At 38.0% G+C, this 72089-nt stretch overlaps 1 protein-coding gene across 4 annotated transcripts; it reads left to right on the top strand.

Annotated features, from left to right (window-relative positions):
* Nucleotides 1-35495: 35495 nt before the first annotated feature.
* Nucleotides 35496-64954, top strand: SLC39A8 (solute carrier family 39 member 8). 4 transcript variants are annotated; one of them, XM_026078431.1, is made up of 10 exons: nt 35496-35704; nt 36013-36027; nt 39774-39778; nt 42777-42945; nt 49898-50067; nt 50608-50730; nt 51900-52067; nt 60192-60399; nt 60922-61106; nt 63717-64954. In XM_026078431.1, the coding sequence occupies exons 1-10, from the start codon at nt 35563-35565 to the stop codon at nt 63861-63863; spliced, it is 1332 nt and encodes a 443-aa protein (XP_025934216.1). In that variant the 5' UTR covers nt 35496-35562; the 3' UTR covers nt 63864-64954. The 4 variants fall into 4 exon arrangements, 3 of the variants coding, with proteins under 3 accessions (XP_025934216.1, XP_025934215.1, XP_025934214.1); XR_003255591.1 differs by lacking the exons at nt 35496-35704; nt 36013-36027; nt 39774-39778 and adding exons at nt 38851-39424; nt 62365-62509 and having other exon boundaries at nt 63717-63801; XM_026078430.1 differs by lacking the exons at nt 35496-35704; nt 36013-36027; nt 39774-39778 and adding exons at nt 38851-39424; nt 62365-62424 and having other exon boundaries at nt 63717-63795.
* The last annotated feature ends 7135 nt before the right edge of the window (nt 64955-72089 follow it).

Raw genomic sequence — 72089 nt, 5'->3', positions numbered from 1 at the left:
AAAAAATGCAGACTGCTCAGAAAGCGTTGCCCAGGCTGGTCCTATCTATCAGTCCAGGTCTAGAGGCTGAGCTGCGTAACGGTGGTGTACAACAGGACTGATGTACATGCATTCTCACAATATAGTTATATTTATGGAAATTATTTAAGGGACCGTGAGTGGTATGCAGTAGTGTAACAGTGTAAAGGTCATATACGTTAGCAGAGCCAAAAGCAAATTGCTACAGCAAATAGAGTCACAATTATGAAATGTGATTTCTGGTAATAAGACTAATACCAATCTACCAGTCTGTTCTTCAGAAGCTGGACTTAGTACAGATTGTGATTCATCCCTTCTTTTATCACTCAGCTACCTAACACCTTGGCCAGCCACTGAAGGCAAAGGCATTCTTTTTTGCCATTTGACTTCAGTGACAGCAGGTTCTTAGCAGTCCACTGCATTCACTCCCTTGTTCCTCCCAACTGCCATCCCTGTGTTATGATTAATAATCAGTACTTCCTATGTGAGTACGTCAGCTTTCTCTTCATAGTCTTTTGCATATCTGAATGATATGTACTTCTAACCTTTATCTGATTACACCCATCAGAAGCCAGTTCAGGGGCATTACTGTTTTCTCAAGAGACATATGCTCTTCCCATTACATGATGGCAGCTTTAGTGCCTCAACAATGTCTCATGCAGTAAGTTAATGCAGTCAAGAACAGCTATTTGATTCTTGTTAATTGTTTTGGTCACTTTGCCTTGTTAATAGTCACTTTCATTAAATGTATCCTTAGTTCAATTTAGAGTGTCATTCTGGGTCAGATGTACTGAGTATGTCCAAGGTTAATTCTCTAGAAAAGAGCAGAATTTAGCTAACTTGACTTTTTAGTACTATTTTATATTGTAACAGCTCTTAAAGGCACCAAAGAAAGAAAGATGTGCCAGACAGCTACATATATATGTAGGGAAGTGATTTTCTCTGCCACAGAAATCTCACTCTCTACATACATAATGGAAAACAACAAAAGGATTGTGGGAAACACTCTCATTGCTATTTGAGCTCATGTAGCCATTCATGTAAGTTTTCTGCTTGACTGTAGGTAGAAAGACATTCTGATTTCCTGAACTGATGCTGTTGTAAATTTTGAGCTTTTACCATGAATCGTGATATTTTTCTTAAAATTCCCTGCAATATCTGGATATGTGGCCACTTTAGAGCTTCTACTTAAAAAGAAAGTTTCTTCTCTCTGATTTTGATGAAAAATTAAAGCCTATGAAAACTTAAAAAAAAAAAATCCCAGCATTCAAAAGGTATCTTTTAAATTCATGTATTTTTTAGGCAAGTCCTGTGGTTTTAGGAGAGTTTAATTTTGTAATGTTAGGGGTTAACAACAGTGAATGATGAGCTAAGACAAATCACTAGTATAATAAATCAGGCCTTCTAAAAAACACAAGATTATAAAAGAGTATTTGGGGGACTGTGGGAAAGGGAAGTTGTTTGTGTCATGGATTTGGTTTCATAAAGGCTCATGTCCTCAACCTTTCCTCCAAAGATATGATGGCTAGAAACTTTTTTTAGGAAGATACTTTGCAATTTGTAACTACACCACCAGAAACAGTACCAGTGCTATCTAAGATGGTGATAAGATGTAATAGGCTGATGAAAAGCAGGAGAATATGCTGTAACAGGAAAAGGAACCCTATGACAGAGCAGGGTCTTCAGTAAAAGAGGGAGACCTCAGTCTATTTTTTACTCTACACAAGAAAAGCAATGAGTGATGGTTGTGGAGGAAGCAGTGTGTTCTCTTTATTCTAGTTTCTTTCTCAGTTCCTCTCTCGATTTACTGACTGGAAGCTGAAGGAGCCTGGGTGATTATGGGGCACAGCCTTTTACACTTTGTTTCTCTTTCAAGTTTTACACTGTGTAAGAGAACATGGTGCAGAGACTTCTAAGCTATAAATGATCATCCCAGCACCAAACCCAGAATCGGCCTGATTGTGTCATTCTGTTGCTGTTCCCAAACACGCTGTCTTGAACGCTGTCATGCTCATATGGCATGCCCTGCTTTCAAGGCTGAGGAACTCCACACAGTGCTGTGACATGTTAGATGCTTGTACTTGTACAAGTTCAGGGTCTCTGCAGTGCTGACACCTGACCTGTAAGTGCACATGACTTTTCTGACCCGAGGGCAGGGAAATGGAGCTGCAAACTCTTCAAGTGTTCCTATTTAACTAGGTGTCCAAATAAGAATATGAGACTACTGTTTAAGCCCTTGGGTGTATTTACAACAACTCTTCACAACTTTTAGCATTGTGCTGCCAACAATTAGCTGCACCCAAAGACACTCCCTTAGATAGCAGAGTAAGAACTCAGCGCTACTTTTATTCACATCAACAGCAAACTCTTGTTGACCTGCATGGGTGGAGGGCTGGTGGCTGAGGGAGGATCTCTGCCTTCTCTGCAGACTTGGAACATGTCCTTGCAGTGGGCTTATGCAGTCCTAGTATAGTAAGGCTTAGCAGCATTTTCAAAACTGTTCAGATTTTTTCTTGAGGCAAGACAGTTTGGCAAGCTATGTATCAGTCTGCAAGAAGGTAAAGTGGGGGTCATGGTAAGGCCCCCAATGGTTTCTTTATGGATGCTTCTGGTTAACTCCAGCTGAGCCTGCAGGAATTCCAAATGTGGTCTAGCCAGGTCAGAATGATGTTCTTCTTGTAACAAAGATGCTAGTATTATTCTAAGGGTGCAGAACCAAAGCCCAGAGAAATTAAGATCAAAAATATGACTGTTAGAATGAATCTGAGACACAGAGAATCTCATTTTTCCACAGGTATTAGGACTAGAGAGTTGGATGGGCCCATATTATGACTTATGATCTCTGTGTGCTGCACTTGGATAATTTGTCTGGCCAGTTTGTGGCCATCTTTCTTCCATGACCTCAGAAATGAGCTGCAGGCCAAACAAACTGTTCTGGAGGCCACAGGCAGCTCTCGATCACAATCTTTTCTGGGGTCCACTGTGTCTTGCACCATCCCATGACAAGACTTGGAGGAGGCGGTTGTGAATGTTCCTCATGTACCATTAGAAGGGACCTGCCTGACTAGAAAAGTTGGACACACTGGTATAGTACTTGCTATTTTCAAAACATAGCCCCCATTGACTTCAGTTGCAGATGTGAATACTTTCAGCACTTCTGCAATCAGACCTCAGTGTCTAAGTCAAGCACTGAGAAAATGAGGAACACCGACTACCTATGAAATGCTTGGTTTATGTGACGTGACTAGCGTCACACAGTTCTGTGTCCTCTTCTGGCACAGAAGAGGAGAGAATACAGTTCACCTGGTCAGAATTAAGAAAATAATCCTGTCTCTTCCAGCAGTTACCTGCTTTGTTTGCTATAATCCTCTCAGGTTTTGCTACAAAAGTCAGAGGCCCTATGGAAAGAAGTCTCTTTAACATGCAACTCTTCTCTAGAGAAGCCCCTTCCTAGCAATTCAGCGTGATACAGATGCCCTGAAGGGGCAAATTCCAGACAAAACAAAGGAAATTTGGTAAAGTTATGAGTGAAAATAATTACCTTTTAATAAGAAGTGCTCATCAATAGATGACACTGTTACTACTAGTAGTTACTAGTAGTGTTACTACTACTAATATAACCAGCCCCATTTGTAATAGAAAGGCCGACTTGTGGGTAGAACATAAATCTCAGAATCTGTGTTCTCGATGTAGATTTCCTGTGTAACTTTGGAGAAGTCGCTTTTAAAAGTACTTCAACGCCTTGTCTCATAAGTGGAGGCAGTACATTGCCATAACCATTACCCATGCTGTGAGACTTAATTAACACTGCCATGCAATCCTGTAATAGTATTTTTTTCTGCCATTCACAACAATAAGTCAAGTTTAGATCCCAGACTAAGGATCTGACTGCTTTCAGAATATTTCATTCTGTGGAGTAGAGCAATCCTCAGTGTGCAGCACTAATGCTAAGAGATACTTACCAACTCTTGTGTTGGTCATAGCTCTATGTTTTCTACCTTCTACCAAAGTTACTTTTGTTCTTGATTCTTTTAACTACTTACAGGCTAAAAGAGGCATAATAAGGTTTAAAATTACTGCTCCACAATAAGGAGCAACCTCAGAATGAGTAAGTGACATTCTAAAATATAGAACAAAAGCTATAATGCTGAATAAAGCAAGAACAGGAAGAAGAGGCAAGAACTATGATCATTTATGTCAGAGGCTGGAGAAAGAGTAGGGGGGGGGAAAGCTCAAACAAAGGCAATAGCTAGGGACCTATTCTTGTTTAGTATTACAGGTAACTCTTAGGTTATCTTTCACCTTGCAAACAAACAGGCAGTATGTCAAATTAGCAAATTTTCAAATCCTAGTTTTGCTGATTTAGATAACAGAGCATTTATTCTTATTTTGGTCCTCCACTGACACGCAGTAGTTTGATCTTTTGGTTGCATGAAACACCTGTGGCATGAAGCATTAAACCTTAATAGCTGCCACATGTCATACAGTCTCCCAATCTACCGACAGTTATGTTAAGCTGTGCCTGTTAGAATAGGGGCTTTAAGACCTTGAAAGAGTCTTGAATGAACTTGAAACTGGAAGAGACAGAGTCAGATTTAATCAAAATACATATGATTCATTTTCCACTTTTTAATCAAAATTTTTTGTGACAAAGTAGCAGTGTCCCCGTCTGAAAAATACTGTCTCCTTGCAAGTGGAGCCAGTGATTCCCTCTCTAGAAAGATGATTACGAACAGCACAAGTTGAAACAGAAATGCTGAGTAGGAAGGTAAACCCGGAAACTGGACTGCTGAGCTATAAAGCTCTGACGCCTTTTATCACCGTGACCTACATAAAAAAAATCCACCCCCACTAACTTTCATCCAATATAACCTGAAACTGTCAGGCACCATTGTGTCTCAGGCATTTATTAGTTCTTTTGATGTTACTGAAATTGAAGAATTTTTATCATCCTCACTCTGAGTTTAGGAGAAAAATATTTCTAAAGTCATTGATGGTCTTTGCCCCCCATATAAGTATATACATAAATCCTTACTTGTGACAAAATACTGTAAAGTCATGAAATGATCAACAGTACCTCAAATAAGGACATAATCATCTCAAACTGCCAGGAGCCGCATGGTTTTCTGAGGATTGCACCAGTGCTTCTCAGTCAGACTGTGATTCACGTCTTTAACAGAACAGGTCAGAGATTTCAGTAGAGAAGCCCGATCACATGAAGCACACGCCCAAACCTGTTGCAGTTCTTTACTGAGGGGCCAAAAACAACCGCAAGTCTTTCTTGTCTGTCACCTTACCCCTTGACAGAAAAAGCAGCTAGTTAGATTTATGTTTGTTATTAAGTTCTCTAAATTGCTATGCAAAGTGTCTCTTTTATCCATGGGTATATCAAAGCCATATCATTGTGGAAAAAAAAATAAAGAGGAGTTCTGACTCTTTAATTTTTAACTCTTGCGCATGCTTCAGTATCGAGACTGCTATAAAGACCTGAGCTGGACTCTGTTTAGAACATGTGCAATGAACAGAATACTTTGCCAAATTCCCACTGGCCATTTCTAGAAAGGAAAGCTCCCATTGGTTTTAAGGGCTAAATCTTTTCCCTTTTGGTTTGCATGGAAACACTTGAAAGAGGCATTACAGAACAGACATAACAGAAATAATATTCAAGACAGGGATATATCAAAGAGAGTCACATCTAATTGATGGAGACTACCCAAAAATTAGCCCTGCTCCAAAATCCACAGGAGAAATAGATGCGTTCTGTTTTCTAACACCTAGCTTAAAAGACATTTGACAATTTGAAGAAGCGTCCAGAATTTCCAGATTTGGTAATACTCACATGTCAGACATTTGTTAGTCAAGTACTTCTCCTGAGCTGTGAACAGCAGCTCTGGAATCTCCAGACTTGCTAAGTATGGCTAAAAAAACTGGGCGGCATGTCAGACTTCCTACATCAATCTAAACTTGTTTAACAAAGATGGGCAGGAAAAAATACAAAGAAAATTCTGAGAAAAAGGAGTCAAGATTTATCAGCGTCTTTCTTGGCCATGCAAGAAAGGAGACAAATTCAACACAGAACAAACACAAAAAGCCCCAGTGGATTTCCATCTAATCCATCACATTAAACAATAACCCACATAGACACCTGGATACAGCACTCTGCTTACCACAGCGTGAAGGGTTTCCACAACAGAACCAAAACGCCAAAGCATTGTAGCGCAGACCCAAAATCAGAGGGTCACAGAGTTAAGGGAAACACTATTTTAAAATAACAGCTTTCTAAACATTAAGTAGATTACCACAGAGAAGAAACAGTGTTTTTAGGAATACTAGTAAAGGCACACTAGTACTGCAGTCACCTGAAGAGAATCTCATCACCTGATAGAAGGCTTATTAAGGAGTCATCTGACAGAGAGACTGAAAAGTCCTAACAACAGCTGAAAGATCAGTTCTCTTTAGCTGCTATAGCATATGGTTTGTCAGGAAGATAGCAATAACAAAATGTATCCTGCTTTTTTTCATTATGTGTGGAACCTCTGAGACACTTAACAATAAGGTGAGCTGGAGTAAAGGTGTTTGTATTTAGGGATTTTGCTCTTTTTTTCCCCTCAACACCTGTAAATGCTTTTGTTCAGAGTAAGTGTGCTATGATATATCTTTTGTAAGCTTTTCTGTTTCTGAAGGACTCAGTTTTGTGCTACTGTGGGAAAGAATGTATTTAAGCTCCTGAGGGAGTCATGGCTAGGCCCTGTAAAGAGGATGTTAAGCTGCGTGTCTGGCTTCTTGGGGAGATGGATCTGTATCCCATGAGTGTTTTTAGGCTATGTCTTAACAGGATTCACCAGAAAATGAGCAACTACAACTTGTGTCCAAGGAGAGCCATAGCCTGGAAAAGGAGCAGAATCATTGAACCAAGTAAGCCTACAGCATATTTGGTGATAGCAGGAGTTCAGCTACAGTTAGGAGGAAATTAGCAGGCTCTGCTTCCTTGCAAAGTACTCTTCCATAAGTAAGAGGCAAGCCAGTCCATAGACAAAGAAGCAAACAGATTAAAGCAGCCATCTCTCTCTGCAAGTAATACAAAATTTCTGGTTAAAGATACAGCAGGAAAGTGGAGGTAGCTTATTGTATGATTACTTGTCCCATGGCTGCATATATACATATAGTACAGGCAAATTATGAACCTCAAAGGCAATTGTTGCTTGACACCATGGTTTCTGAAATGGGAGAATCTGGGAGGCAGCAATTCATCAATGATGCTTTCTGTGACCCTGCTGAGTGGCTCTGCCTAGCGTAGTTCTCCCTGCCTCCCGGTGCTAATAAAGAGGAGAAAAGTATCAAGAAAGCCAGAAAAAAGGAGTTCTAGATAGGTGTTGGGTTGGTTTGTTTGTTTGCTTCTCTTACAGACAACGACACTGTGCCCGCTAAAGAGCTGTCTTTACAGGAAGAAACCCTGGTTGGTAGAGGGAGAAACAGACTGATGTGATAGATGATCTGCCTACCAGGGCAAACAGATGACTGGCTTTGAGAGTCCAGAGAAGGCTACGTAATGAACTGTCTGTGGGGTACAAAGGCAAAAGGTCTTGTTACCAGTTATATGGACAGGCTTTTGAGAAATGCTAGAGAGGAACTGACTCCTGTGGTGATATGGCTATACTGACATAGGGAGGTTCTGCAGTCAAATTTAGGCTGTGATGTAGGAAACCAAAAAGCAGAACCTCCATGCATCATTTTCTGATATCCTTTTAATACTACATGCAGTGTCAGTGAGCTGGAGAGTTAGCTTCAATATCCGACAGAGAAAATGACATCAAGAGGAAGTGTTGAAAGTCGTCAGGAAGTGGGCACATAACATACGATAGGTTATAGCAGGTGCACACCGCAACATGCCTATGAATCCTGATCTCCAATTGCTTGCACTGGGGACCTGCCCAAAATGCATGTTCTTCCTAACTGCAGAAACCAATATGACAGAGGCATGTAGATTTTAATTTTTCCTTTGCTGTGGGGTCAGGACACTGTAGGGTGTAACCCACCATCTACAAGTCGGTCTGTAGCCAGAATTGTTACAATTGTGCTTCCTTCACAAGGTTATACAGAGACACTCCTAAAATCTCACCTTAAGAAGATGAAAGACACAGAGTTCTTCCTGTATAACTCTTACAGGTAGGTTCATCTGTCTTCATTGATCTGAAATGGATATTTATTATCAAACTAACATAATATTGGTGATAGAGCTAAGACTACTCTGTAACATCTGTTATCCATTTACAGCTTATAGAATTCAATAGGTTGTATGATGTCTGCAACCCATTGGTTACTGACAAATCCATTATATAATTCATACAGTAGGTAATAATCCATATAGATAAAATTGGTAGTGAAAGTAAATAGGACTAGAGGTTCCTCTCTCTACTGCCTAGTTTGTAGTCTGGTTTACAGATATCAGAGTTAGTTTGGGGGCTGCTGGATGCAGCAGTAGGTTCATTACAGATTGATGCAAAACATTTGCTTTTGCCAGCACAGATACAGATCAAATCCAGAATTGGACTGATTTATTAGTGATAAAGTCAGATTATTGTGATTACTGTGTTGCTTTTCCTTGAATATTAATTCAGAATTAATTTTAACAGCAAAACTGTCCCTGAACTCTGGCTCTTAGGATCAGTTCCAATTCTGAACAGAACAAATCAATGAAGTCTTCATAGAGGACATCAGTACTGAGCCTAACTGATACTTAAAAAGCAACAACAAATCTTTAGACAAGACTACAGTGTGTGGGGGTGGCAGGGGGGAGGTTGCATGGACAGGAAGGAGGGAAGCAGTTGCTGCTGGAGCATTAGCGCTACATATAGCTGGGAGAGTGCAACTTTCAACCTTGCTGTTCTTTAACAGTATCCTATGTTTAGCAGTGGAGGGCTACGTCAAAAGGTGATTGTGAGGTTACATCTATTAATGTTAGAAGTGTTTTCATATTGTAGGGATGAAACATTAAAAAAAACAACAACCCCCCCCCCACACAAAACAAAACACAAAACAAACAAAAAAAAGCCATGGGCAAATCAACAACACTGCCTTTAGCCTGAATTCTAATAGGATTCACTGAACAATATACAGGAACACATTCAGAACAATGAAAATAGAACAAGATATTGCTGCTCGTGTGGTGAACACTGACTTGGAGTCTCATGTGGATAAAGGCAGTCATAATGTATTTGGATAAGATGTAGGTGCTTGTACATGAAATAAGGACATACAGGCTGCTGACGCTTTTGTTGCTGTTTCTGATATTGCAACCATAACGTTCTTTTATATAACTACATGTACAAAAATACATAACTTCTTAATCATCTGTGATATTTGGGTTGCACCTTAACTGTGTTAAACCCATCAAGTAACTCAGAAACCATTTGAGTTCAGTTTGATCTTACTAGCTCCAACCCTGTGGCAGCCAGGCCAAAGCTGAGTGTCTCGGCAGTGAAACAACCTGGCTATTTCTAGTATGCTCACCAGTACGCACTATCTAAGTTTTATCTCTGATCTGCCATCGTCACTGTGAATGTCAAAGCACTGTCCATAAAACTAAATTTTATGGTTTTGAATGACTTTTTCTTTAATGCCTATTTGAGCTCTAGCCACTTATCCAATAATAAAGAAAATACAAAGGAGTGGTATGTTTTTAAAAATGAAGGAAAACTGTACATTACATCTAGACATCAAAACAAGCCCATTTAACTATTAAAATACAACCATAAATGATGTTTTGTAACAAATTACAACAAATCCCCCTCTAAGCAGCATGCCTGAAAAAGCATTAACTTTACTGTCTTAGATCCAGAACACGATCTCATTCCTGAAATAAAAAATATATATATATTTGAAAATGAGAACATCTTACATCTTAATATTTTGACAACCACAGGGGCAATGCTTCTTTTTTCTCTTGGTTATGACTGTCCTCCTACCACCTATTTCAAAAGAAAGGAAAAAAATATTTTCTTGCCTTTTTTGTTTTGATTTGGTTTTGTTTAGTAGCTAAATGTGTTTGCAAAAGGGAAACAGGAAAAATAAATAACTGTAAAGCTACTGCCACCTGCAGTCTTGTTGTAAAATGTCAGCTTCAGAATAAAATACGGAGGTGTCGATAATATTGGGTCTCAATTGTTCATCCAGTCAGCATGACAATAAATATCAAATGATTTAAAATACATTTAGGAGTCACCTAAGGATTCTGAAGTACCTTTTCCAAGGAGATCTTAATCACCGCCTATTTGCCTAGCCTGCATTACCTGGTAATTGATTTTTCTTGCAAATGTAAGACACCCAAAAAGTTCCTCACTTTCTTTTCCCCACATTATGCAGTGAACCATGTTAATAGCCAGCCAACAGCGGACATAAAGAGGAATGAGTTACTGCTGATGCCCCAGCAATGAACACTGTTGCACCAGCTGAGCAGAGGTGAGGTGCGTCTGGAGAAGCTGGAGGGTTCCAAAAGACATGGTTGCAAAGGGATTGTGCTCAGCGCTACAGTAAGTACCTCTGGTCTTCCTGACACTAGGGAAGCAAAAAATTGAAGGCAGAGAAAGAGATGAATAAGAAGTGGAGTCCCAATAGATCAGGCAAATAAAAACTACAGACAGTGGGAAGTTAATGCTGTCCTCTTTGGCGAGTGCCTTGTTGTTGGCAGTAAGGAACATTTTTTTTCCTTCTCCCTCTGTCTCAGTCGTTTCTAATAGATGTCAGCCAGCATTCAAAGGACACTGAGAAAGTGAGTAAACAGCATGTTTTTTGGGAAGCCATCATCCAACTTTAGAGAAAACATTGAAAACCATTCAGAATGGTTGCATGATATGTTTTCTCAGTTCTCTTTAACCAGCCCATGTGTTAAAGATATATTCAGTGGTGGTATTTGTGTCATTATGCACAGACACAGTCTGTTCCAAAAGTAACACAGGCTCTTGGACCTATGTTTCACTGGAAATCTGATACCAAACTTAACTTTTCGTAATGCCTCCTTATTAAACGTTGTTGTATTCAACAGCCTGTTTTCAGGTTTTAGGCTACAGTAGTAGTATGTTTAACTCCACTTGATGGCGATATAGCTATAGAAAGTATGGATTATATTGTCAGACTATAGTCCTCTTTTTAGAAATTTAAAAAATAGTAATAAATCAAATCCAACTCATATGGTCCTAAATTAATCACGTAGGCTTGAATTTTTCACTGGGTTTGGACAATGACCGTTTGCATACTTGTGTTTTCTGCAAAATATAGAAGACCTTTTGCATTATCTGACAATATGTATGTATGTATCTATCTGAGAATATGTATGTATCTGAGAATATGAACTAGAAATCAAAGGTAAACTGATAGGAGAATGCATGCACTCTCCTGGCAGCAGCTGATGTTGCCACCAACTAGGAACAGATGCTGCAGGTTTGTGACCGACTGTAGATGGAAGAAATCCAAGCTGTGAGCCATTCTGATGTTGATGGGTGAGGCACCCATGGCACTGAAGTGTCTTACTGTGGCTCTGGATTAGACAGTAAGTTCCATGCTCAGAGACAATATTAATTGGGATATTGGGATGCTTAAGAAGTAGGATATGGGTTGAGCATCCATCTCCTTTTCCTCTGGCAATCAAATAATTGTTGAGATGATATATACAAATGCAAAGATGATTCTGTGTGGTTAATGCACTACAGAAAGACTTGGACAGCGCGGGTTCATTTCTGAACTTTGTGATGGTCTGTGTGACATGGCATATGCAGGCCAAGGCCAATAAAAGGGCTTAGGCAGGGAACCCATGTTGGAATTTAATGAATGCTATACACTTAAATTTTGCTGTGGATTTATTCCTTGATCTGTTTGTGCCAGTTTAATTTGTCTGAAACAAGGATGTTTTTTCTCTCCTGTGCTCCAGTTTTGCCTAATTTATTTGTGTAAGCTTTTGAAAAAGGACTGTTCTTCACCAATATGTGGAGTGAGCAGTAGTATCCTAGTCTCAGTGGACAGTAAGATAATTCACAACGGTCTGTAGGAATAGTAGTGATAACCACACCCAGCCACAGGAAGAGAGTTGGGATAAGGGCTTTTGTTCTATGCTTGAAACTTATTTATTTCACTGACAGGGAGCAAAGGAGAAGCTAGGCAGACGTGTTTTGCCCAGGGAGCAAAGATTTCCTACTACAAACCTGTTGTAGCTTCTGATGGTCTCTTAAGTGACTAAGTTCTCTCATAACTCTACCAAACAGTAAATGATTTGTGGAAAATGAGGAAACTTAGAATGTTTTTCTGAATTCTTATGACTCAAAATCAAAAGAAAATAATTTCAGGAGTTGAGATTTTGGTATTTCATACTGTAAATAAGTCAGGACACTTTAGTGCATCACTTCTATTAAAAAAAAAAAAAAAAAAAAAAAAAGTCTTGCCCTCATTGTAACACTTCCATTTTTTTGCCGAGTAAAATGTTGAAGGAAATAGATCCTACAGAAAGCTTAGATCTTTGCTAAATATCATTTTGATGGAAACAGATATGTTTAATCACTGCTTATTTCTAATGGTATCTTCAGTGATGGAACTTTTCTGAAATCAGTGGAAAGGCAGAGAGAGTGATCGGCTCCCATGGCAATCTTATGGACCCTGCACCGCTCAGACCCCATAGCTGGCGATGCCACGTTGCTTACATTCCTCTTTAGAACCTTAGGGTGTTCTTCAAGTGGTAGTAGTTCCCTCCAAAATCCACAAATAAAATATATTTTAATGACCTCATATCTTAAAATTCCAGAAGAAGAGTCAAATATAGTCAGACTAGCTCTTGTAGTATCACTGCATTTTATATTTTCACCAGGCAAGCACTATAAATGGATGCAAATCATAGAACACATTTGCTCTCCTGGATGAGTTCTGCCTTCATACGAGTTGTATTTGTGAATTTAAGGCAAGTTCTTTCTGTCCTTTGTGTGATATCAGAAAGATGCATTAAGGGGGGAAAAAAAGCTCAGCATTCAAATATGGTGCCCAGGAAGGAAAAAACAAAGCTAGGCAAAACACATCCAAAATTTTAACAGATTTTTCAAATATAATATCTGATTAACAAGACAGTAAGTGAAGAAAATTACAGTACTTACCTCCACTTGCTGATACTTCTCAAATATTTTGGTAATTTAGTGAAATGCATCATTATATTAATGTGAAAGTGCTTACATCAATTGTATTATTCTTAAACATCGCATTTTTGGTACTTAGGTAACTAAGCCACTGTTTGACCTCTGTTAAATTATTATTATTTTTAAGCTTGCTTTTTTTTTTTTTTCCTTCCCTTCCTTTTCTTCTGGTTGGAGAAATCTACCATAAGAGGTATCTTCACCTGGCCCCTTTTATTCTGTAGCAATTTAGTGGTTTCTTTACTTCTCTTTGGGCTGTGTTTTATTTTTAAAATCAAAGGCTTCAGAGACTTAACTGGGAATGGAATCTTTATTCCATGACCACCAGTTTGCGTGCATGAGGCAGTGGCAGGCTGCAGCACCTGCTGTTGGAGGTTTTCTCTCCTTAGATGTGTAAGAAAAAAGCATGTTCTGAGTCTTCCAGTTTACAGCTACTGAGCAGGAACCTTTGAATCATTTCACCCTTTTTCTGGTCTGCCTAGATTGCACGTATTAGAGGGACTAGCATCCTAATATTTAGTGGTCATCCCACTGGCACCTTGATTTCAGCTGGTTTCTCTGAAGCCTATTGAAACCAAACAGAGAAAATTAACTGGTTATTTTTGTTTGGATTCAGACCTTAGCCTTGCCAAAGGCCTATGAATGAGAGCCAGTGCATGGGGAGTTCTGCTGAGCTGAGTTCTGAAGCTGGCCTGCTGTAGCTAGTCCTTGGGAACACAGTGCTGCTCCTTTTCTGAACCTCTTAAGAAGGCAGGAATGGGTATGCATTTCATGTAGTACTACAAAACATCTGGAAACAGTACCTACCACAGCTTCCCTGTTACTGTCACTGCAAGCATCTCGTGCTCAGAGCCTGTGCTCTCTAATTTTAATGTTGCATAATAGACTAGACTAAAAACTTTTCATAGAACAGAACACTAATCATTCATGCTTTCCCCAGATCTACATCAGAAAGAGGATTCAGTTTTACTCCCTCAGCCCAGATGAATTAGTTGGGGAAGAAAGTATGAGAAGCTCTTCCTCTTCAAGTATGCCTCACAAACGAAATTTAATCTCCAGCAGTGTAACTTGCTGTAGCTCCATCAGGATTAGTCGCATTGACTTGGATCATCTGGGAAGATGGTCAAGAAATCTTCCCTCTATGGCAAAGAAGACTTTATGTTGACAAGTGGGCTAGTGACTACTCCTTGATGAACAATTAATGCCAAAATAGCTAAAATACTTAAAAGGGTGCAGGGCTGCAAGCTCAGGTTAAGAGGTTCCTGAATTTTCTTCATGTTCAGTTTTTAGGAGGTAAATGGTAGAATACTACTATTGTAAGTTTGATAGAAAAGGGATTTTGCACAGTCAGATAAGATATTTGCTTATTAAGAAACTCCTGAAGTGTGGGACCAAATGCTATTGGATGTAGGGATCTTCCAGAAGGAACCTTGCTTTCCTAAAAGAGATTCGTAATATTCTGTAGGCTTGTTTGTTTGTGAGAAATGTACCTGTATGTTTAGAAAACAACTGATAGAGAAACTTAATCTCTTCATCTGGGGACGGTGATTTTAAATAAAAGTCAGACATACCCCAAAAGTAGAAAATCACACAAGAACAGCAGCTTGCATCTCAGTTGTTGCATTTCCTGAGTAAGGGCAGTTAAACGCTTGAGGCGTTCACTCACTGTCTGCAAGTTTCCACAGTAGTGAGTATGTGTTATCTGAAAACGCTACATTAACATTATAGTTACAAGGCTGAACACTGGCTAGTTAAGAAGTAGTGGTACTCAGGTGCTGCTGGTGTTATCCCTTGGCAAAAGATGGTTAGCATCATGCTTGGGGACAGGGGTTCTCTCTGAACGTAGTCCTCATAATGCGTAGTGCTCATAATGCTTAGGTTGTGTCTCTGACATACAAAGATGATGTATTGTAGAATTTCCTGTGGCATGTGGACTGATGCAGGACTTCCTGGAAATTACAGTCAGTATGGAAAACTGAAACTGATATTGGTTTGTTTTCACAGGCTGACTGTAAACTGCAGTGGCTCAGTTACTACTTCATGTGCTGCTCAGCTCACTACATAGTGGTAGGCTGTTTGGGGACAAGGAAAACAGCTGGGGCAGGGTACTGCTACAGTTATCTCATCATGCCTTCATATCAGTCAGAGCCGTCCATGCCTTCTCAATGCTGCTGACAGTACTTCTAAGTACTTTGAAGAGACCGGAATCTGGAATCTGTATGGGATAACTTAGGCATGTGCTGATGTGAGTAGTTCTCTATGTACTTGTCCCATATTTATATTTCAAGTGCAGCTACCATCCATGACTAAAATGAGATTTTTGGGATAGGGACTGTCCTTGCTCTGTCCAGTCTTTAGTACAATGGGATCCTACACTGGGGTTTTTACATTACTATCAGAGGACTTTCTGATATAGCAATACCCTGAAGTGAGACAAATCTAGTGACAAAGTTTANAAAAAAAAAAGAATTTTGTCATATCACAAAATAGGAATATTACAAGATGTACCAATAGTGATGGTGAAAATGGGGCATTTTGGGGGTTGAATTGACTAGGTGGACAGTTATGGTGCTGTCACATGCTGGTCAATGCTCCTTATCTTGATATATACTGCCCATTTAGTATCACTGCCTTTACAGTTAAGACTATGACTTTGGTTATCCTTCCATTTCAAGCCTGGTATAGCCAGGACTGTGTTAAAGATGTAACTCTGAGAATAAAGGTGTTAAGAGCAACAGACCCATAAGAAACACTGCCTGACTCTCTTTAGCTAAACTGATTATTTTCAGCAAACCTCTTCCATGCTGACATTAAAGTTTTATAGGAAGCTTGTGTCAGGGAAATGCACGCAATCGTTTCAATGCAAATCTAATTCCTCTGTGGGACTTCTCGCATGCTTAGCAAGTCCTGGTCTGAGGTTGATTGCCTCAGCTCTTTAGTGATTCTAACTTTTGAGACCAATGCTGAGAAACTGTCACTGCTGCTTAGAGGCCTTCATGATGCAGAACTGCAAATTCAGCACTGTTCTTGAGCTCTGATTTGAATGAAAAGCAATGACAACAACTAATGAAACAGTAGGCACTATAGAGAGTGCAAAGATGGTTTGAGTCTCTGGAACAGTCAAATGAAGTTAGAGATGGTGCCAGCTGCAGAGGTGAATTAGGGAAGGCAAAGGAAGCACTTCTACATCCTCCTAGCTTTACAGGAAAATACCTACTGAAGCACCATGCTAAATCCTGTTTCACATGCTGCAAATTACTTGTGCCAATGTGTTAAATGGTTATTTGGCCGCATGCAGCACTGCAGGATGTATATTAATCATTGTATTGGTTATTGCATGTGCAAAATTGATAAGAAAGAGCAAGCACTGTTGACAGTGCAACTGCAGAAGACTTTATGTTGACAACTACAGTTGCACAATGCCTTTCAGAATTATTTAGTTTCTCACAGTTAATAAGAGGAAAAAACGAGAAGCATTTCCCATTGCTTTGAGGTGGTAGGAAGGTAAAGGACTTTGTTTTAACACTGCTTCATTGACTTAAAGATAACCTGAGAGCTCTCTAAGCTGTCAAAACTCCTGGAAAGGGTAATTATCTAAAGTATTTCCTATCTCCAAAGTATTTTCCCTACTTCCAGTGAAAAAAGCACAATGAATAAGCAATAACAGAAGTGCCACTGCTGATTCCAAATATTCAGAAAGTAGATTGCCTAGACTTGGGTTTGCTCCAGATTTCTTTTGTAAACATCTATGAAACTTCACAAATTGCTAAATAGAAGTTTGCCTGTACCTCTTACACAGAGCAGAACTCTTCTATATTATAAAATGTTTCTTACTATGCTGGAATGACAAGGACGTCAAAATAATCTCATGAAATAACTGATTGCATTTTTGTATTACTCATGTTGTGCATCCACTTATGATCTTAAAATAAAGTTAAGTTCAAGGTAGTCATACAACTCGGGAAACATCAGAGACTTCTTGCCAAGAGGTGTCTCCTCAGTTCACAGATCAAAAAACCTTTGATCGTATTGTCCTGGTGAAGGCCACTATTGTACGAAGCAACTACTTCAAGCATCAAGCAGACTGATATTTGAACAGGTCTAAGAGTTCCAGTGGAGGAAGTTCTTTTACTAACATCTTCCTTGCCAAATCATAAATCTCACTAGCATGCATAAATTAGTGCTACTTGTACTTTTGGGGGGGTTTGGGGAAGAGAAGGAAGTGAGGACACATTCAAAGATAAACTAAAGATAAATTAAATATTTAAATATTTATAAATTAATATATAATTAAATATAATTTAAATATCTCTCCAGTTGAGAATACTATGACAGAGTATCACAAAACCACTTTTTTCCCCCCCATGACTTGATGTGTTCTTGTGTCTCCTAGTGGTTTGACTTGTGCTTTTGAAGGTCATATCCAAAACAAGTTTGTTTGGATGTTTGTTTGCCAAACAACAAACAATACATACTTATGGATTCTCAATCTTAACTTCCTTGTTTGATTACTAGATGACTGTATCTCCTGCCTGGGGACATAAAAAGGATTAACTGATTTCCTCAAGGTAGAAACGATAGCATGTTTGTTTGTTTCTTTTTAAATTCGTTGTCAACAGATGATAAAACCTTTTGCTGTCCGCTGTTCAAGCTATTGGAGGAGCCAGCTGTATGCCCCACAGGAAATCAGGTGACTTCAGCACTGAATGTTTTGTTCATTTCCAGAACTGGTAGATGTGTCTGTTCTGAGATGTGAAGAAGAAGGAGGTTTGAGGGAGGGTATTGGTGGCAGCAGAACAAGAGAGAAATGGTTCAAGATCTCTCTCCTGCTGCTGCTTCAGTGACGGCTGCTTTCTAGGTTTGTAAGCACATGCATCTCCTTCCTTCCCTGGGGTAAGGGCTGTATACAACTGGAAAGCTGTCTGCTCATTTATAGCAAGACTGGAGAAAATCAGAAACTGGGATCCAATATTCTAAATCTAAGGCAGTGGCTTTAGCAGGATGATCTAATGCTTGGTCCTTGGACTTAGTGAGGTATGGCAGAAACAGAAACCAGGACTTAAAGCTGTCTGGCAATGAAGACCATCTTAACTACAGCACTCAGATTGTTTGGAAAGCTTCTGATCAGTAATTGCAACTGTTCTGTTGATAGCACAAATTAACTGGTCTGCTCTGTGTGTCCTCTTAAGACTTTACTGGTATCTAGCAGTAGATCTGATTATTTTTAAGTAGCCGTCCTATGCTTCAGGACAGGACAATACTGTCTGCAATGTCTATATAGGGAAGGAGGTAAACAATAAACTTGCATTGTGTTTGCAAAAAAGTCCATTGTGACCTTGCAGCATAAAAATAAAATCTCTCCTTTTTTGAAGAGAGGGAGCACAACCTGATTCTTCAGTGTATGGAAGACAGTGCTGAGATATGAAGAATCTGGCTATCCTTCTCTTTCTCTCAGTGGAGAGAAAAAGAAAGATCTGAAGCCCAACTTGCTTGTTCAGTCCCTGCTACCTACTTTCCTATGTGCTTGTAGTTAGTTGCCTACTTTGCCAGCAACACAATATGTAGAAAAGTACTATTTCCTGGACGTAGTGTGTATAACATGCAAATCTAGCACTATCATCATCACTTACAAAAAATCAGAAATGGCACCACCACAATGTGGTACCTCTCTCAAGCTAAACTTTCACCAAGGTTTAGTGTGGGTGCAATTGTAGTCACAGTATCGCTGTTGAGAGTTTAAGTGAGAACTGCTGAATTCTTTATTAAGCTAGCAAAGCTGTACAGCACAGTAAGTATCTCTACTTGAAAGCCCAGAAACAAAGTTGTCAAGTTCATTTACCTTAAACTTGCAGGAATGCTCTCTGACCTTAGGCATCCATAAAATGTGTCTGGAAGTTGTTAATGTTTATACAAACTGTAAAGTGTTTCCCAATGAACGCGCCATAACCACGGTACAGGTGAGGCAGTCATGGTTTGGAGCCCATGTACACAAGTCTTGTCATACCTTTACTGGCTCCAGGACTAGGAGTACAGCTTAAGGACACCTGAGAAGCTATAGACTGAGTCAGCCTGGGTTGTCAGTTTGGTCACAGTGCCCACACTGTTAGAGCTGGAGGACTGAAGCAGCAGCAGGGAAGAGGAGTTGGTGTACGGTGTGAAGCAGAGGAGGCAGCAGAAGCACTAGTGAGGTTGGAAAAAGATGTGGAAGAGGAATTAGAGAGAAAGGGAAAGGAGCTGGGCTGAGGGAAGGGTGTGGGGAAATGAACCTGTGGAAGCAAAATTTTTCAAGTAAATCTTCACAAGACTGCCACACCTGCTTTATAGGATGTGTTAAATTCACTTTCTGCTCCTTCAGAGTTGCCATGTTTGTGCAGGGAGAAAGCTATAACAGGGATGGCCAAGTTTTCAGTTGTTCAAACAAATCGAGGAGTTTCAAATTGTCCTCCTAACAGCATGTTTCTTATAAAACATCCAGCACAGTCAGATTACATCACTAAAAACAAAAATACAGTCAAGCATAAGGCCAGAAAATTTGCTACGGTTTTAGTTTATCAAGAACAACAAAGCTTTTATCAGAGCAGAGAGGACTGAAGTACTCTAGCATTTGGATACATGGTAATTAATGGTTCCTTAATAAGTACAGTACGTGGTGAAAGGCTGATATACTGGGTGTTCCCAGTAAGTAACTGAAAGTCATGTTACTGGTGTGGCAGAAACTCAGATCTGGATCCATAGCTGATTGCTTTCATTAGAGTCCTTGGTTCCTTAGCAAATGTAATTGCCCCTTTACCTGTCAGTTAGCTCATGCACATTGTTGACTGTGTCTAATGTGGAGACAGAATAGTAATGCAAAGGCCTTCTCTGCCCCTATCTACTGCTCCCCAAGGCGTTTTAGAAGTACAGACTTTTTCACTAACGCACCGGTGTGTGCTGCACATGTGCTTATAGAGTCTAGTTTGAGATTAACTTCTTAAAATCAGCCCTGAACTCTGTAATGGACTATACTTAAAAAAAAAAAAAAAAAAAAAAAAAAAAAAGATATTGACGCTCCACTCAGATTTGGAGGCATTCAAGTTCTGGATTCTAATCTACACCTTACAGCTTGGTTGCCCTCTAATCAAGGGTAGCTTTCCGTGGATTAGAAACTGTGCTGTGTCTAACCGCAATGTAAATGACACACACTAACTCTTGCCCAGCAAGCATCAAATAACTGTTTTTCAGGGTAAAAGATGGATGAACTAGCATCCGGTATCTATACTATGAAAAATAACAACCTTCCCAGGATGTACTTTATCTTTTTATTATAATGACAGACTTTCTTTTTCTTACTTCCATAAGAAATACTTAATTTTATGAATGAGTCCATCAGTGTTTGACTAATCACTGACTTGGAGATACATCAGATATTACCTCCATAGATAAAAGACCCATGTGATTGTTACGAATTGCAGCTTGACTTTGCATAGCCAAGGACAAATATTACAAATGTTAATAATCTGTCTATATTTACCCTGATTTCTTTTACAGTTCTCTGCCATATATGGTTTTAGGGCTCTAAAGTAACTGAAGACTACCATATGGAGTCTCATGTTGTCTCACTAATCAGCAAGTCCTGTATTTATATTGCCCTAAATCTTGTTTAGTTTAGGCAAATTGCATGCACAATTCTTGAATAAAAGTATTCATGTTGATCTATATGTCTTTGGTAGAAGGACAAAATCTTTAAGCTTTGATGAAGCTGCTTGGTATCGTTAAGTAGCTGTAATAATCCAGTATGGCCCTGATCTAGGAAGCATGCAGTACTTTTTCTGACAACAATGTGCTGGTTTCTTACAATGCCCATCTTTTTGGCAAAGCCCTGCCCAGACAGACAAAATTGCAACTCAAGGTAGATGGCAGCATCAGGATTTTTCTATAGATTTTTATGATCACTTTTGAGAATTGATCTCTCTACGGTTTGACAGGCTACATGCGTGTCTCGTGATGATATAACTCTTGCTTAGTATAAGGTAAATAATCAGGAATAACCTCAGTCCAGGGGGTGATGTGTTAAAAGTAGCTAAAGTTTGCTCAAAAGGCATGAAGTAACTTCCCACTGTCTCTCTTCCTGATTATGGTAACTATGCTTTGAGCATCGCTGTCTGTACGTAATCAAGAACATTAGCTTAGTAAGCTGAAGTACAAAGGGATTTGAATGGATAAGTACCCTTTCTTGCTTAAGTTCAGGCCAAACCCACTAATTGAGGCCTGCGCTTATGTTGCTGTTTTGAAAATGTGTAAACAGGGAGAAGGAGGAGAAAGAATAATGACTTGCCATGCTGCTCTGTGTGCTGCTTATACATGGGATCCTCAGTATTTAAACCTGATGAACTTGAAAAAAAAGCTCACTTTTGCAAGTGCAGTGTCTTGTTGTCTTGCAAGCAGCTTCAAGGGAGTCCTACCTATCAGTGGAGTACTGACAGTTGTAGGGTCACAGTTATTAAACAGTGGGAGCAAAACAGCTCCTGCAATTCCAGAAGAAAGTGAAGGGTTGGTGTCTAATGTTGGAGAATGGGGAGGTCAGACTTCATTTTGGGGAAAGACTGCAGTTTTAGTTGCAGGTGTATTGCTTCAAGCCAGATTCAGAGATCTAGCCAGCAGAATAGGGGAGCTCAAATAATTTAGTCGTACAAGCTGGAAGATGATGAAGAGCTAAGGGGCATCCTCTAGGATTTCTGGTACATATTTAGCTATGCTTAATTTAAAATGAATTTTCTGTTGTTGCTGTTCTAGCTTCTGTAGAAGTGCCTGCAACTACTGGCAGCCAGCATAATTTAGAGGAGCCTTTGACTTATGCAGGACTGTGAAAACACAAAACGCCTTTGCATCCTCTAGATCCCTGTGCACTTTCTGTGAGCTGGTTTTCTGACTTGCAGCCAAGTCTTCGTATGTCTGCAACTGTCTGCTTGCTTGAAATGCTGCCAAATGCCAGCACCTGTCAGAGCAGACCAAGTTGCGTGGGTACAGCCTGCATTGTTGGTCATCAGGACACTAGGATTCAAGGCGAGGAGGATGGAGGGAGGCCAAGGGGACAGCTGTAAATCTCTTGGCAGGAGCTCAGCCATGTACTCTCTGGTGACGCTTTGGGTTTGCTGTAACAGGACAAAAATGCAATGCCCTAACAAAGCAAATGTGTGACCTGTAGAATTAAAGAAAAATGCAAGATAACTGTGAGCTGTTACTGCATGATATGTGTTTGGGTTCATACCACTTGCTAGGTAGCAAGTGACAACAGTGTTTAAGGTAACACCACAGTGACTTTCTCAGGGTGATTGCAGTTCCCTGCTCAGCAGCTCCTTTGTTTACCAGACCCTTTCTTAATGCATGTCTCTGACTTCCCTCTCTGTCCCTTCTTCTATGTCAGCCATGACTACTCTATTGTCTGTATCCATGTCAGCCTGCTGTCTCTATGCATCTCTTAAAAATGATGAAACAAATTTCTGGACTTACACTGCAGATCTGCTACTTTCTTTTATAAACAGCTTTCTCCTCTCTTACTAGTAAGGAGAAATAGAGAGCTTCCCCTCCTTGTCTTGTCCTTTCCCTACAAGATGAACTAAGAAATCCTTGCTCCTCTGAAGATTGGAGAAGATTTTCTTTGGTTTTAGTGAGGCAAAGGCTTAGTCTGTTCAGTGCCAATATTGATTAGTGCAAGCAGAACACAGGGATATAGCTTATAAAAGGCATGTTGATATGGCTGAGGGCAGCCAGTTATAATTGTAGTTACTCTCAAGCCTACAGTCATGTACCATCATAGATTGTGATGAGGTGGTTACATTTCATCTCCAGCCACCTTGTTGCTGTGTATATGTTCTTGTGATTTTAAAATACAAAAATCCTTCCCCACTCTGTTTACCGGAACAATTGGTATCTCTTTGAGAGTTGTGCCTTTTTGTATTACTGATTTGTTTTCTTTTCTTATCAGTATAAAAACAGTAATTCAGGTCTTATTAGAATGTTAAATTTTTCTGTATCTTTAAAACTTGGCACTTCATAGCCCTAGAATTGCTCTTCAGCCAAGGCAGCTGCATGAGCCATTGATTATAATGCAGTCAGTTTATGTTAAAAACAACTAAAAACAATAAGTGGTAGCTTTTTACTTCCATTCGGAAGGAAGTATGATCCAGGTTAGATCCTGCTTAAACTGCTTTAAAAAGCTTTTAGAATCCAAAAGAACATTAATGGACTTCATGGCTTTACAGTGCAGATCATGAGCGGTGAACTTTTTCTTGCCAAGCTGTTTTTTTTTGTTTCTTTTTTCCTCCACCTCTTTCAGTACAAATTGTCTTTCAAAAAATCTTTCTTGATGACCTGCTTCCATATGTTGGATTTCCCTAAAGAGGGAATAATACAGAGTCTTTTTCAACATCAGTTTGGAAAGAATTAAAGCAAATATAGTGATTTCAAATTAAAATTATGTCAGATTTGAAGTTTCAGTTCAGGAATCTGAAATGGCTTTAGAACAATGAGCAATTGCTCATTTTTAAGAGCTCAGATATGTAAGTGTTAGTGGCAGTTTTCTGATGGAAACTTATCTTGGATAAATTATTTGGAAGAGTTTCAGTTGTTTGACACAATCTTTCTTGAGTGTTGGCAGTTGTTTTCACATATTGGAATAAGGAAGTAACTTCACAGTTAATATTAAGTTATGCTAGTCCTTGAATCTTGTAGCAAGAGGTGAAGGTTTTCTCATTCTTCAATTTAGCATTATGATTAACACCTGCCTGCCTCCAGTTTGCATATGGGGGCAATATCCTTGCCAGATATTTCATAATCAAGGAGTTGAATTCTATCACTTCATTAAAAAGGCCAAAAGGGAAATTGTGCAAGCAAGTAACTGCATTTAGCAAGAAACCTTTGTCAACTGGGCAACGTTAAAGTGACCATGGCATGTGCATTAGGATATTAGTCACTGCATTTTTCCATCATAAGGCTAACACCTCTTTCCTATATTTGTAATAGCCATCAAAATATCTCAGAGAAGACTTCATCTTAATTTTTTTAGATATAAGCAATGAAATAACTTTCAGCTTTCAGTCCAACCTTGAGAAAACTACATAACAAAGTATAGAGAAGGAGCAAGAACAAGTGACGCTGGAATGACTGCCCTTGGGTGGCCTCCTTAGTGTCCTATCCTTTGGCTTTTGTCAAAGGGGATGGCTTAAGGCCCTAGGAACAACTTATCGCTCTGGTTGCGTCTTCCTCCGCCCCTTGTACTCTCAGTACAAGGAGGTTTTGTTCTGTTTTCAAACATTCTCATGTTACTTACTACAGAGTCAAGTGAAGGACAGGGAGGGGAAAGTTTTGCATTATAAACAATTAGGAAAATAGCATGTCCGAGATGAAAGAAGTATGGAGATACAAATGTTTAAGTATATAGCCACAATACTTATGTAGCTGGCATGGTGACTAAATCTCTTCTCCATAAACAAAGGTATGTATACTCATCATGAAATTATCTGTATTTTATTTATGTTATCTTCAATTACCTAGTTAGGTGTAAGCAAATCCATTCTGAATTTGTGTTGTATATCTAATAACTGAAATTTAATTATAGCATTATTTTTCATCACAAAAAGACTATTAAACACATTCTTTCAGAGAGGAAAAAAAAAGAAAGAAAAAAAAACCTTAGGGATACTACAATGTCAAGAAGACCCTGTTAGAGGGTAAAACATGCCTGACACGCTGCAGGGCAATTTAAGGATTTAGGCCTTGGATACTCTGAAAACATCACAGAATTGGTAATTTTACAATGCAAAATGTGTATGTTTGTTGGGTCTTTAATGATATAATGTGTAATACTTTATCAATATTGATCAACTTCTCTAGAAGTTTAGAGCATAACAGTGCTAGAAGATATACCAATAAAAAATTAATCTGTTATTAATAATCTTCTATAAACATTTTAGCAAAATAAGGTAATATATGAGGCTGAGCTTACTAAGCCCAGAGCTGATTTCTATCATGGGCTCTGTTGGAATAACTCTGCTTTGTTCCTGCTGTCTTAAACACTTATATCTCTGAGAGCTTCTGATGTTACCAGTCTGTGAGAGATCATTTTGGACTTCTCAAACACCATCTGAATGGTTAAGTTAGGACTTGGTATCATTAGGATCCTTATTGCAATAAGGATGTCAAAGATGATAAAAGCATGAAAAATAAAATTTAGGGACACATTTGAGGTCCTTTTTTTAATTTTAGATTCCTCTTGCAATGCAGTTGCAGATTCCTACCCCCCAAGCAACAGAAACGGTTATTTGATGCTTTCCAAATCCTTACCTTCCTACTCCTTCCATGAGGTCCAAAGATCGTGTTCTAATGCTATTTTATCTGGTCTTCGGAAGACAACTGGTCTGACCTCTTGGCAGTTGCCACTTGACCTGATAACAGATATCTCAGTGATATAGCAGCTCTGCCAGACATCAAATTCTTTGCCTGTCATTTATCTCATAGGTGTTAGTGATGAATGCTTTCCTTACATAAAAGATCAATTAAAAGTTTGGAACTGCTAAGGAGGGTCACCCCTTGCCAGGGTTAAGTGATGCATGGCTGGAAATAGGAGTTACTAGTGTTTCTCCCATATATACTGTCTATCAGTGCTTAATCTTGCTTCCTCACCCTCAAACAAACAAAACTACAGCATGTCCTTAAACAGCAATGTTTTCTGTGCCCTGAGGTGGGGGGGGGGGGCAGAAATCTTGGTCAAGTTCTTAATGTAACTCTCAGGCTTCGGGTTCATCCCTTCTGCTTTTCTTACTAGGAACTTAATCTTATACACAGACTTGCTGTCATTGAATAGGGTTTGTACAAAAGCTGCTCTAGAGAGCGGGAGGGGATTGTGTGGGGTAAGTGTTAAAGAAGTGTGTTTCATGTACTTGTTTGCATTGAAACTTCACTATTTTTAAGCTCCCTTTTCCCAGTCTGTAAAAACTAATATAGTATTTCCTTCAAAACCACAGATGTCTTGGAAAGATGAGCTCTTTACACTCAATTTTTTTGAGATTCTGAGATGAAGGGCACGCTTGAGGGGCATATTGCTATTAAACTGTTGCTTTGGTTACCCTTTAGCGAGGCCTGAAGCTGTGTTGACTTAAAGGGATTAGACAGTGAATCTTTCCTTCCTGAAGAATCATAAGTAACTGCTAGCAGTTATGTGAGGAATCTCAGCAACTATGTGGTGTCAACCAGTAGACTGGTAATTATTTACTTATTATGAAGATTTCTGACTTCTTGTGCCGTGTTTTTCTATCATGAGGTAGTCTCTCCTGCACCCCCAAGTTCCTAAAGCAGTTGTCTAAGGCCATTTCTTTGTTTTATTGGTTCTCTTTCACTTATTAGTGATTTTCCACTTCTAAATTGTGATCCTAATTCTTCGTCTGTTCTGCTCTGACTCTACTCTGGTTTATACCAGAAAAGCATAAACTGACCCAAAGGACTTAACACAATGTATTTAGTCTTCAAAGAACTTTAGAAGTGTTAATTGACTTTAAACCCTCTACAGGATTTTAGAATTAAGATGAAAAAGGAACAAATGTGTGAATAGAATTKAAAAATTTCAAGCACTTCTGCAGTCAGCTTCCCCAAGTTAATGGTACTGAATTGGTTCTCTGTTTTTTTTTTTTGTGGATTTCTTTCATCTGACCTGCAGTAGTAAATCTCTGAGCCTTTTTTATTTTTCTTTCTTATTTATTTATTTGTATCTGTAGCTTCTTCAAGAAATATTCTCTGCCAAATGTTTGTATTGTGTTATCCTTTAGCTATTTTAACACTTTCTGTTCCAGAGCTGATAGTAAATTTACTTCTGTGGGTTTTTTTTTTTCCCCTCTTTTTTTTTTAAGTTTGAGTCAGTTATTTTCATGTTTGAGTTGTGGTAAACTAAACCAATGGTTCTTTGGAGGTTTTGCTGGTCTTCTGGAAACTGTATGTTAACTTATTATATGGTCAAGTTTTTTAGTTTTGGGGGGTTTTTTGATTTTTTTTTTTTTTTTGCATAATTTTTAGTCAGAAGCTTTCTGATTAAACTGAAAATCTCAAGTTATTTCATTCCTACTTTAACACTGATAATGCCTCCATACATCCATGACTTCCTCCTTGACCTTCTATACACATCATGTATAAACACTACTCAGCAGAACTGGCTGTACTTCTGCCTCAGTGAGCTAGGCTTAATGGCCTTAGGCCTAAAAGAGAGTACAAACTTTAAAAGAAAGAATAGCCAAATATGGAAAAAATCTGTGGTCATTCACACATGGTTTTCATCAGAAAAAAATTATGGACACACACTGTAACTTCCAACTACAGCACTAAATAAAATTCTTGAAACAGGTGTGCCATGGTAAAGTTACAAATGGCATTAGAAGTCTTACATAAACAGTAAGCATTCAAAACTGAAAATAGCAACTACCATTTAGATGGAATATGTATTAAATACTTGCCTGTAACTGTCAGAAATAATTGTTCCACGAATATAGGCAATTTTGGCACTTTTATGAATACCAGTGACAGTTTGTTGAAGCTTGCACTTTATACTGCCAAGAGCTGTTGCAGACAAGTTAGTCAAATAACACTGAAATCTCACTCTGTACATGCACAATTTTCCTCTGCTGATAAGTGACAATGCCAAAGGAATATATGAATTTTGTATTTCTTCTCATGCTTTGCTCAACTGAGTGAAATACACTGCAAAATAGAGTACTGTGAGGAGAGTGGATGCTGAAATATTCCCCTTGATTAGAGAATTTATGTTGGTAAGAGAAAGAAGAAAACAATGAGTGAATGCTGAGAAACAACTGCTTGTTACTGGAAGCATTGCATCCTGTACCTGAGGAGCCCTAATAGAGATCCTGCTGCCCCTCCATAAATTCTGGTGAGCTCTAGAACAAGCCCTTATGTAAGTTGAATCCATTTGTTGGTTTATATCTGTGACTTAAACAGGTGCTTTTTCTGTGATCCTGCTCTAATCACTGGAGAAAGACCTAACACCAGCCAATATCAGAGTTATGCTTTGACAGGGCTTATTTCTCTCCACTGATTTTTAGCAAACAAAAATCAGCTCAGTTCAGTGCCTGAGGTCAGATGCATCCATGCCCTTAGTAAAAGTGTGCAAAACATCAAAACCAGGAAGAGCTCACTGTTTTAATTGAATTGTGTGTATTTTCCTTTAAGAGACAAGCATTCTAAAATACTTGAAGAATGTAGGTTGCTAACAGCTTTCAGATTCCCAAGAGAACTTTTTAAAAAAGATTCACAAACTTTATTTGCAATAGTACTGGATATAATTTTCTTTTCATCTTCCTTTATTAGATTCTTTAGACACTAGGTTTTGAGTGCTGTGCATAGCTGTACCTCTGGTTGTATCTGTTAAAAACTTTTCCTATAAATTACTTACATGTAGAATATCCTAAATACCTCTTGTTTATGTGCAAACACTTTCACATATTTAGTGAAATAAACATAGAAATGGATTCCAGTGTTATGTGAACTAAGTCCATAGTAATTCATACCCATAATGCTTTAGATGTAAATAACCTAAAGGAGAAGTAGGAGTTGCCTATGGTTGATCTAGTGTGCTCCTTCCATGGTAGTATATGCTTCACCTTGACACATAAGAAAACCAAACTTGAGTAATTAGGAAATAATTTGCCTGAAGGCAACCTTATACCTATTTTATCTCTGTGTAAGGGTTCATATCCTTTTCTGCTTCATTTTATAAAATCTTGTCTGATGTATGTGAGTGTTCCGACTATCAATATGAATATTCAGTCCTATTTGAGTCCTGTTTAGTTCTTACCTAGCCTCAAAGGCATCCTGGAGCTGCAAATTCTGCAGCGTAATTATGATTTGTGAGAGCTTAAAAAAAAACCCCAAACTATTTGCTAATACTTTCATCAGAAGCAAAACTTATTTTCATGTCAGAGTTCAGGCTTTGAATCTTAATCAAGAGCACAAATATTCATAACAAGTTTATGAAAGTACCAAGAATTCAAAAGCTGTCATGAACAGCATGCAACTCTAATACTCTCTTGATACTGCTGGTCTTGCAAAAGAATGATACAAAATATCTTTCAAAGCATGTTAACACACTTTGTTACTTGCCTATATCTGCAGTTAGACACAAAAATATGCTTTGAGAATAAATTCAGGATGTCATTAAGAGTGAGATGCTTTCTGTAGTCAAATAATATCCCCCAAATGACTGAACTGTTAAAATTTCAGACATGGCATTATCAAATCTTAGGGCAGTCATTTGGGAGATATTATTTGACTACAGAAAGCACCACAGTTTTAACTATATCCTGAATTTAAATTTGGCGTGGTGACATCATTTACTTAGTATTCCAGCCCTACATGAATTCTTATCTTTTAATTAAAACTTTAAAAATCTTAATGTTGAATGTATAGAAGGGCCTGAAGGCAGATAGGGCCTGATTCTGTACGATAGAAAACTGCATCCTGAACTAATGAAGACGTTAGCTGCAGCTGCAATTTTCTTCTGAAATAAGATGTCTTCTACCTGCTTTCCCTTCTCTCCACTCTTGCATGTTATCAGGTGTTTAAAAATTAAGCTGGGTTCAGTGCACATTTGCCAATCCCAAAGGCTTGCAAAGCACCTATTTTGGAGTTTTGACAGCATTTTCAAACTCAGAGCTGAGTGTTCAGGTTTTCACTTATTCAGGCATGTTTAGCAGCTGTATTTAAAAGAAATGAAGGAAGAAACAGGTGTATTGGAGGCCACTGACCTAGAGAAGTGTCCAGAAAAATTGTTTCCCTCGTGGGTCCTGTAATGGGAGCTGGTAACACTGTTCTGATCCCTCTCCAGAAACTCTGCTCCTTCATCCTACTGAATAATGAGGGGAAAAAAACTAATTGACTGTTGCAGCTGGTATAGCATTGCTCTCTCGCAGGGTTCATCTTGATCCCTGCAAGAACCAGCCTGTAAAATACAGCGCCAGCATGTTGTGTCTTAGACATCCTGCTGACACTACTATGCTTATCTAATCATACTAATATTGACATATGACTGCTGCTCCTTTATTCTGTGCTAACCCTTGTTCTTTAGCTACATACAATTCAGTACAGATATGTTAATACAATCTGAGGTTGTAGCTTTCAGTCATGTACTGCCCCTCCCCTGGGATCCTCTTGTACATTTAAAGCTCTTCATCAGGTAAAAGAAGTTGCTACTAGACACGTTGCTATAAAACATGTATTCTGTTTTGTTGGTGATTTTGAGACTTCAGAGTTGGTTTTGATCTAATCTTAGAACAATACAAAATTTAAATTCTAAAATGTTTTTAAAAGTCTTTTGGAAAATAGCTGAAATATTTCAGTTTGAATTTCATAAATGTAAAAGTACTTTCTGATAATGCTACACTTCAAAATATGGCTGCCTTGAAAGAGAACTCCAAACTTTTGAATCTCCCTTTTTTTCAAAATGTTTTCTTAAAGCCTATATTCAAATAGGTATACACATTCTTATCCCAGCTTTGACTTTTTTTTTTTTTTTAAACAAAATTTCTTATCTCTGTATTCTGCACGCTTATCTTGCGTACTCTGAGTTGCAGCTGCTATAGGGTGGCTCAGCTCTCTGGGGACTATCTTGCTTCATACCATCCAAAGCTGTAGCCTAACAGCTACTGGATTTGTAAGTAAGAAGTCTGTATTTACCAACTGAAAACTAGAGATGGGCCTAGGCTAAAACTTCAGATTAAAAACAGCTTTAAGCTTTGACTTTAGAAATATTATCTAAATAGCCTTGGCCCTACACAAACAAGGTGGGGTCAGATAGTGTTTCTAGACTGTCAGTGGATTTTTTGTGAAGTTTTGCTTTCTAATGAGCTATGAATGGAAGATCCATTCTTTTGCATATCTCTGTTAAAAATAACTTGTATTCTTGTTATAATGAAAGACCCTTAAATATCTCTATATAATGGTTCTTGGAAAAAAAAATAGCAAGGATTTTCATCTGCATACTTTATTACAGAGATTTTGTTAAAGATATGTGCTTAAACAATATTTAGTCCTAAGTAGGAAATGGATGGCATGTCTCTTGTCATAAACAGGGTATTTTACAGTTTCACAAAGATCTAATGAACTGGCTAGTGGAGAGCTGTGGAACAGGTAATGCCTCTTTGGGTGAAACCTATTGCATAATATTGACTTTTTTTTTTTTTTTTTTTTTTACATGAGCTAAGCTTCTCAGGATAGTAAACAATATGCAAACATTACTGACAGTGCAACCTCAGAAAAGAAGCAAGTTATGACTGTTTTACCATGGCAATACCATTTCACAAACTGTGGTTATAAAATAGCGAAGAAATACTCTTTTTCTCCTGAAAAGATATTGTTCTTCTGAAGTACCCCAAACTGTGGTGAATTTGTGAAATAGGAAAATATTGGGAAATATAAAAGGAAGGCAAAACTGTAAAGGTGCCACAAATGGAAGCAAAGTCTAGTAGCACATCCTATACTGAATTTTCTGTGATGTATATGTTTTCCAAAAAACTACTTAAAATAAAGAGAAATATTTCAAGAATTGAAAGGTGGAAAGAGTTTGAAGAATATGCTTAATGTATAGAGTTTAGTATATTTTGTATTGTTAGCAATATGCCAACTACTTTTGCTGTTCGGGGAGAGTTTTTCATAACTCTTTTTATATCCTTTTATACTTATAAGCAGGGAAGAGGAGGCCATAATTTTTCTCTATCATATGTTTTATCCCTGAACTGCAAGCCAATAGACATTAACCTAGACTAAATTGGACATAACTCCCATTGAACTGACTATAAGTTATATCTTTTTTGCACTTTGCGGTCCATACTGGGCCCCAAACACTTGTAATTCACTCTTGAACTATTAAAACTACGGAATCAAAACCTCCTGCAAATCCTGAGATCCACTTTTCCCTTTGAATGTTTTAGTGTACCAATATTAAGTATTTTGGCCAATGTGCCTTAAAGAAAAAATCCCTTTTAATTCTGTAACTTGCTTCAGAAACTTTTCTAATCTGATATACATGGATGTATTTCTAGTGCCATACTATGAGCCCAAGCTTTCAAAAATGAGTCAAGATCTGCAGATTCATGAGATTCAGACTTTTTAGCTTAAGACTTTTAAATAAACCAATATGTTTTGTGTTTGGCTTCTGTGGCTTTGAGTTTTCACAGTACACTTTGACTGTGTTTCCAGAGCTCTAATCCCGAAATTTCAGTATTTGCAAGAGCCCAAAATTCAGGGGAGCCACAAGATTCCTGAGGTGGCAATATTGAAAATGATCTGAGTATCTGCCTCAGCATGCTATTAATCTGTTATTTATTTGACTGTGAGGCACTGGAAGCTAGTGTATAGAGGCTGTGAGTGTTGGAAAGGGAAAATACATTAAGGAGGAATGTGTTAGAGCTGTCAGTTCAATATTTTTACATATCTATCTAGATACTTCCACTGGAAAAATCCATTGCTAGGGATCATTATTTTCACAGGTGTTTTAATTAAAGGATATTGTCTTTTATTATTCCACTTAAATATGTTAATCTAACCAAGAGTTGAAAGAAAAAGGATGGGAATGTTAATACAAGGGTTGGACATGTGTATCTCACCTACCAAACTACACAATGTAATATGACTACTATTTTCAAATAGGTTATTTTAGTTGGCTTGAATGAAAACAAACACAGGGGGTTCCTCTGGCTCTGAGACATGTAAATAGCAAATAAGATTAGAAACCATGCTGGCTTTGATGTAAGTGGCTACAGCTTCACTGAATTTCCTAAGACAAACCCACTTCAGAGAGGATTTGGCCCTTTAGAAGATTGGAAGAACTGATTACACATCTTGTTGTTCGCTACCAGTCACCATCTGGCATGCTGGCACTTGGTGGTGATTTATACGTGACAGTCATGTTACGCAGGTGTAAATAACAAAGCAGGGAACAAAACAATAGTGAATCAGGACCATGAAGTACTGTTGGGAAACATTTGGTTTACAGTGTACGAACAGGTTATTCTTTAATTTTAAGAAAGAGAAATTGGCTCTGGGAGAGTTTGGCTACGCTTTATCAGAGCTGACCCGAACAAAAATCTGTCTTTCTGCTTGGGTCCTTTCATCACAAGAAAATACATAAATCTGAAGTAGTCCTTCAAGTGCTATATGCAGTTTGAAAGGTACATGACCTCTTGGGTCTTATGTTAGCATGCCCTTCTAACTCTTGGGGTCCTTTTCAGTAATATTCACTTTAGAAATGTCTTTTTTTTTTCTTTTAAACTAAAGGAGTATGAATGCATCACTCCTTGAAGAAAAATTTTGACTGTCTCTTAAAACAGAGCATGATTTTCATTCTGTAGAGGATTGGCAACAGAAAACAATTCTTAATGGAATTATCCAGAAATTCCTTGAACTTTTCAGAATTATGCAAGTGCTGAAAACTCAAGAACTAATGCAAATATAAGTTCATTTAATTATACTAATTTAAATAATCCTTTATATTTCCATTACTGATAAAAAGAAGCCTATGAAATAATCAATTTTGCAATTAACCCTTTGGCCCTGCATTACACAGCACTGACAAATCTTTCTGAGGCGTCAGCAGCCTGTTTTGTTTTGCCTGTTTTAACCAGTTTGCAGTTGTTTCCAGTTTATCTATATATTTGAAAAGTGTTCTATGATTAGTAGACTTTTCAAATTTCAAAATGCTTTCAATAATCGGCTGTCATTAGAGCTGTTTTTAGAAACAGACACTGAAGAAGAAAGTATAGGAGGCCCCAGTTCAGCTACTGATGTAAACACTTTCTTGTGATTCCCTTAGTGGCAAAGGAGACCTTGTGTTGATTTCTCTGGAAGAGACCAAAAATGTGCATGTAGAGTGGTGGGTAGAGTGGAGCATCTTCAGCTGCTGGTGGTACAGCCAGGGCAGGTGGGGACTTATTTGGGCTTGGAACAGATTTGCAACAGCCTGCAACTAAATTGTGCCAGTGGTTGTTTTAGCCTCTACCAACCAGGCATCAGGGAAGCATGAAAGTACCTTGTTTTCCCACATTCAGCTTCTACTTCGGGAAGAGCAATGTCTGTGTTTTCCAATAGTAGAATTTATGACTGTAGGACTCCCTGGATTCTTCTGAGAGTTGGTTATATTACTGGCATTTTTTTTTCTTCTTGATGCTTTGTGCTTTGGAAATTGTTTATGAAGAATTTTTCCAAACAAGTTTCATTTCTTGTGAAGTATCTTTAACCATGCCTCCATCATATTGCTGTTACCCAGGCTACTTGGCACAAGCAGTGTAAAATTCTGGTTTCAGGCTTTAGGAAAACTTGGAATTGGGACCGGTGTCTCACCTCATCTAACTTAGCAGCATTCCACAGAGACTTAATGAGAATCTGTTTCAAAAATATGTCTCTGTAAAAACATCCCTGTAGTGGGCAGTATCAAACAGTTCAGAAACAGCCCAAGAAATTTCATCAGAGTAACTTGGTGGTAGTAGATGTTTCTCCTGAGCGGGAGCTGTTAGTGCTTGGCTGTTGCCCTGCAGCATGAGGGTTTTTAATCTCAACCGTTTGAGTGACAGGCCCTAGGACTATGCCTCTGACCAGCCGCACATTTCCTGGGTTTGTTTGTTTGCTAGAAAGACTACATGCACTTACACTTTTTTTTTTTTTTTTTTTTAGATGTGGATTAAACCTTCCTAAAGGGGCAGAGTGGATGCAAAGCTGTGTCTCAGCTTTTGGGAGGGAGGGAGGGAGGGGGGCCGCCCCAGGGAGGCGAGTTGCCTCACGCAGCGCCAACCGCAGGGCTCGCTCCGGGCCCGGTGCCTCGGCCGTGCTCGCGAGCACGCGGCTGCTTGCGGGGCGGCGCAGGAGCGGCTGCGCGCCCCGCTGCGCGCGGCTCCGGGGCTTTGGACCCCCCTGCCCCTGCGGGGGGCGCGCGGGACGGCACCCTGCCCGGCTCCCGGCTGCGCTCGGGACCGGCGGTGAGGCCCGACAGGTGGGCGGCCGCCCGCGCTTCTCCGTGGCCGGGGGGGAGGGGTCAGCCTGACCCCCGGCAGCGGCTCCGGCCCCGCCGCGGGGCGGCAAAGCGGGGAGGCGCCCTCGCGGGACCGGCGTGTGTGTGTGTGTGGGGGGGGGGGGGCTGCTGCCGCGTCGGGGCTTTACTTATGTCCCGCCCGCCCCGTTTCCCCACTACGCCCCCCGGGGAGGCGAAGGGAGGGGAGGGGCCGGCCCAGCCGCCTCTCCCGCCCCGCGGAGCCCCGGGCGCGTGGGCAGAGGTGGCGACGGCGCGAGGGCCGTGCGGAGGTGCTGCGCGGTGCTGCGCGCCCAGCGATCCTCGCCGCGTCCCGCGGGGCCGGAGATGCCCCCGCCCGCGGCGGCCGCTTTCGCCGACGATGTGCTGCGCGTCTTTGGGGCCAACCACAGCCTGTCGGCCGGGCAGCTCTCCGCGCTGCTGCGCCTGCTCGGCTCCGCGGCGGCGGCGAGGGCCGGGCTGGAAACGCGCGCCCAGGCGCGGGGGCGCCGAGCCGGGCGGGCAGCTCCTGTGGTGTTTAAATCCCGCTGCCGTCGTTGAAGCGGGGAGGGAAGGAGGGAGCAAAGGTCCGCGGCGGCGCTGGGCCCGGGATTCGGGAAAAGGTGCGAGCCCCGTGGGACCTGCCTGCAGCAAGGCAGGGATCCATCAGTGAGCGGCTGTGTGCGCAGCACGGGCTGCCTGTGGCATCGGCTCCGCCTGTTCACTGCTCGGCTCTTAAACTGGCACTTGGGTAAACAGCATCTGGGCAACACCAAAAAGGGCATGGGAATCTGCTAGCTTTTCTCCACGAGAGTTACAAGCAAAACTTCGGGGCTTTTAACAAAATAAAATTGTCATGTGATAGCAAGCACTTGATTATAGAAAGCTCTACTTGTGTAAAGAAACTTTTGCAGAAATGTTCACATCTTTTCTCTAAGTTGAGTGCAAACTGTATGTTCATAAATGCATATACTACAAGCTGTTTAAAACGTCGTTTAATTTACTGGCTAAATGTTTTTGGAATAGCTGTCACTTTTCAGGAAAATACTGTTTAGTGACTCAATAAAAAATGCAGACCTTATTGCTACTTTTAAAGTCTACAATAATTTAATGTTTTTCTAGTATCTTAGAATAGTATGAAGTGGTAAAGGGGAATCTTGAGGCTGGTGAAGATTTCTTTATGTTAAGCCAATTGTGAAGATGAAAGGAAAACAAGGATGACTTCGCTCTAATTTGATTTAACTCTTTAAGATACAGCAGAGGTATGCCTCTAGAGACCTTGAGAGAATTTTCTTGTGTTTGGAACAGTAGTTGTTTTTCTTTTGTTTGTTTGTTTTGTTTTTTACTTGTTCTGTAATGTAGACAAACCCTGAAAAGTCTGCAGCCGCCATTTGTCTTAGAGCGCAATTCTGATGTCTTTATCCTGAGTGGAGGTTTAACTTGGAGTTAATGCCACTAAGATCAACATAGTATTCAGTGTAAGCATGTCAATGGTTGCCAAAGTCACTGCTTCTATTCCACATTTCACCAATTGAACACTGTTATACTGTTAAAACACACATAGTTTGTTTAAAAAAAAAAAAAAAAAGATAAACATTCCCAGCCACATGCACTAAATACAGGTTTGAAGTGTTGAATATGGTTATGAAAAGAGGCTTTCTTTAAATGGGTGTGGAAATGACTAGAATCCTCAGTCCTTTGGGTTTTAGCTCTGCAAAAACACGTAGCCCTCGTACACAGGCTTTGGCATAGGCTACAGGGAAAAAAAAATTGTGATGCCTCTTCTTATTACTGTAGATGCATATTCCTCATCAGTAATTTGAAGTTTAACTGAAATGATTAAATGTTTTTACAGGCCTGTTTTAGTTGTGTCCTTTTTGAAAAATATCTAAGGTACTATATTGAAATGTGTATTCTTTTATATTGAGAAGTTGAATTCCTTCTTGAAACTGGTCTTACGGCTGCTCAGCTAGTACTGTTTAGGCACTCAAGAGCTGCTCCTGGATCTTGATCCCTTTTATATGGTATACCAATGATTTTGGGCAAATGCTGTCCACAAATGCACACTCATATCAAATACCTTAGATATTTGCCCACAACGTGTGTCATCACTTGAAAACACTGTAACTCTTTCTTTGTCCATGTAAGTTCGTAATTTAGAGCATCTGCTGATTATGATAGAAGACATGGAACCTGAAGAAGCTAAAGTGGCCTAACCTAACTTTGAGTGTCGTAAGGCACTGGAGGCCTAAGTTCTACCGATACTCTAGGAAGGAAAATAAATACCTCTGGAGAGTGATTCAGGTCTTGCTCAGGTAGGCTGAATCATCCATTGAGGCTGCATAAATATATGACTGTAGGAGGAGACAAGAGTTATCTTAGACTTTCAGTTCCTAACTCGAATGTCCAGAGCTAGTGGGATAACTCCAGACCTCTTTCCAACCTAGATAATACACTCCTGCTCTATCAAAAGAATCTGTCATCTAAGCTCAGAGTCATTTTTAGCAGAGAGCTGACCTGTCAGGGACAGGTGCTATAGCACTTAAAAATTGGCAGAAAGGAACAATCTCTTTTAGTATTATCCCAGTATTGGTGTTTAGTTTTAATGTTTTGCTCACATAACAATTTCAGTAACACTATTAATCTCACAAGAGAGGATCCACCAGAAGCTGATCCATTTTCTTAAAAAATTGGAAGAGTTTGGATGTGTAAGCCAGAAGAGGGATGCTTGATTTCTGTTTTCTGTTGATACCAGATTGACTTGAAAAGATAAGGCAGAAGAAAAAGTGCTTTAATTTGTGGATGATGGTGTTTGAACATATACTTGTGTGAAATTTTGTAAGCAATTATGATAACTTATATCATATGATGTCCACAAAGACCCTCATTTGTTTCCTAAGATATGCAAAATGAATTATGAAATATTCTGTGCAGTTTTGGAAAATTTGATTTAACTGTCTCCATCTTCTGCTGCTTTTGCTCTCTTTTCCTTTTATCATGTATTTTTATCATGTATTTTGTCATGTTCTCTTATTTTGTGTTTGAATTTCCATTGCTCTTTTTAAATTATCTTCTTAATATGTAAGCTAAGACTTATCACAGTAATAAGTAATAACTGAGCAGACTCAAATACTGTTCACTACTGTTTTTTCACATTTTACTGTGAAATTCCTACATATTTTATTCCTATTAGTAGGAATTAAAAATAACAATTTCAGTTTAATAGATGGTGACGTGTTTACTAACTATATGTTTTACATTATTAACAAGATGTAAAACCACAAAACTGTACGTGAGCTTATTTCATTGGGTTCATTGTAGTATGATAGCTATACATATGTATGCTGGAGGATAAAACTATATGCTCAAAAGTTTTTGTCAAGAWTACTTGGACGGTAAGTGGGCATTAGAAATAAAGCTTGTTAATGCCGCCTTTATTTATGCTTTGGAATAAACAATAGATGCTAATATCATACTCTGATTTCTTTCTCTGGCTTCTCTAAGAAAACTATATGCACAGTCCTTTTATGTTATGATGGAATATTCTCTCTTTAATATATTTTATTTTTAAACAAAACATTTGGACAAAATAAAATTAAAATCTTTAATAATATTGCTGGTCAGATATCATTAGAGACTACTTTTCACCTAGAGATGAGTCAAAACTGTAACTCTACTGTTTTGGACGGAATAGAACTAAAGTAGTATCTGCTTTGATTCTGTTTTTTGTAGCCTTTCACTAGTTCCATCTTCTGCTTCTTAAAAAAAGGGTGAAGGTCTTGACAGAGTGCCAGAGTTATCATCTTGATCCAAAACCATGCTCAGAAGTTTCCTGGGCAGTGAGAAGATAAATAGGCTCTTGTGTTCTCTTGTATTCTTATTTCTAGAATATCTCGGTGAATCTCAGTGTTCATGGACAGCTTTCAGCTCCCAGCATGAACAGCTGCTTGGACTACGTCAGCATGTGTGCAAAATCACTAAAGTACACAAATGCACTCAAGCAGCTTCATCTGGTTTGGCTCTTTCTCCTGGAGTGCTGCTTTTTGAAGGTTTCTGTGTGGTCATCGCCCGGTTCTCACCTGTGCCGAGTCACCTCATTAGCATTAGATGCTTTAATCTGTTACTAATAAGTTTTGGAAGACGTACTACTCATTTGTGTCTATTCTGCTGTATCCAGTCTCAGTCTAAGTTAAAAATACAAGTCAGACAGGTATGCACCGCTTTGCTACTGTGTGGCCTACAAGGCCAGCTGTTCAGCCCTTGTGTGGACTAGGCTAGTGTTTAATCTGGTAACATCTAGAAACTGCAGTGCTGCGAATGGCAGGTTGCTGTAGGATAATAGCTTAGCACTTCACATCTGGAGCACTACAGATAGAACAAAGGTGGAACGAAGATAAGAATATGAATGAAGATCAGAAAGAGAAATGAAACATTTACAAGACATGAAATGTAGTTGTTTGGTATTTTAGCATATTTTGTTGTTTTTTCTGTCGGAAGTGTCTTTGCATTACTGTTGTCTGAACAATTATTCCATCGTTTCCTTGAAAGAATGTGGTGAGATGAGGTGCGCTTTTAATTTATAAAGGTATATAATGTGAGTGTAAAGAGATCCTAGATAGCTGGGTATCACTTTATTTCATTTACCTTCTTAAAAATCCCATACTAATCAATCATTTTTAGCAGTAGCTCACCAGGAGGAAAGTAAACATCTGATTATGAGTAACCTGGTTCATGTTTATTTTGTGTGTGTGTGTGTGTGTGTGTGCGCTTTTGTTTTTTTTTATCTGAACACTGTGTAATTGTGTAAATTCTAATGATTGAAGTCCCCTCTAGTCATTTTTTTATGACTTTTTCACAGTTCAGGGACATGATCAGTTATGTCATATCTTCTTTGCAAATGTGCATTAGCTGCTGGGGGACAGTCACGTTACAGCCAGTCCCCTCACCTGAGCACTGTGACAAGGCTAACCGAATAGCAGGAGACAGACATGATGGCAGACTTGTTGACCCAGGAGGTCCTTCTCAGTCCCCTGTTCCATGAGGCTAAGTTACCTTTCTGCTGAGATCAGCTGTCCGTCTTGCAAAATAAACAGCTTATGTTTTTACAGCAGTGTAGTTGTCATAATGTATTTATCCTCCAAAGATAAATATGGAGTTTTGCAGGGTGCAACATGGGTTGCTCCGATCCAAGGTTTCCAGTAGATTTAATCTTTTAATTAATCCTTTAATTGTGCAGATGAACTCATGCAAGCTTGTTTTAGCTCATGGATGCATGTAGGAGTTACTGAGAGGATGAAATGACTGTCCCTGATCAAAATAATAATAATAATAATTAAATAAAATGCTGTTTCTTGTCCTCACGTAAAAGAGCTCTTGTTCAGTGGTATTTCTTGCTTATTTGTTTGCATGTAGCCAAAGTTACAACCCTCAAGCTTACCTAATACATACTGTGGCTGATAAATATTTCCTATGCGTAATCTGGTCTCCTATTTACTACATGGTTGCCTTGCGTTTTGAAAAATGTAGCAAAATTTACTAAAATCTGTTTTCCCATTACAAACCCACTAGATTATATAGGGTGTCGTAATCGCATTTTTGTGAAATAATATTAATCCTAATATATTAGTATTTAAAATACTAGTCATCCATTTTATATTTCTCAGAACTAGTGGGTTACAGAACTAGCTTGTTTTTCTAAAGGCTGTTCAATGCAGGATTCCAGAAATGTCTCTGTGTGCCAGTAATACAAGAAGCACACTATAGGAGCTATTGCTTTAGACCACAACTGTCATCTCTTTGTTTCATGCTGGAAACATTTGTCACATAATTTGCATTATTTCATACTGCAGAGTTAACAGTAGAATGATTAGATGCAGAACCAATTTAGAAAACTCTGTAGAGTTCATGAATTAGGCTGTAACAGACTATTTCTCTCTACAATACTTCCATTGAGATTAAATGGAGCAACATGCTTTAAAATGAAAAACATTTTCTGTTAACAAGCTATGTTTATTTTAAATGTGAGACTGGAACATTAGCACTGACATTGAAAGATGAAAGTATATGTACATGGCTTGTAGACCTCAGTTCAGGAATTAAGTATATATTTGAATCTTCAAGCTCTGTTGGCTTCAACAGAACTTAGGCTTACATTTAAATTCAAACATGTTAGAGAAAGGACAAAAAAAATCCTGAATGTAATTTGGTTGAAGTCACTTGAATTGGTCTGAAGATTCTCTTCCTTCAAATTAAATGAGAAATAGTCACATTCAAATGATGTAAGGTGTTTCGCCTTTTGGACAACATGAGGAAAAGTATTTACTAATGGAAATGGAAGCAGCATTGCAGTAAATGACTTGCGGCTCTTTGGCTTATCTCTAAAAGGAATTTGATTTATAAGTAATCATCTTGATTTATTAGAGAAGAACTGTGGAATCTGAAGCTAGCAAAACTGAAAAGAGCAGAGAGTGACTATTTGTTTATATTTTGTTAAGGCTTCTAGTGTTCTACTTTTGGAACCACACTGAGGTTTGCTATAGGGAGTGTTATGTGCTAACTTAAGGTCTCATATAGAAAGAAAACACTTGACTTTAATTTTTGTCTTGAGACTCAGCCTTGGTATGTGGTTGTTTTACAGTCAGCACAGCAAAACATTTTCTTTTTCCCCCCAAAAAGAACTATTTTCTTATTGATCATTGTAGGAAATCATGAATGTGAATAAGCGGGAAGTGTTAGACAAAAGACTTAAGATAGTAGTAGTGTGGAATATTTCATGTAGAAATATGTGAGATATATACGTACACACACCCGCGTACGTACACACACACAGAGTTTGTCTTTTATCTTTTGGGATGAAAATAACTAAGAACAACCAGCCTTGCCCCAGCCTGATTTAGACTGCTAAGTACCTTTGTTTTTGACCCTAGGTACTATTGTGTCCTGTGCTAAGGGCAAAATGAAAATCTAAAGTAAGAGTTTGTCACATTGGAGTATGGCATGGTTTTGCAAAATAATGTTTGCTGTTAACAATTATTGCTATGAGGTTAATGAAAAATGTTGGATGTAGCTAACATTTGGGCCATTTTGAAACAGCTAATTTGAGGAGGTAAATATGAAGCAGAGGTGTGAAGTAAAGTGGTCACTTATGTGAATAAACAGTTGCTGAATTACCAATCATTTTCTCACATACTCTGTCACTGAGATTTTAAGTGTATCTGCCCTGTTCTTAAAATTAATTATTTTGTAACTACATGTGATTTTATTTATTGTGAAGCTATTTTTCCAAATATATAATGAGATTTAACTGGCCTAGTTTGTATGGCATAAGATTCTCAAATGTCAGTTTAAGACACATTTCATTGATTTGTGAACTTATCTTAAGATACTTTGAATTCCTTTCACTTCACATTAAGCAAACACGGTACTGTCAGGCCCAGCATACAAACTGTATATGCTTCCTTAAAGTTATTGAGTTATTTAAAATGAGTTAACTCATATTAAAATATGATTTTTTTCTTTTTTACATTAATGTATTAAGCTGACAAAATAAATTTTTGTTCCAGTGCTTGACTGGTGAGGAAATCTTTTCTCTGCATGGGTTACCGAACAACAGTCAAGTATCAAATTCAAGTTTCTCCACAATATGTCCTGCTGTTTTGCAACAGCTCATTTTTCACCCATGTGATCTTCAGGAAGACTTTGTGGATACATCTAAACCACAATCTTTACAAGGTTAGTTAATATAATTTCATAGTATCGGGATTAGAATGGGGTTTCCTTGGATGAATTGTGAGCATTTATCTATAGATAATAGGAATGTCTTTTGTTTAGGAGTGTATAATTGTAAAGTGGGAGCATAAAATTAACGTGGCTTTTCAGATGAATGGACTATCTAATCATATATCCTGTCTCTTGACAATGATCTATTTAAAATGCTTTAGAGAAAAGCAAAAGAACCCTCCAGGAGGATGTTATGGAATAATTTGCCCATAAAAGGAAGAGTCTTTCTGACCTGTTTTGCTGGATAGTGGTTTGTGCCCTGAGGCATAAAGACTCTCACTAATAGCTGGTTAATAGAACAAAGGATGGAAGTAGGTAAGGGAAGTCTTTGCAAGTGGTTTGCAGAGGAAAATCGGCCTTAGCAGGATATGCTTGCATCTGAGCATCTCAAGCTAAAATTACCAGAAGGCTACATTAGAGTGGAATTATTTGCAGATGGGATTCAGGGAAACAAGGGAGCCAGTGGACTGTTTTACTGAGGAAAATACTCGAATTTCTTCCAAACTCCCACTCTTGCCTTCATGTCCTCTTCCATGCTCCCCCATCTGCATGGAACATTTTCATTTAATCTTCTTTCCTGCTATTTTTCTCATTATTATTTCTGTATTTACTGTGCACAGAAATGTACAGTTCAGTAAAAATATAGGGTAGGAAAGAAACAGTTGGTTAATGAAATCACTTGCTGCAAATGTACAATAGCTTACTTATTGACTTTCTATTTCAAATTAATTCATGGTTCCAGGGACTCAACTGAAATAAATTTAAAAGTTGGGATGTCAGATGAGCTGAGGTCTACAATTTTACATTTCCGAATAGAAATTACATTACCTAAATAGTTTGGAAACTATGGCCTATAGTATTGGAAGGATCAAGGGCCTAGATGTATAACTGCTTTAGTAAGTAATTGCTGGATCTTATTCTTACCTTTCACCTTCTCTTTCTTGTCCGTTTGTGACTGCAGATAATTTTCACTGATGAATTCAGACCATTTAAGCATACAAGTTAGAGAAAAATTCCATGCTCTTATTGATGGCTGTTGAAATGCTGTTGGGTCGTAAAAGTTACCATAATAGTAATGAAGTAGAACATGTAGTGTTAAGCAGGAAGCAGTAGTAATTCATGCCACTCATGTACACTTTTTGGACCAAGTTCCTGTACTCTGCTGATGGAAGTCTTCAGTGCCTGTATAGCCATTGACTGTGTAGGTTTTAGAAAGAGAAAATTGTTTTCCCAGTCACTGTCGTTCATCTGCTCAGACCAAAGGCAGCTGTGTAAAGAAATGAGCTTCAATTTTGCATTAGATCAGATAATTAGTGCGCTGGACCAAATAGGCAGACATGGAAGTGTCAATATATTGGAATTCAGTTAGTTTTATATCACTCTAGTATTATATAACCTAGCATATAATAACACATCTAATATTACTAATTATGCACAATTCTCATTGCTCATGACATCTCAATCTCAAGCTTTTTTAAAGGTGCTTAATTAGAGTTGGAAGTACTCGCATCAGAAAATTTTGACCATCGTCTGTAGATATTGTCTGTATTTTGTTCAGAAAAGGTCTGCCCAGATAATTTATCAGAAGGCCCACATCTTCATCTGCTCTATTTCTTTTAACTCCAAGCTGGACTTAATACAGGAAGCTGAGCAGCAGCCCAGCATGTTATCTTGGTCTTGCATGCAGATGGAATATTCCGTGCTGATGTCCTGCAGGTTGAGTCTAAGCCAAAGCTAACTATGAGCTGTATTAAACAATAATGAAGACTTTATTTGGCTTGTTGTCCGGGTACAGACTAACATAGCCATGTTAGCTTCTATGTCAGACTGAGAGTCCTATTCTTGTCACTGTTAGCTTGAATAAAAGAATTAGTGGAAGGGCCATAGATTGCTTCTTTCTATTGTATATCTTATAACTGTTATTGGCTGAAAAAGCTATTGCCATTAGATGTAACAACCATTATGCTCTAGAGAAATATGCTATTAATTTCATGAGGCATTTGCCCATCTAATTGGCCTTGTTTGGATCCCTCCTTTCCTTTGTACGTAAAAACATGTGGATTGAACATATAAATTCAATTCTGGCCCTTCAGACACTATGGCTCACCCTCATTTAAAAAAATAATTATGAACACAGAATACTGGGCATTTGAAAATTTTATCGGCAAAAGGATTAAAAAGTTGTCTCTGGACCTTTTAGTAAGATTTAGATAGATTTTAGTTTTCTCTTTCCACTACAGGGATTTATTTCTTTTTAATTCTAACAGTTGTGGCCTGGATCTCTAAAATCACTATGTACCACTGTTGCTTTCTGTACCTTCAGTGACTTTTACTCTGTTTTTTTATTTTTGTTTTTCTTACTGTATCAAACTATAAACAGTAGTGCGTACTCTGTATACCTTACTCTTTTCTGCCTTGGTACCTACAAATTCTCAAACCTTTTTTAGGAAAAAGCTCACTTTGCTGAGTTGCTCTAGGACATTACTTGATTTTAAAATTGGAATGGAAGAAGCAAGCAATATGCAGAATTAGTTTAGAAATTTGTTTTAAAACCCTTCCTCTGATCCTTTGCACTCTTAATGCCCAACATTTCTTCTGATATCAAAAGAAGTTGTGTATGAATGGGATCCTGTATCAGGCTGGTGGTAGTATTTATTAGCAGAGGTACAACAGTGTTTTTTCATAACTTGTGAAATATTAGTATTAATAATATTATGATTAATATAATGTGGTAGTATTTATTAAGAACTATAGATGCTTCCTAAAACCTAGATATGCCTGTAAATAATTACAATTATATTTGATTAATCACTGAATCCACGGCATCAATTTACTGTGATTGTTTTAGACTTCTTACAAAATGTGAGGGCACATATGGTCAAGAAGACCATAACCTCTGCACAGAAGTGTAAGATCTGTCTTTCCTTTTTTTTTTTTAATTTTCTTGGTGGTGACTAAGTAGGTTGTTCATGGAAAGCTTGACCCATAGTTGACCTCTTAAGCTATTTAGACCATCCCTCCTATTTTTCTTTTATCCTGCCAGCTCAGGAGCAATGTCCAGCAGCCAGATAAGCCAGGCAGCCTTCTCCCTGCCCCTCCCTTGGTGCAGTGCAGGAAATCTGTGAGGCCCTAGTTAGGGTGTTTTAAACCATGAACTCATGAGTCTATGATACATAGTGGTACCTAGTTTGAAGGGAGATCCACAGAAAGGTCCACTAATGCAGAGGCATCCCTCTACTGATCCTTCCTCACCCCTTCACAAAACAAATCGGTATTTTGGCAGCACTGAGACCAGCTGCTTTCAATTACTGGCCCTGTGATGCAAAATCCTCTCTGCATGTTTCCAGCTGTGCTTATGTGAATTTTGTGCCCAGGGACTCCTACACGCTTAAGAATATCTTGACCTCCAAAATATGAATAGACAAGACATACAGAACAAATCAGTACAATAGGCTTTACGGAGCAGCTACTTGCAATAAAAAAAAATGTGTTGCGAAAACAGAGTAAAAGTTAAAAGGCAGCATACAACACATCCATTTTCCTTGGTGTTTGTATATCTAATACCTAACCTAGCTGACCTTAGGGACATGCTCATGCCCTTCGCTTTCTTGCTCCTCTGGAAGGTGTGGGGTATAGAGCTGCATTAAATAGCCAGTAAGGCCCGGTGGTATTCCTTCTGTCCAAGGCAAACAGAAATGTTTTCACACCCCAAATTCCTCTTCATCTCAGGATTAGGCTCATGAGGAACCTGCCTCAGGAAGGCCCAGAGCAGTGGTTCCCCTTTTTATGGAACAGTGCTGAGCAATGATGTTTGGAGAAGAATATCGTAATTGCTTTCCTGCTGTTTTGTGTTTTGGATTTCTCATGGCTGTGGGCATCTTGGAAGTCTCTTTGTTGGGGCCGCTTTTCTAGGGACAGAAAGAATAATGGTCATTGGCCAAAGCTGTCTGTGCCACCACCAGTCATTGGGGAAGAGACTTGTGTGTCCTAAGCAGAATGCTCCACTCTGATACATGAAGTCAGACTAGCCAACTAGCTGGGCTGTGTGGACTCAGGAAGAGTTTAGTCTGGAAGAAGTCTGACTAAATAAAACCACTTTTAAGAGAGTGGTGCATACATGACTGTGAAATACAGTGCCTAATACAGTAACTTTGGTACCATTGATTATCTCATAGTTTTTGCAGCTTATGGTGTTTTTCTTGAAGTACCACTTCCTGTAATTGTGTAATTATGGGATAACGTTTTTTTCTTTTTCTTTCCAATTATACTTCAGGTCCCTGTGAACTCAAAGAAAAGCATGTCACAAGGCCCAAGAGTACCTTCCTGGAGAATATATTAAAAAAATCTGAGATTTTTATTTCTTTAAAAATTTCATTAGCTTTAAATTAGGCTTACTGCAGGATTTGTGGAATGCCTTGGATAGATAATATTTAATTTATTCTTTCTTTTTTGTCTGCTGTTATTTGATCACTTATTTTAATTGTTCATCATTATTTACCCATTTGGGGTGAGTAAAATGGAAATAAAATATCAATATATAAAAATCCCAAGGGGTTTGGGCCATCCAGATCTGAGCTAGAATTTTAAAAATAAAACCCCATCTGCCTTTCCCTGCAATGTCTGGTAAAACAGGAAGGAGAAAGGCTTTTGCTTTTAAATTTTTCGTGAAGAAAGAGTGCAACATACAGTGGATTAGAATATGTCCCCAGTTGCAAACACAAGTCCTTTAGTACATTGAGATATCTACCATAGCATTAAGCATATCAATGATGGTAATTGTATGCTTTATAATACATATTTCAAGTTAAGTGTCCTGGTAAGTTTTTTATTCTGAACAAAGAGTACCAGCCTGAATGTTGATTCATTAGTAAAGCATCTACTGGGGTAATAAGTACTCTCAGAATTTGGCAATAATGTCTTCTTTTTTTATATTTGCTTTTAAATTCTGTTCTCCTAACCATTTTCATCTTCTAAAATAGTACATATACATTTATGAATTTATCCTGTTTGTCTTTTGTTGTAAAAAGTAGTTAGTACTAGCTTGTTTTTTTATTGCAATTTTTGAAATTTGTTCTAATTTCCTGTGTCTGCTTAAGTATTTAGTGTACTTTCCCAAATTACTTCACATGTGGTAAATGGGTTTTATATTTTTTTAACTCAGTTTAAAATGTGTGTTGTGCACAAAATAATGGTAGGTGTTGACTGCATGCTAAGCAGAAAGAGATTCTTGCTTTTGTAGTATTCCCTAATTGTGCAAACCACCATTTGTGGTTCATGATGGCACTGGGACCCCATTTGATTATCACAGACCTCTCACAAATATCTTTTCACAAAGATATTTACAAGCTTAATTGCCATTTATTTTAATAAGTGGGAAATAAATATACAGGAAATGAAGCTCCTATATAGTTTAGTGAATCTAGCCATAACTAGTCCTGTGCAATTTTCTTGCTCTCTCCTGCTCTCTCAAAAAAGACAAGTGAACATTTTAATTGGCATTGACTTACCTTTTGCACCTGTTTTAAATGTTTCTAATGCTTTCTGTTCTTGACATCCTGTAAAATCCTTTACATAGAAAAACTGTGACACTGTGCAAACAAAGTGTATTCATCCTGGCTGCAGGTCGGGAATTTGGTCTGGTGTGTTTGCTGCATTATGATGCAGGAAAATTGGGCTGTAGACCATGATCTGATCTGTTTGTATCTATTTCTGCTATGCAGAGAGGAATTTCTAGTAATTTCTCTATATACATATTGTAAAGCTTATAATGAGACCATTTTATTGATACAGCTTTCTGGATTACACCAAACTGTTCTCATGTGCCCAACATCATGTTGGCTTTGATTATTTGTGGATGATTTTATAGACAGACCCACTGTTTATGTAGATAATTCTGTGGCATTGCTTTAGGCAGTGTTGTAGATCTCTTCAGTGCAACCTTTCAGGATTTTCTGTATACTCACAAGGGCTTGAGATGTTACTGGGGGAAAAAAGTTGGCATGCATAGAGGCAAAACTTTCCGATGCTTATGAACAGCAAAAAAACCCTCATACACTATAATCCATACTCAAGAATACTCACGCATGGTTTTGTACAAGTCGTGGTGTCTGAACTCTGAAAATCTGAGGCTATCCTTATAATGCAAGGAGCTAAGCTATGGTCAACCCTGATGCATTTGCCAATTCTTAGAAAAGATTTTCCTCATTTTGTTCCTAAATAACTTTTGCATCTTTTTGAACCTAGCACCTCTTTCATATATACTTTCCTCTCTCTATCATATTAACCTGTAATATCAGCTATCTGCCATCCCACCTGTTAGATAAGCAGTGATAGGCAGTGTTTGCAGCAAGCAGACATACTTGAACAACTGGAGGAGGAGGGGAGTTAGGAACAGAAAGTTATCACCTCGTGATGATTTGTAGGAGTTGTCTTTATCAGGAAGAATTGTTGGGTGTAGTACAGCCAAGACAGCAGGCATTCTTTGTTGGAGTTCCGTAGTGGTAAATGATAGTTGGATCTAAACCTGGAACTAGTAAGAATTTGCATCGTGAATCTATGCTATAGATACGTTGACTGTTGGTCTAAGCTTTGGTTTAAACTCTTCACTGACTTTAGAAAGAGCTGATTTATACTAGCAGCTTTTAGGCTGTCCCAGTTATATACTAGCACGGCTTCAGTTTTTAACATGGTAGTCCCAGACAACATTTCTAGCATTTCATTTTCCTTCTGTCAGTGGATATTTATCTTAAATATCTGTGTATTTTAAGATTTTTCTATTTGTAAAGTCTAATTTCAGATGGGGAGCCATTCTTTTTTTCACAGTTCCATGAACTGTTAGAAAAATCACAAGCAGCGTGAAGTAGGGATTTTACTAAAATGTTTGTTTCTGCTTGTTCATCCACAGTTTGGGGTTTTGGGTTCCTGGCTGTGACTCTGATTAACCTGGCATCGCTTCTGGGATTGATTTTAACTCCCCTCTTAAAGAAGTCGTATTTCCCCAAGATTTTAACCTACTTTGTGGGCTTGGCCATTGGTACTCTCTTTTCTAATGCCATTTTCCAGCTCATTCCAGAGGTAAGCAAGGGGAATCATTATTTGTTTTCCATACTAATTTCTAAAGTGTATTAATTTTAGAGGCATGCTGCAGTGGTGCTCTCAGTGTGGTTGTAATCACCAAAGAGTTGCAGTTAGCCTTCAGTGCAGCTGGCCACCCTCACTTTCCTTCTGATTGGGTGAGCAGAGCTGTCAAGAACCATATGTAGTTGTAACATGAGAAGGGCTGAGGGCTATTCTGCCTCTAGATGGAGGCAAGGAGAGAAATGCATTGGGTAAGATTCTAGTGGACTTCAATGGGCTATAGGTTAGACCTCCTTGTTTTGCAATTAATTGATAGATTCTGCATGTAAAATTTACTATATTAAAACATGGTTGACATTGAATCCAAATTAAAAAAATCTAAGAGGGTCAGAATCTTTGATAATTTCAGGCTCATTGAAACTCATGGGTGGTAGGGAAACAGTCTGTATTTTAGAGGAGTGGGGGGTTGTTTGTTTGTTTTTTGGAAAGGTACTAAGATTATTGACTAACCTCCATTGCTTTTATCTTCACTGGTAGGCATTTGGGTTTGACCCCAAAGTAGATAACTACATTGAGAAAGCAGTTGCAGTGTTTGGTGGATTCTATATTCTCTTCTTTGTGGAAAGGATTCTTAAGGTGATATTGAAGATCTATAATCAGGTAACAAAGGGTGTTACTAACTGTATGAGCCTCATGTTAAAGTAGCTATTATATTTTCTGAAATATTGATAGCTTAATAAAATATAGGGATTTTTCTTTTTTGTTTTGTCTGAGGATTTCAGCCTTTCAGAAGTGTTCTGAAGTATCTGTTTAAAATCAATATGGAGAGTTTCACTTTTTTCAGGCAGTTACAAGCAGAGCTGGGAATAGAATCCAGACGTTGTGAGTGTGGTCTCCTGTTGCTGGCATATGATCTAGCTGCTCTCAAGGGCCAAGTCTTCATCCTACTAGCTAAACCTGTCAGGAAAAAGTGGAAATGTGTAAGAGCTGGAAAGAATGGAGTTCTGCCTCTGGAGCTCCCCCTTAGGCAGGAGAAATCAGTGTGACATACACACCTTCATATTCAATCTGTAAAGTGTAATTGGGCTGTGCTGGCAAGGCTTCAATCTCACATTTACCTCTATGTTTCCCCCATGCTCTGGTACTCAGATCTGCTTTAGTGACACTGCAGTTGCCCATATTGCATCAGGCTTGGCTTTCTACCCATGTGTCAGAGTACTTGTTTTCAGTGCGCTCACATGAGTGAGACTGATTTGTCTCAGAGAAGGACTTCAGACTTTGTTTCTGGTCCTCTCTGCTCCTGTCTTGTCAAGAAAACTGTCCTCTGTTCCTCCCCTTCCTCACTTAGGGTCCCCCAAGCATTTGCTGATATTGAAGATTACGAAGATCAATTTTCCCTTGTTTGTAACAACTACACCGAAAAGAAGAGAAAAAAAGAAAGTAATGGATTTGTTTCCCTTTATTTTTTGGGACAGTTGACAAAGAGGCAAATGAGCTCCATTTGACAATCATATTACATTATGAATAACTAGCAAATGTTGTTTGGATCACTCGTGGTCAGACATTCAGGTGTAAGAATGAAAAATCCACACATATATTCTGATTAACTAAAAGTAAGAGATAAGTTAAGAAAAGTTAGAGATAAGTTAGGGAGTTACATAAGTTTGGATTTCAGTCTCCATGGACTGCTTATTTAAACATTTACAAAGTGTAGAAAGCACAGCAGTATGACTACGATGCCACCTGCTTTTTTTTTTTATCTGTATTTTCTTATGCTTGTTATCTTGCTTTTGTTTAATTAGCTGCCTACTTATCTATTTTTCACTTAGACTGGCCACAATGACTTTGAAAATGGTGAACAGAATCATCCTCAGGATAAGACTAGTCCACCCAAACCCCCAGCATCCAGCAATGGGGTGACGTGTTATGCAAATTCAGCTGTCATAGAGAGCAATGGAAATCTTGGTTTTGACAGCATTAGTGTGGTCTCAGCACAGGTATGAAAATTGTGTCTGTTTCTTCTTATTTATTTTATTCCTGATAATTACTTAAGTATGTCCAGGGGGGGACTTAATGTCAACTTCTATTACTTTTGCCAGGTTTTTGTGAACCCTTAGCTTGTAATTCACTTGAGCCTTATGAAAAAATGGGGGTTTTGGGCAAAAGCTGAATGATGCATTCAGTTGGTAGCCACCAAAAAGAGCTAGTGTATATCAGTGTCAGGATGGGTAGGACATAGGTAAATATCTAATCAGTTAATTTAGTTAATTATGATTTGATATTTTTGTTTTGTTTAAAGAATGATAGCACATTCTAGATGTTGCATGATTCATACTGTGTTCCTGTCAACATGAAACCATAAGTCTGGGAACCTGGTTCTTCTGAAACAACAATTAATGATGGAAACTGATACAGTAACTGTTGTACAGTACACTGTGAGTACTGCTTGTGCTAGTCCAGTATATTTGGATACACTGGGATTCATGGAGGTAATATGCTGAGACAGGAACTGTTCCTCCTGGTTTTAAGTGTTCTTTTCTTCTAAATTTATTCTCTGTATTTGCTTGTTTTCATACTATGTATATGACCTCCTTCTGCCTGAAAAGAAAATGGAAGGAGACAGTTGATATGCTTCTCAACTCTCTTCTCCCTGTACAGAGAAGAACAGTACTGCCTCTTATTTAAAAAAGAGAAAATCGCATAAAAACAGCTGTCTGATGGCAAAGGTAGACTTTTCAAAGTAGAGCTTTCTGTTCTACCACCCATGCTCTTCACTCAGTAGGTTGTTTGGGGTGGGGGGGGGTTCAGTGAGAAGCAGTGGAGGAAGCAGGAGGAAGGCCCCAAGAGCAACTGGGAGAGAATCTGTGGGAGAGAATCTGTCAGTTCTGCATTGACCATTGCAGGCTCGCAAAGCAATTGATGCACACAGTTTAAAGTACCAAAATTTTATTTTCAGAACTGTCATGCAGCATGGCAGATACTGTGGGATACTGGGCATTTTAAAGACATGTTTAGTAATTAAAATTGTATGGGCACTAAAAGGGAAATAATATTATGAGAGTTCCTAAAATTTTGAGGTCAGTTCTGATCAACAGTGGTTCTGCTGGTACCACAGTGGCAGCTTGTGGATAGAATGAGCTATGGTATGAGCTTAATAAAAACTTAGGTAACTTTCTGGATCCCAGCTGTATAAATCAGAGTTTCACGGCAGAACTTTTGGTGGTACTCCTACCTTGCTGTTCTCTGGAAGCGTGCCGGTGGAGTTGCATATGACCCTATTGATTCTTACTGTTTTCTTAACTGTAGGGAGCTGTGAACATCCTCTTACATGCATATTTTTTCTTAGGATGATGAGCTTCAACAACACAATTAATGTTAGAAATGGCAGCTATTTTTTTCGTTTGAATTTGCTAGCAAATAGTGCAGCGTAAAAGTGGTTATCTTAAAATATAAAATAACTTTTCTATCTGCTCTCTGAACTGGAATGTTTCCATTTACAATCCCAGCTTTGCAATATAAGGGAATCTCTGTACAGGATGCTGACCTTAGGTTCTCCAAAACAAATGGAAAGCAGGTCTCATCGCCTAAAGGAAGTTACTTCTGTATCTGAGGTGTAGGTTGGTCTAATTTGGGGCAAAATTGTCTTGTTACATTGAAAACATATTAAGTGTTAAAAATGCATATCTTATGAACCTTAAAAAAGTATGCTGTACTGAAAATATAGGGAAATATTTTTTTAAAGACTAATTTTGTGATGGGTAAAAGTATTGTTCATACAGAATGACAGCAGAGCTCAGCATAAAGCCTCAAATGCACCATCAAGTTGCCATGGTTTAATGAGTTAACGAAAGTCAGCTGAGGCATGGTAACTGCTGATGGGAGTGTTTTCTGAAATTAGTTTAATAGATTTGGTATAGGCTACAAGCAAGTCTTTTCAAATAAATGTAACTTTTTGTTTTTGCAGTGGGCCATTACCATGGCTGAGCTAGCATGCAATAGCAAGACTGCCTTTAAGCCCTGGGTTCCTCAAAACTAGCCTACTGTAATGAAAGATGACGAGAAAACTGTGTTCCATATTGTTCTTCTGTCTGTAGTACCACCAAAATTTAAAAATGTCCTGAAAAGTAATTGTATTTTGTAGGTTTAAAAAAAAAACCTACATTCCACTGTGTGTGGAGAGAGTCATCTCCAGTGACATAGGTATTATTTTTCTGACAAGAAGAAGTTTTACCTGGACCCATTGCCTTACCTTTTTGTAGCCATCTGCTATGAAGCTAAGCCTTACAAGTAACATACACATAACAAAATCATACCATAAACATTATAATCATCAAATGTAGCTATATAGTACTTATTTCTAACAACTACTTGCAGTGTTCGTGATCCAAAATTATTGCAGATCACCCCAAGATCATTTGCAGAGTACTTTTCCATTTCCTTTCACATACAGTCTTCTTTTTTATCAACCTCTTGGCTTTAAGTGCTTAAAATTTCATGAAGGTTCTCCTCCGCTGCTTATTGTTCTTTTGAAAATTCTTGCCTTCCGTTCTTTATTTCTTTCAATTTCTCCAAAGCCAGGAAGAGAATGTGTTCATCTGCAAATCTCCTGAAAGTAACAGGTTCAAGTTCACTTCAGAGCCAAGGCTGACTGCAGAGAAGATGGCTGAAGAATAAACCACGGTGGCGTGGCAGACAGTCTGCTGTTGGTATGGGAGGTAGCAGTGAAAAGTCATCATTACTTTTCCTCCTCCTGGCAGATTGAAAGGGGCCAGCATAGCCATCAGAGTCATCAGGGAGCTGGGAAGGGCTAGGATGACTAGGGGGTGTTGGGGCAGTTAGAAGTTGCTGCAGCACCAGTATGTAGGGAAGTCTGCCCAGTTCTCCCCAAGACTACCTTGTGGGAAGTAGAAACCTGTGGTGTGCTGGCTGGCATTAGCTTGGCAGGGGAGAATGTAGAGGAGAGAGAAAAGGGGAAAACCAAGGCCCCTTAGCTCCCTGCCTCACAGAAAATCTCTAGGTCCAGCTGACAGGTTTAGCGTACCCTGTCGAAGAGCTCCCACAGGACCCCAGTTACCAATTACAGCTACTTCATCTATCCCAATGCAGAAGCCCTAGAGAACATGTGGGCAGCCTTTCTAGAAGAGGCCGGTAATCGCCCTGCCCATATCCCTTTGGAGACAGCACAATGCTGGATATCTTGGACAAAGCTGGGATTTCTGTTAGAGGCAACCGTGGAATTGTGTCCAGAGGGCGGACTGTTGTGCTTCTCATCTCAGGGTCTGGACCTGTATAAACTATTATGTTCCTGGCCTCAACAGTCTCTTGAAACAGTGACCACTATATCCACTGGGTTGTGCAGAACTGCCTTTTCTTCTGTCAGTTTTGAAATTTTATCTTCCTGGTACCATTCATTATCTTGTATGTTTGCCACCTCTGTAAATGAACTGGATTCCAGTGTTTTCTTTTTCTTTTTTTCTTTTCTTTTTTTTAAATTAAAATGTCACACCTGCAGTCATTTTCACCATTGTCACCTGGACCTCTCTTACTCTGTCTTTTTAGGAAAGAAAGCTTTACCAGAATTTAAGACAGCGTCTCAGACAAGGAAAGACATGAATTTATTTAATAGCCTTATACTATTTATCTGTTTGTTTATTTTACTCCTATGTGGAGCCACCAGGACTAGGCTTCGTCTGAAACAACTCCCCTATGGAATGAGGGTTACTGGATTGCTACAGGGAAATTTAGTTTACATTTCTCTGTGTTGGCCATGGTGAATCTGCTTGCTGGAGTTAATGTTTCACCTTCATGTATGCATACAGGTCACAGCTGCTAAGTTCAGTGTCTCAAAGGTAGCTTATGCATTAAGCTTTAGAGGCATTTGATATTGATGAGGCATCCATTTGGCATAGGCTGACATACAGGTAGTAGATTTTCAATGCATCTTTGCCATCTAAAGCTTGTTAGAGAGGGTTAACAGAGTGCAGCCAGGAGAATTAATCATGTAGACTTTAAAGAGAGAGCTAGGAGTCTGACTGTGCCAAAGTATGGTATTTGTTTTCGTCTGTGGGGATCCAGCCATCTTTTCTCTTTTAATGCTTGAGCAGACTGATCATCAGAGTGAATGTAGATGTTTAATTAGTTGCATACTTTTAAATTTCACTTGCAGCAGGAATTGCAACCTTAGCAACCTCTTTTGTGTTGACCTAAAATTCATATCTACCATACCTTAAGATTATATGGTTTGAAAACAGTAACCTCGAAGAAAAGTTGTTTCAGAGACAAATGGCTGAAAACGTCTGTATCCCCAAGCACACCAAGTTAGAGTTGCTTAGTAAAATTTTACAGTGGCCTTTGGCACTGCCTACAGGGCATAAATACAGTTCCTACTAGGTCCTGTGGGCATATCCAAAGGACGCTATTTTTTAAACAAAACTTGTATTTCAGTGCTTGATCTTTTGCCTGTCTGAAGGAAGATGTTACAGACGGGAAGGTGGTGCTCCATTCTGACCACTGCTGCATCTTCCACTGATCTGCAGAATATTAACTTTTTCTTTTCTGCAAAGCTTTTAACAGACTGGGGTCCTGGTCCATGGCTGAGAGACCCACAGATGTATTGGATATAGCAATAGTAACCTGATGAGATATCATTGGATAAAATAGTATAGTCTCTGTATCTGTCCTTCGTAAGTTTGGGAAAAAAGGAGGGGCCATTGTTTTTAAAGAAAAAAAACTGTGTTCAGAAGAGCAAAAATACCGAGGATATCTTTGGCTTACAATAAAATGTAGAGATACAAATAATACAGAACTGCACTTAATAAAAGTTGGACCTAATAGACAAGCTGTGTATTCTAGAGCTCCATAGCTGGCATCTCTGCTATGACCACCGCTAAAATACCATGACAAAGTGGGAACAGTCCAGCAGAGATAAACATTGTTCATTTTGGCTTTGGAATCTTATATATTTGTAAGGTAAATTTATCAGTATTCTGCCTTATCTTGACATTAAGAATATGTATTAGAGTCATTCATCTACTTCTGTGGAATCTATAGTAAAGTTCATAATGTAAACCTGGATGAGCAATGTCCTTGAACTTTGTATAATTTACAAAAAGTCAAAATATTATCTAAAATAGATTACGAGCAAGAATTATTATACTTCAAAGCTACACAGTAAATTGCAGATAGCAAGTAGCTTACAGAACCCTCTCAGAATCGTATTCCTAATTTTAAAGCTACAATTGTCTCTGCATTTTGAAAGATTGGATTAAAGAGGTAATTTTTAGAAGTAAATCAATACTGTTTTCCTAAATTAGTTGCAATGATCATTACTTTAAAAAAATTCTCCAGACAAAGCAACCCAAAACCCCCGGACCTCAGATAGTTTCTGGAGTCGGTCCCATTCATGATCCATTCAACAGCTAATTCTTAATAGCATCTTCTTACTCAATATTTGTTTTCTTCATACAGGCATAGAAGGTTCAGCATGCTTATTATTTATAAATCATTTATTTCACCAAAAAAGCACTTGAGGTCAAATTCTTCTTTGTCATACATATCCAGTGCTTTGGACTTTCATTGCACTTCCCCCTTGTGTAACTGGTACAAGAAAATGGGTCCTTTATTTACCTCTGTGGATAAATTGATTTATGCCCCTACAGACCTCGCAAAACTGTAGACATGCACAGGGTTCCTGAACAAAAAATGTGCATCGATGGGCACAAACATGAATACATATGTGCAAGTGATATTTCTGCACATTTGTATTACTTGTACACTGTTTTCATTGCTATTTTAGGAATTTTCAGCCTAATAAAGTCTTCTCATAAAACCATTTCTTTCACAGAGATGCTTGGCATTTGATGGGAGATTTTCTTTTTTTTTTTTTTTGGTAACAAAGTTTTTAAAGCACAAAAACACTACCACCTATCTTTTTTATGTGTAACAGAGCTTGCTAGTATGCCTTTTCAAAATACGGGTTTAATGAGTTTAATGCTGTTGCTTTATCAAAAAATAGTTGCCATGGTTGGTTTTTTTTTCTTTTTCTATTGTTTCTAAAAAGAACAAGGTTCTTCCTTAGTAGAAAATCATATGAATTATTCAAAATGAAAATCTGTGCATTGCCTCAAACTCACTTTCCTTAGTAAAGCTTGAAACATGCCCATGAAAGATGATGTGCTTTTGGCAGAAATTGGGACTATCTAGGAAATGATACTTTCATCGGTTCTTAGGCAGCTTGAAGGAGGGTTACCAGGGAACAGAACTTCAGCTCGAGAAGCTGGAGAAATAGATGGAAGAGCTTGGCTAATTGTGTTTGGGTTTTATCATAATCATGTTTCTTTTTTCATTCGGTTACCTAATAAATACATTTTCCATGCCTTGCTTTATAATATTTCTTTCTTGAAGTAAAACTCAAGTTGCCTCTGTGGAGTAAGGGAGAGATTGATTATTCAGAAGTTTTCCCATCTCTAACAGAATTAGTATAAATTACTCATCTTCCCCTAAAAAGACTGGCGTTGCCTGTATGTTAGATGGGTTGTGAGAGCGAACCCTCCAAACACTGAAGTTGAACGTGTAGTACAAGTGTAAAACCTATGTATCTGAATCAGCAGGGAAACTCCCAATTTTTGGATGCTATTTTGCTTTATAAAAGTATAATTTCAGTATTTTTTATTTTCAATAGAAGCTATAACTGTGCTTTATGGTGGTGGTGGAACTGATCCACCAAGGTTTTATTAGCTACTAGTTCCAGGTACTATGATAGATGTTTGACTCAGAAATCCCTGACCTGAACTTTTGTCCTGTCCCAAGGCAGCTCCAACATACATGAATATAGTATGTCAGATAAGAGCTTGGTGAGCAAAGTATGAGACAGACCTTATTGCTGTGTTGTTAAAGATTTTGTAATCATTTATTATATATTTCCATTTGCTAAGCTCATAAACTTTAATTGCCAGGTAGCATTTACATTTGACATGGCAAAACTAAATGTGAAATATTCTTTTTTTAATAATTAAGGAAAATTTATTGGAATAATATCTTTCTACGATCCTTTCATAATCAAAGGAATTTGTGTATCCATTGGCATGTAGGGCTTCACTACAAGAGAGGGAGAGGTGTTTAAATGTGTATATATGCAGTCACACAGATATATTTTACTGCTTATATTTTCCAGTTTTAAGCACTAGTTAATGCCTTATATGCAAAGCCATTTTTTGCAAATGCTATAATGCTTACAAATGTAATGTAACTGCAATATACATGTGTATACGGAAATTAAAGAAATGATCAGAATGGATCATCAGGAATTTTTTAAAGGAGATTAGTTTGTGCTCCCAACTAAAATGACATTTCCTTTTATCTGCTTGAAGTTTTTCATTACTTCATGGCACCAAAGGTATAAATTATTTCCATTTCTGGGAGGAATTATTGAGAGGCCTGGCGTGCATGTGCATTAAAGTTTTCTAATAGCCTGTTGCTTTTATGCTCTTGAGCCTTCAGCTAACACAGTCAGAATTACCTACTGTGGTTTCTATTAAACATACGCTTTGTAGAATATGATTTGAATGGCAGGACTTGGCTAGCATTGCCCAGAATTAGAAATAAAATTTATGGTTTACCTGGGTGTGTGTCTAGAATCATATGTGGGTGGCTGTCACTGGGGTGTCTATGTGTGCATCTGAGAGCAGGAGGTACTGGCAGTAGTTAATTGGTTGAGATCTGCTTTAGGTGGGAAATATAGGTGCTGTCAGTCGCTGTGATCCAGACCCTTCCCACTGTACAGGCTTAATAGAGGTGGCTGAGGAGGCTATAGGGAGCCATATCAATTCTTGGCACGCTCTGTAATCTGAGACACGTGTCCAGAGAGATGTTCAGACCACCTGTGGTTGGAATTGCTTTCTGCGTCAGCTGAAGGGGAATTGGGCACTACATGTTAACTTGAAACAAAATATATTTGCTGCTGTTACCTGTACCTTTTGCTTCTTGGATCAAGGATTTTGGTCTCTGTAAGTAATAGTGCTTTATTATTTATGCTGTGTTCGTTTAAAGCCAGAGTGTGATTCATTGGCTTCTTTCTAGTAGTTTAATGTTTTAAGTAATTGTCTGTGATGTTATTTCTTCAGGAAGAAGAAAGCCAAGGCAGCTTGTGTAAATGTCTCAATGGGCGCCCCCTGTCAAAGATTGGAACAATTGCTTGGATGATAACACTGAGTGATGCCGTACATAATTTCATAGATGGTTTGGCTATTGGTGCCTCTTTCACTTTGTCTCTGTTTCAAGGACTTAGTACCTCCATAGCCATCTTATGTGAAGAGTTTCCACATGAACTGGGTAAGGAACTTCATTCAGCATGTTAACTGTGGAAATAGCTGCTGCAGGAGTTTGTGGTTGCCAAAAGTTGGCATAAATTTGAAAGGATGTGTATACAAATTAATGGAAAAAATATTCATCAAAAAATTACTGAACACCAAAATACACATCTAGCACAGGAAGTTTCTAAGTACAGGTGAATGGAAGCTGGAAGTATGTATTAGAGAGGTATTAATTACCCTGTTCATACATGCCTTTCTAGGCATGTACTGTTGTCTTCATTTGATTTATTTTTTATTTTTTATTTTTTTTTACCCATTATGGATAGTTTTGTGTTCCTATGCTCTTAGCATCCTTGTGTATCATCTGCTTGTTTAGAATATTTCAGTTACCTTAGCATTGAAGGGAAATGCTCTTCATTTATTTGAATGATGAAAAGTAGTTGTGGGTTATAACTTGTATACAAATCACATGTTTTCCTTCAGACGTTCTTTGAAATCAAAAAATAATCACAGTATCATGTGCTGTTTTTTCTTTTTTTAGGGGATTTTGTCATCTTGCTTAATGCAGGAATGAGTACTCGGCAGGCTCTGTTTTTCAACTTTCTGTCTGCATGCTCCTGTTACATTGGGCTGGCTTTTGGTATATTAGTAGGCAACAACTTTGCTCCTAACATCATCTTTGCCGTAGCTGGTGGAATGTTCCTGTACATCTCTCTGGCAGATATGGTGAGAAACAATTTTATTTGCAGTTATTTATTTTTCTGCAAGAAAACAAAGGCTGCACTAGCAGTCTCTCCAGTGGAATTTAGTACTTTGTTCCTCTCCTGCCAGAGTCCTCTACTTATTATTATTAGATGCTAAATCATCAGTTATAACCTTAATGAAAACCTTTGATTTCATGACTTGGGCTGGTCGTATTAGTGAGTTTTGAAGGGAGACAAGCTCTTTGTGAATTTGGGCTGGCTACATTAAAAAGCCTTTCTGTGAATGCGTTTAAATAGTTTGTTTCAGCATTTTGAAGTGAAATGCCAAAGCATTTCATGTTATTATTTTTAAATGAAATATCTGATTCTTTATTTAAACCACTTTAAACCATTTTAAAAGAAAAGCAAAAAGAATATAGTAAACAAAATAAAACTAAATTTTTATTTCTATGTTGAATATAATGTACTGTGTAAACAGTATTGATAACTTGGGGGTTGTTTAGGTGAAAAATTTGATTTAAATTCTGTTCTGGATTAAACTGAACAGTGCCAGCCCCAGCTTCTTGGTTCAGACTGAAAAGCTTGTGCTGATCTCTGTTCAAAACAGTCCATCTAAAATTCGTTTTTTTAAGGGTTATTAGAAGAGATAAGTCAAAGAGAGTCTAAGATCCAGATCAGATTTAGATGTTAGGATATAAAAATCTGGATTCACAGGAAGGCACCAATATTACATAAGTCCCTCTTATGATGATGCTTTATTTCCAAATGGAAGAGGTATTTATTATCTTTAATTAAAGTATTGCAAGAGCAGATGTTTCTTTAAAAGTATTCATATTTGCCACACGAGAATCTACTTGAGTGTAGCACTACAAGAGTGAGACCTGTATTTGAAAAGATTTGAGGCCCCAGTTTGGTTCTACATGAAGTACTGTATACTATTATAAAATAACTAATATAATAATTCCTATTATAGTTTGGATGATAATATAGAAGTAATCATCAGTAATTCATAAGTAATCTTGTTAGAGTTAAATGAACACACACAAATAGTTTCCTTTACAAGTTTGCAGTACCTTATTGCTAATGCTTTTCATTTAGTTGCACTCTTGTATTATGAATAGTACACTCAGCAATGATGTGTAAAACTCATGGCATAAATTTTGAATGGCTCAACTTAAAATTGTTATTATTAAATCCATTAAAATAGATAACATTCTTTTCTTCATATCTGTTGTCTGTACTCTCTTTCTGTATCTCTGTCTCTGCCTCTCTTTTTTTAGGTTTTGGATTGTATCACTTACCTATCTGAAAATTTCTCCCCCCTGAAAATCTGAAATAGGGTATGCAAGTGCTCTGTACAGAGATCTGATTTTCCACTTTCTCTTACGATTTTCACACACTTCTGGACTGCCTGTCCAGAAGCAGGTAGGATTAACAAGAATGTCATTTCTGCTTTTCTTCTCTCCTCCAATTTGAGCACCGGCCCAGTCCAGCCTCTGTCAGTAAGAATGCTGCATGGTAAGGCTGTGGGCGTGTGAGAATGTAATATGCTGAGGTGTGTGAGCATAAATGACCCTTGTCGTATGGCATGAAGTTGATCTGGTTTGTTGTTGTCCTTGCCTCTTGCGCAGAGAATTACAGCGTTCTGGAATGACTTCTGAGAAGGTTTGGCCACTTCCGCACTAAACCTAGTCTGTTCTTTGAGAATTTCATTGCCTTCGATAGTTGTTTTTGCCTTGTGAGATCAAAGAAAGATACAGCTTCTGAGTCATGCAGCCTAAAGGTCTCTAAACTAACACTGAAATTTACAGTCTCTGTTGTGTTCTGGTAATATTACTCTCAGCACACCAGCAAGATAGTTTAAAGTCTATCTGAGTATGTTTGTCAATGTCAACTGCAGTTTTAAACCTTTATCTGCAGCAAACATGCCCTGGATCACCCTATGTTAATGGGGACTTTATCACCAGCGTTCATCTGTCACCACCTCCATTGTCTCTCTGAAGAATATCTTTGCTTCAGCAGTTAAAAGTAGATCAGTCATTCATGGCTACTATGTGGCCCTTTAAGTGCATATTGCTGAATGAAGATGGGATATACGTTACCGTTAGTTTCATGGCAGCCTTGTTCTTTCTTCCTTGCTTTATTACTAACTAATCAGTCAACCAGACCTTCCATTTGTAAAAGGTTTCCTATTTCTGAGGAGCTGTCCTCGTTTTCAGCTTCACTTTGTTTATTGATAAAGCAGAAGAATCCTAATTTTCCATTTCCTGAAAGAGGATTTCTCTGTCCACATTGGTGAAGGAAACAACACAATATTTAGCAATACAAGGGCAACTGCTGTTAGCAAGAGTTGGACCCTGGGAGATTCCTGAAGTAAAAAAGGGGAAATTTGTATGAGAGTCAACCAGGCAAGATCGCAACAGAGGAGAATAGAACACCATTTCAGTTTTCTATTGTTGGTAAAGTGGTTTTTCAGGGAAACTAGGGTGACCTAGTCCTGTGACTGCCTTTACCCTCCATTAATTCTATACTTCAGTCCAAAGCAGCAATATGCTTCAGTTCTTAATGCCTTAAGTTATACATGCTACCACGAGATGGCAATACTTACCTAAAAATATTACTTTTTTTCTAGTTCCCGGAGATGAATGATATGCTGAGAGAGAAAGTGACAGGAAGAAAGATGGATCTCACATTCTTCCTTATTCAGAATGCTGGTTTACTAACAGGGTTTGCTGCTATACTGATGATTACCTTGTATGCAGGAAATATTCAGCTGTAATAATGCAAGTGAAAATGGAATCAATACTGAAGACATCAAGTAAATTACAAATGGAAGACACTTGAAATCCATAAAGGGACATTCATTTAATCTACTCGGTTTTGAAACAATGACAAGTTTTTCCCCCACCCCTACAAATCACAGAAAGTTAATTTTTCTTCGGAACTTGCAGTCAATCCAAATAGTATGAGCTGTCAACTTCTGTACTTTACCAAAGAACTGATTCACATATTTATATTTCTACTTAAAATCATCAGACATACGTGAACCATGGTAGCGAAAAGATGCCACTTGGCCAGTAGAATAATGCAATACATGCAACTACTGCATGTGCATGTCATGCGACTCAGACCAAATGAAAGCTGAGGTCTTCCAGGAAGATGCTTATTCAAAAGGAAGTAATGAAGTTCTGTATATATATATATTTTTTAAACTGTGATGAAAGCAAACAGTTTCAAAGCTGGTTAATTTTCATGATTTCTGTTGCAGGGTTTGTGTAACATCCACTTCCCCCATGAAAAAATATCAAATTATTTCAGAATAGGTACTAATGAAGCTAAGATTTTTAATTACTAATTAACACTGGAAGGAAAGATACCAGTTACTGCTTTTGATCTTTTCTCTTTATATGTGCACTAGGGGATTGTTGATTTATTTTGAGAACCACTTTTTTTTAATTAGCAGGAACTTGTGTTAAATTTATGACAATTTATCAACTCCATAATATTTTAGAAACATTGAGTATTTTAATTTTTTTCAAACATTTTGTATTTTATGAAAATAGTCTTGTTTTATTTTTAATTCCACAGATAATCCTTTTAAAAATCAGTATTCCGGGTTAAAATTTTGAGAGGGTTTATTGTTAATTTTACAAAGTGGATTTTAGAAAAAACTTGTTAAAATCATCATTCTAGTAAGCTATTTTGTAATTTGAATAATTTTCTTGTATTCAGTTGGGTGAAAGTAAGTAAGTAAGTGTTACAAAAATATACAAACTTCTATCAGAATCTATTGTGTCTGAACTTTCTAAAATCATGCTTATATGTATGAGTTCTTGTGAAATAAATAATTCAGCTTCTCTGGTGTTGTGAGATGTATGTAAGGAAATTCATACAAATATATTCCATTTCAGTCGCCACTAAGCTTTGAAAGAAGCGTTACTATTTTCCTAGCAAGTTACTGTGTTTTCATTGATTCCAGACAGGTTTTACTGTTTCAAAGGGAATACTGTTTCTTGACTTATTTCTCACCAGTAGGAATGGACATATCTTTTATTTTTCATTCACTAGTAAAATATGTTTTCTATGAGATAAATGACTTAAAATTACTTACTTAATATTTTATTTGAATCTAATCTATAATTACATTAGAAAAATAACTTTTCTAGGTGCCTGGTTATAAAAAGAAGTTTTTAAGGCAAACTGCACAGAAATTACAAATGATACTTATTTTAAAATATGTTATATGTGTTAAAATGTATTTATGATACTCTGTGATATTTGCTGTATGGAAAAAAGCATTTATTAGTCACCTAATGCCCTCTGAGTTTATGTGGAGAAGACCCACCCAATATTCTTTCCTTTAACCCTTTCTTTTGTTGAGTCCTTGGATATAAACTGCTTGTACATCTGACTATTATGTGTGACAAGAATGTATGTATTATGTATGACATGAACCTTTATTGACATTTTTAATCATGTGACCATACCTAGTTCATCAGATTATTGTAATAATATGCTTACATGGTACTTTTCACCCTTAAAACTAAACATGTTGCAAGGGAGGCTTGATTTTTGTTATCTCCCTAAGGAAGAAAACCTGAGACAAACAGGCCATTGAAATAACCTATTTTAGATCACAGAGCAGACCAGAGATGGAACAAAGCCTGATTTTCAGACTAGTGCTTTAGTCACAGAACCAAGTTGCCTTCTCTGGTAGTGGAATATTTAGCAGATGAGAAAGCTGTTTGCTTTCTGTATGAGTTGGGCTGTTTGTATAATCTTTGAATCTATTTCAATTTCAGAATGGCCAGCCATTTCCTGGATTTTGCCAGTGCATCCAGGGAGGAAGAAGCATGAGCAAAAACTCAAAAAATTGCTTGATTGTGACAAATAAGAATGCAGTAAGTTGCTCCCTGAAAGTTTAGAAGTCAGTTGAGGGAAAATTTTTATATTCTTTTCCATGTTAATTTCATCTGTAACTGTTCATCTTATACACTGGCATCTCTTAAACCTTCTTTCTAACAAATGTGGAAAAATCAATAATATAACCTAATTTCAATGGGCTCTTGTATGCTTATGTATTTGTTATTTCCATAGGTCATTTTATCTGACTTGGGAAAGTATTCTGTTTTAGCACTACTTAGATCACTGTCATAAACTTTTCTCTCTTTCATGATGTGGTTCATGACCCAAGACACACTTCAGTAAATTTCAGTGGAGTCAGTGGCTGAAAAAAAAAGACTCACCTATAAAAGGCTCTAAAAATGGAAGAGCAATTGATTTTGGAGCAAACAGCATATACAGAGGAACAATATGGACAAAGGATAAATCCTAGAGTGCTTCTGATTGCTTGAAGAAGGTATATACAGAAAAATGATCTAGTCTATGGGGAAACCTGTCAAAAATGTGATACGTGATACTGTCTATGGCTGAGGAAAAATGAATTGAAAAATTAAACTGGCGCTTAGTTTAGGCTTATTGCTTTTGACAATGAGATTTCAATGAGATTTTTACTGAATAAAGATTTGAAGTGTCTTTAAGTTGAAAATTTGGTCTCAGCTGTAACTGGCTAAATTAAGTATCAGCCGCATTCTAGTAGCAGTCTGTAACTCATTGTGATCCAAATGTCTGAGCATTTACTCTGCTTCTCCATCAAGTTTTGCAGCCTGCCTTAAGCTTTGTGTTGCCTCAGTTAAACTGCAACCAAAACCAGACCTATGTAGTTTAAAAGTGACTTGAACATGCATAAATTACATTCAATTATGCTAATGATAGCAGTGTAAACATCCTCATTTGTTGCACGCAGAGAATCAACTGTGTGTGCTCATCTCTGTGTCACATTTCATATATACTTTTTTTTTTTTTAATCTGAAGGTTTGGGGACTTTTTTTGAAGAAACTACTTGTTTTACCAGTAGATACGTGAAAAGATTTACATATTTGTATGTTGTTTTGGCTTGTCCTGTAGCGTCTAATCTATGTAAATTTGAAGAAGCCTAAGATCCCGGGAGAGAACAGTCTTAGATGATTGTTTTTCTCCTCCATGCAATTCTAATGAACCTGCTTAGAGAGTCAAATTGTGTTGAGCCAAGTTTAACTTTTTTGAATGTGTAACTTGTGGCTAAATTTGGAATATGGATTGAGCATATGTTTTTCCTGTAGCTCTAGACAATAATGCCAAACAGTAGAACTCAAGAAACCTTACAGAACCCTCAAAATTGCAACTTAAACTGGTTGTGTGGGTTTTGTGTTTGTTTGTTTTTAGTTAAGTACAAATTATTTGGATAGAAATCTAATTGTAGAACAGCAACTCATAACAAGAGATAGAGTCCCACTCTCCTTCCTACAGTTATGGGAGTTAGTCAGCTGTAATTGAACTCTTAAGTGTGTCACACCAGTTTCAGGTGTGTTTCAGGCTTTCAGCATAGTGATAGGTGCAGTCAGGCACAGATGCTGTGAGGCCGTTCCCTAAAGGATCGTTTGCTCAGGATTCCTCAATGGGAGTTGACTAAGTGAAAAGAAAATAGAGAAAATTGGCTCTAGTTATGCATGTTTTATTTCTAAAATCAGAAATATATGTGAAATTCTAATTATCCTTGTGCAGACAATTAGCCTGCATGGAATGGTAGGTCCCCGCAGTTTCATGTGTGCGTATGCACCCAGTGAGTATATTAGCTCTTGACTTTTATTCTGCTATATAATAGCCCAAAGTTTCCAGGAATGCTGCAGCTGCCTTATCAACTCTTACAACACTTGACGAACAAGTTACCTCTGTAAGATTTTTAGAAGAAACTCCCCTTGCCATATCTTGAAGTTCAACTTAAAATGTATTGGTGTGACAAGCTGACAAGCATTGCTAAAATGAAAGCTAGAGAGAAAGCCTCGTGTCTGTTAGTAGTAGATACAATACATCTGCCAAAGATAAAGTCACATTGTATGTTTAGGTTTTATCCCTAATACTTTTTCATTTGTACTCTCTCCCTATATATATATATATATATATATATATATATTTAACTTACTACAGTACTTTAGAAGGAGATCATAACGTTTTCTTCTAATTTTTAAAACTTTTCCCAATTTCTACACCTTTTTCTGTTTTAAAATTAAGTGCTAAAGCATTTAAGGTTTATGGAAAAAAATTAGAGATATTGAGTGGCATAGGAAGTGAACTGCAAGAGAGATGTAGTTTGAATTTATGGATAGCATGTGAATTTGGAAGATAATGTAATTCTCCGTAGTGTAGATCAATAATGTAACTGCTGCTCTAGGTGAAAGCATTTTAAGATTCATAGAACCCAAATATGATTTCTTTTAGAGAGATTTCAGTTACTGATACTACAAACAAACTTCTCTAATAAGGATTATTATATTCTTCAAGATGCAAGACTGAATCAAAAAGAGCAAACACAGAGCATAGGCAACTACAGCACCCACAGAGGTACCTAGATGTTTGTACCACACTCAGAAAGCTGTTCTGCCTTGTGACCCTGTCATGAACAGTCTTTGTCTTGTGCATAACAAAAGAATTTGGGAGAATCATTGATGCAGATGAGTAATAACACCTGTAATAGTGACCCACCAGGCTCTGTGGTGCTCAATATTCCACCTGCTCTCTCTCCTTCCTCTAGAAATTGTGGAGGCTGGTAGCTCAATACATTTCTGAAGGGGGCTTTTTCAGTTGTCTCTGCTCTGTGCAAGAATATAAGGAGAATGTACCTAAAAACACAACAGGAGTATAGTGCTGGTAAAGATGCCCCCAGGAAATACTTTTTTATATAGAACTTCTGCAAAGAAAGAATATAAAGTAGAATTATTTTGTAATAAAAGTTATTTTTTCATACCAAAGCTACTTAATAATACTCCTCTTGAAGAAGTGTTCCTTTAGACCAAACTCCAGAAAATATATTCTGTAGACTTTCCATTCTTATTTCGTTTCTCTGAACCACAGGCAAGCCTTTTGTAGCTGAAAGCCCAGCACAGGTGAGCCAAACATTCCATTTATTTCACCCTGTTTAATCCCAGTCTAATCTTGTTTTTCCTTATCTTGTACACTTCCATAAATAGTTGTTAATAGGCAACTGATTACTAGCAATCTTGCATAGTCTTTTAACCTCCAATGTTAGTTTGTACTAGAGGAAAAAATTGTCAATATTTTTACTTAATGTTGAATAAACAACCCACCCTCTCTATGATGTACTGCCTTAATTCCTGTGGTTTGATCTCCTACAAATAATGCGTAATTGGATTCTTCTATGAGCTTTGAATGTAAAATATTTCTACTGTGGTTGTGACTATGAGATCCAGTGCAAGTTAGGTTATGCATTGACTTCACATTGAAATATTTAGCTCTCGCATACTAATTTCTGATCTAGATCACAAACTGTTTCGTGAAAGGGGATCTCTGTAAATAACATAGTTTACAGATAGAGAAGTAAGTCAATAACATGAAATAACTTACCCTGAAGTAGACAAGAAGTGGAGTTAGGAGTAGAATTTGTCTTTTGTTTTTACATTTGTTAGCTATCTTTTAAACCATTTGAGAAGATTAATGGCATCCCAAAAGCTAATGTTATCTCCTTGCTTCCATACCTTTTCAAAATTATCGGTTACAGTCCATCCATTGTCTTCTGTAACCTTTGCACATGTGATGCTGTTACTGGTGGCACTGGGAGCAACACATGCATAAATGAAGTTTAGCTTAAAGGAGGAAAAAATGCTTTTCTCCAGCAATAAAATCCATACCTTACATAAGTGAAAAAATGTAATGTTTGTGAATGGCTCTTGCCTGAGATCATAAACATACTGCCTTTTGGAAACTCTAAAATCTGATTGCCACAATTCTGCTTTCTCTGTATTATCATGGCTCTTTACCTCATCATTCATAGCCAGTATTCCCTGATAGCAGCTACATACATCCCATTCTTATTTACTGCTTTTATCATCTTAGCCAGCACTGAGGAGGAGCCCATCATGATTTTGTTTGCTAAGGGAATATAGTTGGACTTATGAAATTACAGAAATTAGTGATATTTGTGTTTTGTGGAGTTGGTCTCAGCAATGCCTGAATTATTAAAAGAAAAGAAATAATAAGAACTACTAACCCTTTCAATAAAAGCATCTATTGATTATACCAGATATTTTACTATATAGAACAGTAATGGTATAGACACTCAAGGACAAGAGGAAAATCTAATTATTCAGTTGGAGAGAAAGCAGCCCTCATCTCTGGATAGATTGGTTCTTTAGAAGAAAACATGCACAGTGGCATTCTCCTACTGCTAAAGAGTGAGAAAAACAATCTAATTAGAAGAAACATGAAACCAACTGATGTGAGTCAAGTATATTTAGCTAGCTAGAAAATACCAAATAGCTTTGATGTCACTGACCTGAAAGATAAAGAAACTGCAATTGAACCCACTTTTCTAATTCATTGGTGAAAGCTAATGGAGTTTATGTCTCACAGTAAATACAGCAAAAGTACTGACTAGAAAAAGTTAAATCCTTTCCAGGTTGTTCTTGTAAATAAGACATAAAAAAGTTAATGCTACCTCACTGGTATATATTTTTATTCTTGCAATAAATTGCACTAAGCTGACATTACCATATTGTGCTGAAAACTTTTTTTAGAGTGCCTCTTATGTTGAGATAAGCATGCTTATGTGTGATGCTGAGATTATGAAATTATCAGGTTTTCATATACAGAAATTAATTGCTTTTAGTAAAGATTGTCACAGAGCTTTTGCTGTCTCTTTTCCTCTCTAATTTTCTGTATATTTCTTGCACTCTACAGGAAGCTCTTGACCATTTGAATAAGGTATTAGTAAGATAACACAGATCCCCTTTTGGTTGTAAAAAGTGTTGGTAGTAATTTGCAATAGGTAATTGTTCATTAGAAGTAACTTATGGTGCAATTTGTTTGAAACTTCCTATTACAAACAGTAGATCCAGGTGCAAAAAATGATTCAATTATGATTAATGTTCTCATATTAAAATAAATGGTACTCTGTGCCAACAGCAAAATTGTCCTCTGTTCACTAGAATTTTAGTAATTTTTCACCTCATTGGTATATTAGTGAAATCAAAGCTACAGATTCTGTTGGGTTGGTAAGTAATTATATGAGGTATATAATGTTCCCTGACCATTTTTTGTTTTTAAAAAGTCAGTCCATAAAAATTACTTCTCCCTTTTTGCATTTTTATCGCTCTTCCAGTCATAGCTAAATCTGTGGTTGCTTGTCTTACCATAATGGAAAGTCACTTAGCAGCTCAAAGGAATTATTTACATTGATAACAACAAAAGGGCCTTGTTCATTGAAGTATTTTTAACAAAATTCTTTTCTGATTCAGTGGGAGCTTTGGGTATGCAAGGAGCATAGAACTGATTTCTAAATACTGTACTCACCATATTTCACACTGAGGAATACATGTCCTTGAAGATGTCTTCTGTAAGATTGTTTTGTGAACTTAGAAACCAGTCTGGCACCATCTGCCTTGCACTGTGTATAACTTCTTGCTTGACTTACTGGAAAGGGTATGTCTGTGCTGCACAATGAAGAGTAGTGCTAAGATCTGCACTAGGTCAGGTAAACAGAGAAGTATGTACACGTAAATAGTTCACCTTTCTGATTAGGGTTGACTGCCTTACCAGTATGGCTGTCCTTTTTCCTGCATACATTGTCATGAAGTGATAGCATCTCCTTATGTATTTGCATAGTAAGCATCAGGCATAGCATTGGTCATCTTAAATGTATATATCACTGAAGCTTTACTGCACTAAAAAATTGTTCTGTCATAATTGTATTCTGACATATTTGAAATAATAGCTGCCTATAGATCAATGTCTTCACTCTTTAGTTCAATTTAGTATACTCACTTTTCTGTTTTCTTTCAGATTAGAATGTGTATGCAGGTAGATGTTAATATTAAACTGTTATACCAAACAGTGAAAATAAGGATGACATGAGGAACTTTTGCTTGTGCACTGAGAGTAAGACTCCTAACTT

The sequence above is a fragment of the Apteryx rowi genome, unplaced genomic scaffold, assembly GCF_003343035.1.
Source record: "Apteryx rowi isolate R43461 unplaced genomic scaffold, aptRow1 scaffold_48, whole genome shotgun sequence".
Taxonomy (NCBI): Eukaryota; Metazoa; Chordata; class Aves; order Apterygiformes; family Apterygidae; genus Apteryx; species Apteryx rowi.
Note: the sequence above shows the minus strand (reverse complement) of the source record. Positions and strands in the feature narration are given on the sequence as shown.

Coding starts and splice junctions, on each gene's coding strand:
- SLC39A8 (XM_026078429.1), top strand. CDS start 39,032: ATGCTCAGAAGTTTCCTGGGCAGTGAGAAGATAAATAGGCTCTTGTGT. Junction 39,425..42,776: donor TAAAAATACAAGTCAGACAG/GTATGCACCGCT, acceptor TTTTTGTTCCAG/TGCTTGACTGGTGAGGAAAT. Junction 61,107..63,716: donor ACATCTCTCTGGCAGATATG/GTGAGAAACAAT, acceptor CTTTTTTTCTAG/TTCCCGGAGATGAATGATAT.